General features: G+C 30.5%; 4 protein-coding genes across 4 annotated transcripts; all 4 read left to right on the forward strand.

Annotated features, from left to right (window-relative positions):
• Positions 1-5,313: 5,313 nt before the first annotated feature.
• On the forward strand, positions 5,314-20,964 carry LOC110647806 (lysM domain receptor-like kinase 3). The gene is made up of 12 exons (XM_021801796.2): positions 5,314-6,232; positions 7,217-7,250; positions 7,379-7,383; positions 7,505-7,663; positions 15,286-15,482; positions 17,062-17,151; positions 18,636-18,729; positions 18,812-18,963; positions 19,043-19,134; positions 19,900-20,038; positions 20,245-20,343; positions 20,432-20,964. Exons 1-12 carry the CDS (start codon positions 5,602-5,604, stop codon positions 20,594-20,596), a joined length of 1,857 nt encoding a protein of 618 aa, XP_021657488.2. The 5' UTR covers positions 5,314-5,601; the 3' UTR covers positions 20,597-20,964.
• Positions 20,965-37,082: 16,118 nt separating this feature from the next.
• LOC110653044 (ribonuclease 3-like protein 3) lies at positions 37,083-42,606 on the forward strand. Its single transcript, XM_058128548.1, has 4 exons — positions 37,083-37,148; positions 40,894-41,151; positions 42,106-42,183; positions 42,337-42,606. The coding sequence occupies exons 1-4, from the start codon at positions 37,083-37,085 to the stop codon at positions 42,604-42,606; spliced, it is 672 nt and encodes a 223-aa protein (XP_057984531.1).
• A 2,957-nt stretch (positions 42,607-45,563) lies between these two features.
• On the forward strand, positions 45,564-47,739 carry LOC110651249 (ribonuclease 3-like protein 3). The gene is made up of 3 exons (XM_058128714.1): positions 45,564-45,941; positions 47,074-47,224; positions 47,362-47,739. Exons 1-3 carry the CDS (start codon positions 45,564-45,566, stop codon positions 47,643-47,645), a joined length of 813 nt encoding a protein of 270 aa, XP_057984697.1. The 3' UTR covers positions 47,646-47,739.
• A 13,521-nt stretch (positions 47,740-61,260) lies between these two features.
• Positions 61,261-63,664, forward strand: LOC110651250 (ribonuclease 3-like protein 3). Its single transcript, XM_058128549.1, has 3 exons — positions 61,261-61,653; positions 63,108-63,254; positions 63,386-63,664. The coding sequence occupies exons 1-3, from the start codon at positions 61,261-61,263 to the stop codon at positions 63,662-63,664; spliced, it is 819 nt and encodes a 272-aa protein (XP_057984532.1).
• Positions 63,665-72,089: the final 8,425 nt, after the last annotated feature.

Raw genomic sequence — 72,089 nt, forward strand, 5'->3', positions numbered from 1 at the left:
TAAGTATCTAGACTGTCACCTTGCCGAACGCTCGCATTTTACTCTCTCTGTTTTTATTCTCAAAATTTTCATTAAGCTCAGTTATACTAAAAATCCCCACGTAGATCCTTCAGGCCAATAGTTATTCTCTTGAGTTTACTTTTTCTATTCATCTGTTCACGTTATTTATTTGTTCTTAGTTTTTACTTCATTCGAACATAGGCGTTCTAGTTACGGGTAACTTGTAGGCAATTTAGTAAAATGTTGGTAGCAGTATCTTAACGTGAAAGTCTTTTTGAATAAATAAAATAACCAAAGAATGAAAAGGGAATCTGAGGAAAAGTTATGAGGTCGGGCTACTAAACAAGTCTAGGAAATAGCATAATAGAGCAGGAACCGAAATAAGATTGGAACCCAGATTAGTAACCGAGAGAGATCAGATGTAGCCAGCCAAAGAATTCAGACAAGGTAGTCATATACGAGATCAGTAAAAAGTTTGATCTTATGTCACGAACACTTTAAGAGGTCGGGGGAGAGTTCTTACCTGATCCTCATTCAAACAAAACACGGAGATCGAAGGAGAGTTCTTATCCGAGATCCTCCATTTAAATTTTCGAACCAAAGAGGTCGGGGGAGAGTTCTTACTTGATCCTTATTCAAATAAAAATGCAGAGATTGGAGGAGAGTTCTTATCTGAGATCCTTCATCAAATTTTAAACCAATCACCCTAAGAGATCGGGAGAGAGTTCTTACCTGATCCTCATTCGAATAAAAAACACGGAGATCGGAGGAGAGTTCTTATCCGAGATCCTCCATTTAAATTTTCGAACCAAAGAGGTCGGGGGAGAGTTCTTACCTGATCCTCATTCAAATAAAAACGCGAAGATCGGAGGAGAGTTCTTATCTGAGATCCTTCATCAAATTTTAAACCAATCACCCTAAGAGATCTAGGGAGAGTTCTTATCTGATTCTCACCTAAATTAAAACAGGGAGATCAAAGGAGAGTTCTTATCCAAAATCTCCCACTCAAAACTATTAATAAAATATATCTAGAGATCGGGAGAAGTTCCTTACCCGAGCTCTCTTAACAAAATTCAAACTAAATGACATGACCCCAATACACAATACAATTTCACTCAAACACTTATTCACTAAAGGGCCATCTCATGAACTTGTGTTTCTGGGCAACCCAAGATAAGTGAAAAATCAAATATTCCTTATTTTTGCACAAAGGATTAACATCATCACTATCCCAATCCCCTAATTAGCCTTTTAATTTATAGAAGAACATAACATTAAATCTGTTTACCCTCATTGAGGGACGAGGCGGGGTGCCTAACACCTTTCCCGCCCGTATATGGACCCCGAACCTAGAATTTTTGTTTTCAAAGTGGTTTCTTTTAATTTATCTTCACAAATGGTTTTCTTTAATTTTCCTCAAAATTAAAGTGCCGACTCCTCACTTTTTCCACTTCAGTGAAGAGCCTTTGTCCAGGCGACCGCAAAATACCTTGCAACAGGTAGGAAAGAAGGTTTCTAAACAATTTAGATCTTTAGTGATCCTACTAACAGATTTGAGATTATATTGTAAACTAGGTACATAAAAAAAGGATTGAATGTAACTTTAAGTCACTGTATGATACCCTTCCCATACCAGCAACGGGAGATGTTTTTCCATCAGCCACTATAACATTAATGTTACCATTACATTTTTTATATTCCATCAAAATTTCTGAAGAACCAATCATATGGTCTGAGGCACCAGTGTCAATAATCCATGCCTCACAATTATCATTTTTAGAGATAAGAAATGCTTGGATATTACCTCGTTGAGTAATAGTGGCCACAGAAGTGGATTGACCGACTTCAGAGTCTTTGGATGGTTGAGATGGCTACAATAGGTTCCTCAATACTTCTAATTGTGCAGTTGAGAATGGCAAGGAAGAGTTGGTTCTTTGGATTTCTGTGGAAGACTGTGCTGCATATGCTGACTTTTGCTGATTTCATGGTTTCCAATTTGCTGGCTTTCCATGGATCTCCCAGCACGTCTCTTTTGTATGATATGGCTTATTGGAATGATCACACCACAATTTATTGTCTTTGGATTTTTTTATTGTTGTTGTTGTTGATTGAGGTGACTCGATTTGTTAGGAAAGCAGAACTATCTTGAGTGTTGGAATTAGGGGAACTGTGAAGCATAACTCTCTTTCGACTTTCTTCATGTCTAACTTTAGCAAATACTTCTCGAATAGATGGAAGAGGTTTGGTGCCAAGTATTCTTCCCCTAACTTCATCCAAATCTTGGTTCAGTCCTTGAAGAAAATCAAACACTCAATCCTTTTCAAGAATCTTGCTGTAGAGCACTCCATCATCAGGGCAGCTCCAAGTAGTTTCATAAAAAAGATCCATTTCCTAGCATAACTCTTTGAGAATATTGTAATACTCGGTTACTAACGTTGTCCCTTGTCGAGTGTTGCGAATAGTGGATCGTATCTCAAAGCATTGAGATGTGTTTTCAAAATCAGAGTACATCTCTTGAACCACCTTCCAGATTTCATGAGCAGTTTTGTAGAACAAATAAGTTCTTCTAATTTTTGGTTCCATAGAATTAATCAACCATGCCATTACAATAGAATTTTCTGCTCCCACTTCTTGTAATGAGTATCAGTGCTTGCTGTTGTGCAATCTCACCATTGAGATATCCAGTCATCCCTTTCCCTTTAATCACAAGTAAGACTAATTGGAACCATTCACGAAAATTGGATCCATTCAATTTATGTTGGGTGATTTGTAGAGAAGGGGTGATTTCTGAAGTTTGATGGGTTTGTGGAAGGGTGGTGGTCTGTATTGTGGTAGATTCTGTAGAGTTTTCAACCTCAGGGGTAAGCTTAGCCATCTCCTTGGGAGAAGCAGAAAAATAATGAAAAATGATAAATAATGCTAGCCAGATAGCCTAGTTCTGATACCATGAAAGTAAAAGAGCTTTAAGAAATTCTGTTCTTTTATTCTCTCTCACTGTATAAAATATTTACAATGCATTTACAATATATAGGATTAAAACTACTAAAAATATACAACGTAATTTTAGGAGTTTGATTTGTACAGACTTGATTTTAGGAGCAGATTCTGAACATAATCAATGAAAATTTGACTCCAAAAAATCTGTCCAAAAAATCTGGGATTTTTCTTTCCTTTCCAACAGATTAAATAAGAATGATGGTTCTGATAATTACCAAAGCAGGCCGTGGATAGGAAAGCTGATTTTTATTGCTCAATTTTAGCAGCAAAACCTGAGTTTTTGCTGTCTGATGATGATTGATTTTCTAGTGCTGTTTTCCTTAGCTCTCCTTGCTGCATTTTCTGCTCATTCACAGGTTCTTCATCAAGAACCTGACAATTTGCTAGTGCTATTCTTGGGGTTGATCCATACTTTTCTAATATTGATTTCTCCCAAAATTTGAACACTTCCTTCATGTTTGAAGCCGATGGAAATGACTTTTAATAGGAAAAATTATTATTAATCATTTTATTTAATGAAATTAACTATTTAGTCCTATATTTTAAAAAATATACTAGTTAGTCTCTGTATTTTTGTTTTGTCTACTCTTTTCTCTCCATTTAATTTAAAGATTTGTTTGACGATATTAACTATTCTAATAATTGTTTGTTATTCTAATAAGTGTGAGCTGTTTTACTAGTTATTAGCTGTTTATACAATGATTTAAAGTAAGTATTCAGTAAAAATAATTATTAAATTAGTTGTTAAATATAAAAATAGTGGTATTATATTTTTAATCCTGGTCAAAATACTCTCTCAATATCTAAAAGTTATAAGTATAACTTTTCCTAAACCATTCCTTCAACTAACACTGGTAATCTATGTAGCATGGAAACGAAAATGATATTTTCAAAAACATAGGAAACAGAAATGTAAGAAACTGTGTAAATATAAAAAAATATAAAGGTATATATTTAAAGAAATTGCAAGTGAATTGGTGAGAAATAATGCAAAATTTTCTTTAATTGAAAAAAAAAATCCAAGTGTTTATGAGCTATTGCCTATTGATAAGTAAGCCCCAAATCACCAAAAGACAAGTAAATGAATGCCACACAAGAAGCATAACCAAGAATTGGGTAAAGTAGCCCATTTCCTGCCACCATTTTTCGCATATACTGTGTATAGGATCTGAAAAATGATAAAACACCAAAATTGAACAAACTACAATAAAATTCGTGGATACCCTTATGGCTCTATTTCAAGATACAGCCACAACTATAGAATCAAGGCACATAAAATTTAACAGCAGGACAGCAAAGGCTCGAAGCAAGAATAACAAAGGCATAAATTTTCTAATTCCTTGAAGATCTGTTTACATGGTGGGAAGTTATTTTGCATACGCCACACTAGGAATGGAATGATCTATGGAACACGAGCTTGCAAAGCATGGAATCGCGATAGAGAAAAAAATGGTAGAACACCACCGGCGTCGACCAGGTAAGTCGTCCTGTCCTCCTCCTCCTTCCTCATTCTCTATTTTAATTAGAGTCAAAATATTAAATATTACCTTAAAATTATTACTAAATATGATCTAACTTTTCTACTAATCAATATATTCAAAGTATGAGAAATTACAGTCATGAATTTAAATAGCTCAAAACTTAAAAAATAAAATGATTATATAGTTATGCTTTTTAAATTATATGATTGAATGAAATTTAAAATGACAGCCTAAAATAATAAGTGAAATTGAAGAGTAAATAAAATAAAAATATAAAAATTAATTAATATATTTTTTAAAATATAAATATTAAATAATTAATTTTATTAAAATAAAAAATAAATAATAATTTTTCCATTTTAATATTTGACCGTAATATGTTAACGAAGAATGCTAGTCTGGAAGGAATATGTGCATGGTGTTGAGATTGTGTCTCGCTTGCTGCGATAGGTCTGCAATTTTTTCTGCCATGTGTATTTCTATTTGAATGTGCTTTTGTGTTCAGTAGGTGTTAGCTGAAAACTAGTGGTCGTTTCCCCAAAATTTTTTCACGAGTAACTGTAATTTATTTAAATAATTAATTTAATAAAATTTAAATTCAATAAATTTTTAAAATTAATATATAAAGATTAATCTTCAATGATAAAACTATATAATTTTTAAAATAGAAAATATTATTCTCCTTCTTAAGAAAGCCATGTCCACTAGACCCGCCATAGGCTATTTTGAAACCGAGTCCAGACCGGTCACATTTTTTTTTTTTTTAATCAAAACAGACCGGTCAAAATCAAGTCTTCAAAATCTTAAGCGTATTAACAATGCAACAATTATAATACCGCCAACCCCTAACACCAGAAAGCCGCGTGAATTCACTGTAGCATTCTCCATTGAAGAACTCAGGACGGCGTCAATCATTCATCTCTTAATAGTTAATCCATTTTTAGTCCTACAAGAATGTCCTTTTCAACAAGTCTTAATCATCATCACTATCAACTAATCAACCTCATTGTTTTTAAACTAATGAAAAACCCAGTCAACCCTTCACAGAATACATCAAATTCTTCTTCAATTTAAATTTCTGTTCTTTCCCATACCAGAAAAATCTCTCCCCCAAATTTACTCAATGAATTCATTATCAAAATTCGCCTTTGGGTTTTTGCTGCTACTATGTTTCTGCTGCTTTACCGAGTCCAGATGCTCCAAAGGCTGCGATTTGGCTTTGGGTTCTTACTATGTCTGGCGAGGGACAAACCTCTCCTTCATCGCCGATGTTATGAAATCATCCATTCTAGAATCGCCCAACACAATTGTCAGCTACAACAGAGATCGAGTCCCAAACATGGACAGTGTCCAAGCAGGGATCAGAATCAACATCCCTTTCCCGTGCGACTGTATCAACGGTGAATTCCTCGGCCACGTGTTTCAGTACAACGTGGTAACTGGTGATACCTACGACGTCGTCGCCAACCGGTACTATTCTAACTTGACCACGGTTAACTGGTTGAAGCAGTTCAATAGCTATCCGGAGAACAATATACCCGACACCGGTGCGCTTAATGTCACCGTGAATTGCTCATGTGGGGATAGTTCGATTTCAAAGGATTATGGTTTGTTTATTACGTACCCACTTCGGCCTGAAGATACTCTTGATTCTATTGCAAATGCATCCAATATCAGTGCTAACTTGCTGCAGAGATATAATGTTGGTGCCAATTTTAGTCAAGGAAGTGGTTTGGTTTATATTCCAGGCAAAGGTGATTTGAAGAATTTAAGAATGTCTGTGTTTTGGGTTTGTTATTTATGATTAGTGATTGACGTAGGACAGTAATTGATTGGGGTGGAACTCATTAGGGAATTTAGTTTATATTAACGTATTTGTTTGGTTAGGTTCTTAATTATAATCCAGGTTTTATTAACCTCCTAATCAATAATCTAACATAAGCTTATATTGAATTCCTCCTCTTTAACAGTGGATATTCTCCTAGCATGTCTAATTTTTGGCGTAGGTTGAACATAGTTTTATTGATGCTTTTGCTGTTGAAAATTTTGTTGAATTTTCTTTTTCGGATAGAATTTATATGCTTTTGAACTTAGTTTGCCATTTAGTGATTTTTTGTTGGATATAAGAGGAATTCTTAATTGGCTAAGTGAATATTTAATTTGAAGATGTTGGTGTATATTGAACTTAGGCATTCGATTTTGCTATAAGTTAATTGGGACACCCCACCTTTCTGATCATGACATTGATAAAAAGTGATGTTAGGCTTATTAAAATTAAAATGAGATCCTTTTATTGTTAATGCTCACATATATTTGCATGCTAAAGTCCAAGGTTATAATCTAGTTGTTTCTTAAGGTGCTTGAAGTTGTAATGTAGTTTCTTGTATGATGAAGCCTTTTTGGGCATTTCAACCATACTGTTTTGAAGCATTCAACTGCATCATAAAATGATAAACCTGCACAGATGGGATAATTATTAGTTCCATAGGCTTACTGCACTTGCAATTTATTGTGTCATTTTGCCCTAAATGGCTATATTGTGTAAGCCCATGTTTCACTAATTCTTGTTTCTTATTTTAATTTAGTGATAATGTTTAAACTATAATATATTTGCTATTATACATTTGCTTTTGGATGCTATAATACCATATAAGAAATATTAAGTTCCTGAAAACGATATTTAGCTGTCTACTGTGAAATGCTATAAATGAGACTCACTGAAACTCTCTGTATCACAGATGACAATAATAGCTATCGGCCTCTGACGTCAAGGTAATATGAGTTTCTTTATTCCTTACATTAACTTAATCTTTTATTTATTCCCCTTGGCTACTTTGGATCTCTTGCAAATGCAAATTACTAAAAGCTTGTGTTTTTTCTTTGAATTTTTCCTTTTGCAGCACAGGTGGTTTGAACTTCTCTGCACGCCATTTTTGTGATGATATCTTCATTTTTATATTTGGGCAATAATGCTATAATGCAAACTTCATGCTTCTTTAACTTACATATACCTTCAACATAAGCAGGGATAGCAGGTGGAGTTATTGCTGGCATATCCATAGGGGCAGTAGCTGTGGTGCTGTTAGTAGCAGTTATTGTGTACTTTAGATTTTATCAGAAAAAGAAGTTGAAGAAAGCAATATTGCTTTCTGGATCTAATGATCTCTCTGCTCAAGCTTTGCAAGGTATCTTTGTTTTCATTTATATCTTTCTTAAGTTTTGATGGAAGTACTTAATGAATTCACTGGAAATTTCTCTAATTGTAGTATTGCCTTAGCAGAAATGCCAGGGTTTTATTTTGCATGAGCTCTTTAAATTTTACTCAGTTATGTACTATGCATGCCTGTGCTGCATGGCTAAATATCTCATGCCTGTTATCATAATCTCTTTCCTTAAATATTCCTCCTATAATTCGATAACATGAAAATTTTTTTTGTTGAACTGTTAATCATAAAATAATTTGTGGAGACGAATAAATGAAAAAAATAAATGAAAAAAAAAGGGAGAGCCTTTGAAAGGGAGCAGGGCTGCTTGCCATTGTTAGATATAGGTGAGGTGCAAGTGCAACCTTTCCACTCTTTCAGTTTTCTAGACACCACCCTCCCTCCCCCTCCCCCCTCCCCCCCCTCTGCAAAACCATCTCCCTTCTTTCCACCTTCCCTTTTCCCTTTGTGAGGTAGAATTTCTTTTTTAGATTCCTTATAATGTGTATGAGCCAGCTATTGCATGACTCAGCATCTACTTCGTTCTAATTTACAAAATTTTCATTTTTATGTGCGAGAAAACAAAAGTTCTCCAATTATTAATATTTCATCCATTATTAGAATTTAAGTGTGTGTTGTTGCGAAATTACACATTGAAAATATGCATGATAAAAGGGCACAATATTAATGGTTGAGGTTGTAACATTGAAATGACCAATCATTTTGATATGTAAGCACCTCAATCACTTGTATAAGCCCATATTAAAAATAAATTAAAGTGTAATATGCCTAGTACTCTCTTTCAATTTAATATGGTATCTGAAGAGAATATTTTCTGTTTATTTTCTTGAATAAGATACAAGGTATTTATATATAAAGAATCATATAATTAAGTATTCTAATTGGGAAGATATCCCAATAATTATGCTAACTAATTAAGAAGAATATTTTGTACATAATTATAGGATTGACTTTTTATAACACTCTCCCTCAAGTTGGAGCATAGATATTAATCATGCCCAACTTGTTACAAATGTAGTCAACCCGAGCCCTATTCAAAGCTTTTGTGAAGATATCTCCTAATTGCTCTCCGGTTTTGACATGCCTTGTTGAGATGATCTTCTGTTGTATCTTTTCTCGAAGGAAATGACAATCAATTTCAATATGCTTAGTACGCTCATGAAACACTGGATTTGAGACAATATGAAGAGCGGCTTGATTGTCACGCCATAGTTTGGTAGGAGATGAGGTCTCAAGACCTACTTCTTCCAATAACTGACGTGTCCACATAACTTCACACATAGCTTGGGCTATAGCTCGATATTCTGATTCAGCACTTGAAAGAGAAACTACAGTTTGTTTCTTACTTCTCCAAGATACTAAGTTTCCTCCAACAAAGATACAATATCCTGTAATGGATCTTCTATCAATCTTTGAACCTGTCCAATCTGCATCTAAAAAGCACTCAATATTTAAGTGCTCATGATTGTTATATAAGAGACCACTGCCTGGAGCACCTTTCAAGTAACATAAAATTTGCCCCAAAGCTTTTCAATGGTTAACAGTAGGAGATGACATAAATTGACTTACAATACTAACTGAATATGCAATATCTGGACGAGTTACTGTGAGATAATTAAGTTTGCCAACCATTTTTTCCTCAATCATCTGTGTATGAGAGTCAGGGGGAGGAGGATGATCTCTTAATATATACTGTCCAACTAATGTCTAGTCTTCTCCCATAGCCTGTACCTTCTGTCTCTAGATCTACTCGACCTCCCGTTGTTCATGTTTATTCCAGGAGATTGGAGATTCCTGACTCAGATCCTCCACCAGCTACTTCGTTGGGAGATCCTGTACCTCATACTGATCATGATTCTGATCTAGACTTACCTATTGCTCTTCGTAAAGGTAAACATTCATGTACTTACCCTATCTCTTCTTTTCAACTCAACTCAACTCAACTAAGCCTTTATCCCAAAAATTTGGGGTCGGCTATATGGATTCGCTTTTTCCACTCTGAACGATTTTGGGTTAAATCCTCAGAAATGTGTAATGCTTCTAAGTCATGCTGTACTACTCTCCTCCAAGTCAATTTAGGTCTACCCCTTTTTTTCTTTCTATCCTCTAGCCTAATGTGCTCTACTTGTCTAACTGGAGCCTCCGTATGTCTACGCTTCACATGACCAAACCACTTCAATCTCCCTTCTCTCAACTTATCTTCAATTGGCACCACTCCTACCTTTTCTCTAATACTTTCATTACGGACTTTATCTAGTCTAGTATGGCCACTCATCCACCTTAACATTCTCATCTCTGCAACTCTTATCTTAGATGAATACGAAAATTTCAATGCCCAACACTAACTACCATATAGCATAGCCGGTCGTATGGCTGTACGGTAAAATTTTCCTTTTAATTTATTGGGAATCTTACGATCACATAAAACTCCCGTGGCACGTCTTCACTTCAACCATCCGGCTTTAATCCTATGACTAACATCCTCCTCACATCCCCCATCTACTTGAAGGACTGAGCCTAGATATTTAAAGTGATTACTTTGGGACAGTGCCACTCCATTCAAACTAACTCCTTCCATATAACCTGTTTGGGCTTCTATGAAATTGCAATGCATGTATTCTGTCTTCGTTCTACTTAACTTAAAACCCTTTGACTCTAGAGTACTTCTCCAAAGTTCTAGCTTCCTATTGACTCCTTCTCGTGTCTCATCTATCAGAACAATATCATCCGCAAACATCATGCACCAAGGAATACTCTCTTGTATATGTTTCGTCAGTTCATCTAAAACTAATGTAAAAAGGTAAGGGCTTATGGCTGATCCTTGGTGTAATCCAATTGAGATCGGAAAATCTCTTGTGTCCCCTCCCACTGTGCGCACAATAGTAGTTGCTCCTTCATACATATCTTTTAATACTTGTATATACCTAATAGATACCCTCTTTTGTTCTAACGCATTCCATAAGACCTCTCTTGGAACACTATCATAAGCCTTCTCCAAATTAATAAAAACCATGTGTAGATCTTTCTTCCCATCTCTATATTTCTCCATCAAGCTTCTAATGAGAAAGATCGCTTCCATAGTTGAACGACCAGGCATGAAACCAAATTGATTGAGAGAGATAGAAGTATCATGACGTAGTCGATGCTCCACAACTCTCTCCCACAACTTCATAGTATGGCTCATGAGTTTAATTCCCTATAGTTTGAGCAACTCTGTATGTCTCCCTTATTTTTAAAAATAGGTACTAAAATACTCTTCCTCCATTCATCAGGCATTTTCTTTGAGTTTAGAATCTTATTAAATAATTTAGTTAACCATACCACTCCCATATCTCCCAAATACTTCCACACTTCAATTGGTATTTCATCGGGTCCACAGGCTTTACCTACTTTCATTCTCTTAAGTGCTTCCTTTACTTCTAAAGATCTAATCCTTCTAGTATAATTTACATTCTTTTCTATTGTTCTATAATCTATATTCACGCTATTTCCATTTTGACTATTATTAAAGAGATCATTAAAATAATTTCTCCATCTTTCTTTAATGTCCTCATCTTTCACCAACACTTTTCCTTCTTTATCCTTAATGCACCTGACTTGATTGAGATCTTGACATTTCCTTTCTCTACTCCTTGCTAATCTATAAATATCTTTCTCCCCTTCTTTAGTTCCAAGTTTCTCATATAACTTTTCAAAGGCACGTGCTCTTGCTTGGCTAATCGCCTTTTGCCTCTTTCTTTGCTATTTTGTACTGTTCATATGCCTCATTATTATCACATTTAAGTAATTTCTTATACCATTCCCTTTTTCTCTTCACTGCCTTTTGTACTTCCTCATTCCATCACCATCTCTCTTTTGAGGGTGGTCCATGTCCTTTAGACTCTCCAAGTACTTTTCTAGCTACTTCTCTAATCTTTGATGCCATCTGTATCCACATATCATTGGTCTCCATATCTAGCTTCCATACTTCGGACTCAAGAAGCTCATTTTTTAACTTCCCTTGCTTTACTCCTTTGAACTCCCACCACTTTGTTCGAGCTACACTATTTCTTATGACCTTACTTGAATTGTTCCTAAACTTGACATCCAAGACCACCAACCTATGTTGACTTGTTAAAGCCTCTCTGGAATGACCTTGCAATCCTTGCATAGAGCTCTATTTGTCTTCGTGGTTAAGAGGAAGTCGATTTGGCTTCTATGTTGCCCACTTTTGAAAGTCACTAAATGTGACTCTCTTTTTATAAAGTAGGTATTTGCTAGTATTAGGTCGTATGCCATAGCAAAATCCAGGATGCTTTTTCCCTCCTCATTTCGACTGCCAAAACCAAAACCTCCATGAACATTCTCATAACTTTGCCTATCACTTCCTACATGTCCATTCAAATCTCCACCAATGAAAACATTCTCTTCATTCGGTATGCTTTGCATTAAATCATCCATATCTTCCCAAAACCTTTGTTTACTCTCCTTTGTCTAGTCCTATTTGTGGGGCATAAGCACTAACTATATTTATTGTTTCTCCGTCTAGTACTAGCTTTACTAGTATAATTCTATCTCCTACTCTTTTCACAGCTACTACTGTGTCTTTCAATGTCCTGTCTATGATTATACCCACTCCGTTCTTGTTTCTCTCCTTTCCGGTAAACCACAATTTGTACCCTGAATTACCCACTTCCTTACTTTTCTCTCCTACCCATTTAGTCTCCTGAATGCAAGCAAAATTCACCCTTCTCCTTTCCAAGGTATCCACAAGCTCCATTAATTTTCCTGTAAGTGATCCAACATTCCAAGTACCAACCCTGATCCTCCTCCTATTCTGCTCCTTCCTAATTGGTCTCCTTCTATGATATCTTCTATTATTTTCTATATCTATCTTGTGTTCTGTTCCACTATTTGTTCTATTATCTGTCTTATGGACTAACTTCTTTACCCACACCCGTCCATGATGTGGGAACCCTTGCTCACTTAACACCACACCCGGGCGCCGGCATGGCGCGTCGCTTTCGGTGAACGCCCTACACCCTTGCATATTTATCACCACACCCGGGCTCCGATGTAGCGCGTCGTTAGTAGAGGATGCCCCAACGTTTATATCATTTGAATCCATATCATAGGGTGTGACGAAATTTTTACGCTGGTTGTCACCTACCGCAACCCTCCTCCTTTATCCGGGCTTGGGACCGGCTAAGCGCAAACTACTTGTTTCTTATAATTAATTGTCTTCTTGTTCTCGGTGTTTTGTTATTTCTTTAGACTCTGTTCCTATCCCTAATACTGTTGGTGAGGCACCGTCTCATCCTGGCTGGTGTGATGCTATGAAAGAGGAAATGTAGACTTTAGATGCTAATGGTACATGGGAACTGTTGTCTTTGCCCACTGATAAGAAAGCTATTGGTTGCAAATGAGTATTTTCAGTAAAGGTAAATCCTGATGGTTTTGTGGCTAGGTTAAAAGCACGCCTTGTAGCAAAAGGATATGCTCAGACATATGGGGTTGATTACTCTTGACACTTTTTCTCCTATAGCTAAACTTACTTCTATTTGCTTGTTTATCTCTTTAGCAGCTATATATGATTGGCCCTTGCATCAATTGGATATCAAGAATGCTTTCCTTCATGGTGATCTTCAGGAGGAGGTGTATATGGAGCAACCACTTGGGTTTGTTGCTCAGGGGGAGTTGGGTAAAGTTTGTAGGCTTCGGAAGTCTCTTTATGGCTTGAAACAAAGTCTTAGGGCATGGTTTGGGAGATTCAGTGAAGTAGTACAGGAATTTGGTATGCAAAAGAGTAAGTGTAATCACTCAGTATTTTATAGGCAATCTGAGGCTGGTTTAATTCTCCTAGTAATCTATGTGGATGACATTGTCATCACTGGGAGTGACTCTGCAGGTATTTCATCTCTTAAAACCTTCCTCCAAACCCAGTTTCAGACCAAAGACTTGGGATTGTTAAAGTATTTCTTGGGTATCAAAGTTATGAGAAGTAAGAAGGGTATTTTCTTGTCTCAAAGAAAATATGTCCTCGATCTATTGGCAGAGACAGGAAAATTAGGTGCTAAGCCTTATAGTGCACCAATGACTCCAACTTTACAACTGTTAGCAGGGGATAGTGAGTTGTTTGAAGATCCAGAAAGATACAGGAGATTGGTAGGAAAATTGAACTACCTTACAATCACTCGTCCTGACATTGCTTATGCCGTTAGTGTGGTAAGTCATTTTATGTCTTCCCCAACTGTTACTCATTGGGAAGCCTTGGAACAAATCTTGTGTTATCTAAAGAGCGCTCCAGGAAGAGGTTTGCTATATGGTAATCATGGGCATTTGAATATTGAATATTTTTCAGATGCCGACTGGGCTGAATCTAAGGTTGACAGGAGGTCAACTACTGGATATTACGTTTTTGTTGGAGGAAATTTGGTGTCTTGGAGAAGCAAGAAGCAGAGTGTAGTTTCTCGATCTAGTGCTGAATCCGAATACAAAGCCATGGCACAATCAGTATGTGAGGTAATGTGAATACTTCAATTACTAGATGAGGCAGGTTTTAAAACCTCCCTGCCTGCGAAATTGTGGTGTGATAATCAAGCTGCTCTCCATATTGCTTCTAATCCGGTGTTTCATGAGCGGACCAAACATATTGAGATTGATTGTCACTTATTCGTGAAAAGATTCAACAACAGATCATTTCAACAGGACACATCAAAGCTAGAGAGCAGTTAGGAGATATTTTTACAAAAGCTCTGAATGGAGCTAGGATTGACTACATTTGTAACAAGTTGGGCATGATTAACATCTATGCTCCAACTTAAGGGGGAGTGTTATGGAAAGTCAATCACTATATTTTTTCTCTGTATATTCTGTATTCTGTATTCCTATTTAGGATTTCTTATTTAGGATTTCTTCCTAATTAGTAGAACATAATTATAGGAATCAATTTTATATATATACCCATGTACAGATTAATTGAAATTGAGGAGAATTATCTCTTTCTACAATACATAATTATAGGATTGACTTTCTATAACAGTATCACAATATGGATTGAGTTGTGGATTTCAATCGCCCATATGGCTGTGTAATTGAGCCTATGTTAGGTTAATACTAACTAATTGTCAAGTGACAACTATGCAGTTGCTATTAAGGGGGAGTGTTGACAGATCCACATTGAAAATATACATAATGAAATGGCACAATATAAACGGCTAAGTCGTAACATTGAATTGACTACTCATTTTAATTTGTAAGCAGCTCAATAACTTTTATAAGTCCATATTAAAAATGAAATGAAGTGCAATATGCTTAGCACTCTCTCCGAAATAAACATGTGCCGTGTGTTTTGAATTACTTGCTTTCTGCAAGGTGCCTCCTTCAATGTATTCTTGTTACAAAATACTATCTTCTTGATCCAATTATCTCCACCACAACCCACACCCCCACCCTCCCCCCCACCAATTTATTTCTTTGTGTAAATACATAGAAACATAATCATCTCATTTGCTGGTTATTATTTCTCTTGTACACGTGAGAATGAAATGATATGAATGATTAGGTTTATTCAATAATTGACCTTTCCAGCCCTCTTGGTTCAGCTCCTGGAAGTAACTCAGATAAACCTGTGGAATCAACCGGTCTGGCGCCGTCTCCAGTCCTTACTGGCATAACTGTGGATAAATCAGTGGAGTTCTCATATGAAGAACTTGCCCAGGCTACTGATAACTTCAGTATGGCTAATAAGATTGGCGAAGGTGGCTTTGGGTCTGTGTACTATGCAGAACTGAGAAACGAGGTTTGTAGTCACTAGGATTTATCATAAATCATTGTTGAATAAATGTTTCAACATTGTGCATTTTTCCTTCATGATAATGAACGTGAGCTAAATCAGCATACTGGCCAAGTTTTACAAGACGAGTACATTTTTTCTTTTCTGTTTTTAGATTGCAAAAATGGTTATAATGTCTGTCTAAATGGTATTCTACCACATTATATAAAACCACCAGGGGATTGATATAAAATATACCTGTCATGAGATCCTTTTAAATTGGAGGTTATATGTATGTGTCATTTATAATAACAGTTAGAAAACAAGCCAATTGAAGGATATACCTTAAGTTTTAATGTGACTTAAAAGATTTTATTGTTGATTATGAGCTTTCATGAAGTTTTTGTCGAATAACTTTGTTTGCTTTATAGACATTTTGGGTTGGGGGAAATCAGAACTTTTAGAGGCAGCTTAATAAAATTACGAATGGTTAGTGACTTAGTTTAGTGGAGTTAAGCACCAAAGTTGGGTATGAGGAAGCAAATGGAAAATTACCCTGGAAGGAATGAAAGAAGTAGAATATCTTGGTTAACTTCTGGCATCTACATGCGTTAAAGCTGAACTGGAAATCACAGCATCTTTATTAACTTTTTGGTTTTAACATCCTCTATATTATTAGTTAGGTAGTTGTTGAATATTTTTTAAGGAGTCAATTTGTTTCCAAAATAAATAAATGGTCCATGGAATTTTTTTTTAATAGAACGCGTTCTTTGAGAAACTGAATTATTTTCCATTATATGGCTAATTGGCTATAAAACTGAAAATTTTTTTTTTCTTTTCTTTTAGTGTTTGAAGCAGATTAGAAAAACTTTAATTATGTTTCAACAAATTAAATTGTGATGAACTTGAAAAATGTTTTGATCCATGAGAATTTAATATTTTTTCCCACTTGATGTTTACCTACTTGAGTATATGAGCAAATTTGAAGAAGAAGAAGAATTTGAAGAGAATAATAATTTGAATAAGAAGAAATTGAAGAAGAATAATTTGAAGAGAAGAAGAAGAATTTGAAGAATAAGAATATGGAGGATCATTTTTTTTGAATTTGAAGAATAAGAATAAGGAGGATCATTTTTTTTTTCTTTTAGCATTTTGAGCATATTAGAAAAACTTCAATTATGATTCAACAAATTAAATTGTGACAACCATGGAAAATGTTATGATCTATGAGAAAATTTTTTCTCACTTGATGTTTACCTGAGTATAAGAGCAAATTTTTAAAAAAGAGGAGCAATAAGTGATGATTTCTGTTAATAGCTATACCCCTTTTCATGAATTTTTTTAAGTCTGGATTTAATACAAGTAAAATTTTCTTTGAACAAGTTTCGTACGAATTCCAAACACAGGGGAATATGTTTCAGGACTGCCTTTAGCTATCTGCCAAATGTTGTTTTGTTCCATGGTGCATTTACTAATACTTACAGGGATGAATTTACTTCTTTTTTTTTTTTATTTCTTTTAAAGGACAGAAGCATGTGTTGATTCCTTTATTTTTAGTAATATATATTTCTGCTCCTAACACCCATAAATTGAAATTATCATGCAGAAAGCTGCAATCAAGAAAATGGACATGCAAGCTTCGAAAGAATTTTTTGCTGAACTAAAGGTTTTAACACATGTTCATCACTTGAACCTGGTACACTTTCTATCTCAGTTACAAGAAATAATAGCTATGCTTATAAAGAAGAATTAGTGTTGTCGACTTGTCTTCTTTACTTCATTTGAGTAAATTATCAAAATTTTATTTTAGAACAGTTTTCAGAGCAAGTGATCATATTACGTAAAAAACTTCATAGTTACTGTTTGTCCATCTTACGAACTGAATAGAATATACACATATCATTTCATTTATCCAATTAAAATAATGAGACCTGGTTCTGGATTGAGACTTAATGAACATAGGCAAAACTATATTGTTTGTTTGCATGACCAGATCGGTCTACATTCCCTGCTTGGTGATTTTATAAATGACAATGCCTTATAGCCTCTTTATATAAGTTTTGGCATGTTTAGTTTAATGCGCTAACTCCTTTGCTTTGGGGAACAAAATCATAAAAGGCAGTTTTTCTGTCTACAATGGCAATGTAAGAAACAGTTCAAATTTTTATGTCAAACAAACATGGAAAGATTTAGATTTGTGGCTCCGAATTTCGGAGATATAGATAAAAAAAAAAAAAAGGCACTTTATGTTATACATTGAAAATATTATTAACTTTTAGAAGTGCAAAGCTGTGACATATGGATAGGGGAGAGCAGTTTTCGGTTTAAACCGAAAAACCGAACCGAACCGATTGAATTCGGTTCAATCGGTTTGGTTTTAAAATTTAATCAGTTTGGTTCGGTTTATAATTTTAATAATTTTGGTTAATCGGTTCGGTTCGATTATTTTCATAAAAAAATTTAAAAAACCGAACCGAACCGAAATTATTAATATATATAGGAAATAAAAAAAATCGAACCGAATTGAATTGAACCGAATCGAACCGAACCGAAATCAAAGAAAACCGAATCGAACCTTAATATTTTTGAGTTTCGATTTCTAATTTTTTTTTGTTTTTATGTTTTTATTATTTAGATTTAATGTTAAAAATATAAAATTTTATAAATTTCGGTTTGATCGGTTTAAAACCGAACGGAACCAATATTTATCGGTTCGATTTGGTTCGGTTTTCTCTTATCAATCGGTTCGGTTCGATTTTTAAAATTTTTGATTTTCGGTTTTCGGTTTTATCGGTTCGGCTCGGAACCGAACCGACCGTTTGCACACCCCTAAGTATGGATATTTTCATTAGCTGCACTTTCAAGGTTAAGGGCCTGTTTGCAAGAGGGAAGAAAATGAGGAAGGGAAAATGGATTACTAGACCCACAAATTTGTTTCTTGTCATGTGGGTCCTAATTCCCTTTTTCCTCAGCATTTTCTTTCTCCTCTCTCCCAAACATAGCCAAGGTCTTAATTAGTTACATAAATATCAAAGTGTCCTGCCAGAAGGATTTTGCAAGTTAATGGTTCACAGTTTACACAATAGTTCTGTCTGCGTACAATTATGCACACACCAATCAAAATTTTGGATTTTCCTTTACCTTGTATTCACTACATGATATCGTCTACATATATTGCAGGTCCGATTAATTGGATATTGTGTTGAGGGTTCTCTTTTCCTTGTTTATGAGTACATTGAGAATGGAAACTTAAGCCAACATTTGCGTGGCTCTGGTGAGAGTACATGCATTCTGTAGATCATTTCTGATGGGAGCTGATATATAATGGTACTGATAACATTATTGCTTGTTTCCAGGGAGGGATCCATTGCCATGGTCTGCTAGGGTGCAAATTGCCCTTGATTCAGCTAGAGGCCTTGAATATATACATGAGCATACTGTTCCTGTTTATATTCATCGTGATATTAAGTCAGCAAATATATTGATTGACCAGAACTTCCGTGGAAAGGTTGTATTGACATCTATTATGTGATAGTGATCCATTTGAAAGCCTTTGAAATTGCTATACTAAATTGTTTGCAATGCAGGTTGCAGATTTTGGGTTAACAAAACTAACAGAGGTTGGAAGTGGATCGCTCCCGACACGTCTTGTGGGTACATTTGGATACATGCCACCAGAGTAAGAAACTTATCTAATTGACATGAAAGTAGAATATCAGCATTAAGACTCATGAAGAGTCCAATTTTAACCTGTCAATTTGCCAGTCTAGATGTTTTTAGCAACTGTCCCCCATCTGTAATGGTCTGAACAAAGATCCTGGAGATCTGTTATTTTGCAGTTTCTGAACAGTGTGGTTTTGTGATTTTATTCCTGTCATTATATCTTTTAGGGAATTGTTTGAGGCAGCTAATGGCCAGGATTCAAGATAGGTTCTGATTGGTAATTTTGTATGTGGATGAATTCCAGTGAAATTGTTCTCATGGAGTCTTATGTTCAGAATTTCAGGATGGAGCCACTGTGTTTCCAATCCTGGATTTAAGCCCATGCATCAATGGGTGGAGCAGGCTACCTTTTAGACTGGTAGCTCAATGAGCAAAGAAAAAGGAAGAATTTCAGGCAGGAAATGACTGTAGAGGAAAGTGAATGAGTGGGATATGTTAGGGATGATACTGAAAGTAATACAAGGGATTTATTTAATGGAATGGAAGATAAAATTATTTAGCATTATGGGAAAGTGATGGTTATGGGAAACTAAAATCTATTGCAAGTTAAATGGTATACTCAGTATACTTAATGGAGTCACTGTAGTCAGCCAGGGAAACCTTTATGGCATGTTTGGTTTATGAGAATAAAGGCATTTTATGTATCTGATATAATTGGGAAAACAAAAGCTTCATTGATTTATTCTATTAATATGGATTAAAATTTTCTGTTTGTCTGCAGATATGCACAATATGGCGATGTTTCTCCAAAAGTGGATGTTTATGCCTTTGGAGTTGTCCTTTATGAACTTATTTCTGCGAAGGATGCTATTGTCAAGATAAATGGTTCTAGTACTGAAACAAGGGGCCTTGTTGCTTTGGTTAATCTTCTTCCCTCTTTCTTTATCAGTTAATTTAGTGTATAAATAGATAAACATAACTTACTAGAGGTCTCACTCTGTTAAAATCAGAATTAGAGCCAAACTGTACAATTTTTTTGTACTAAAAAGTTTACCTTAACTTGTCTTGCCCTAATTAACTTCCAGAAAATGCCCACTAGTTGATCTCACTGTTTTAATGTGTACAGTTTGAAGATGCTCTTAATGAACCTGATCCTAAAGAAGAGCTTTGCAAATTAATTGACCCAAGGCTTGGGGATAACTATCCAGCTGATTCAGTCCGAAAGGTAAGAAGAATATCCTGGAGAGGGAGGTGTTAGATACCTTTTATAAGGTTTGAGATATACTGAAGTACTGTGTTTATTTTGGTTGTAGATGGCCCAGCTTGCCAAGGCATGCACACAAGAGAATCCTCATTTGCGTCCAAGTATGAGATCTATTGTGGTTGCCTTAATGACTCTTTCATCCTCAACAGAGGATTGGGATGTTGGCTCCTTCTATGAAAATCAAGCTCTTGTCAATTTGATGTCAGGAAGATAGAAGCTATGCTCATCAAGCACTACAGAGGTTCTCCTTTCTTTTTTTTTTTCCCTTTTTTCTTTTTTTTTTTCTTTTTTGAGAAATTTTAGAATACAATCGTTGTATGTATAACGATTTTATTATGACAATTGATTATGGTGGATCTCATTTGGATCCCTAAATCATAATCAATGATCAAAATATATTTGTTATATATATAACGATTGCACTGAATAAATTCTCACTTGCAACACTTGTGATATTTCACTCCCACATAAATATGTTGTTTGTAAATGTTTAGTTGAAAATTGTGGAAGCAACATAGAATTGTATTAATCATTTTGATAAGTTCATAGAAAGGTTTTTACTTTTCTTTTACCCTTGAAAAATGAAGCGTTAAATTAAATTGTTTTTCAATTCATTTAGTGTGCCATTAAAGGGCAATGAAAGACTAATTGATTAATGTACATACTGTTTGGTTGAATTCCAATTGTACTTAGAATTCATTTAAAATAGATTTTCCTGTTTGATATTATATAAATTAAAATACAAAATTGAATTGAATTGAATTGAATTGAATTTCATATAATTTAATATAATTTCATAATTAAAATTTATTTGCTTTAATTTCTTAGGCTACTCCCAAGAGGATAACTAAAAAATTATAATTCTAAAAAATTATAATTCTCTACTTTATAAAAAAACTTTGTATATATATATATATAAAGTAAATTTACATTACACGTCTCATAATATAGTGAGAATTTATTTTTTATATAAAATAGAAAGCCAATGGGTGTAAAAAATTGATTTTGATAGATTAACAATGAAAAAAAAATCATTTCAAATTTGTTGCAACGGGCCTCGTTGCTAATTTACTTTACAATATATTGTTATTTTCGTTGCTAATGGTAACTAATGACGGTTTATATTGCTAATTTAATTAATTTTTTAAAAAATAAAAAATTAGTAAAAAAAATTCTGTTGTTACTAGCAATTAATTTACCAATGAAAATTGATTGCTAATGGCAATGAATACTATAATTTGTTGCTAATTTTGAGTCTTTAACTAAGCATTTTAGTAACGATTTTCTTTTTCCGTTGCTATTTACGACCGATTAAGCAATGGACTTCCGTTGCTAATTATAATAAAATATTGCTAATTTACTTGTTATTTAATGTTAATATAAATACATTATATGTAATAAATTGTAATTGATACATAATTTTTCACTAATAATTATTATAAATACCTTATGATGACAATAAAAAGTATTATTTAAAGAAAATTATGATGAAAAAATGAATCGAGTGAAAATTATATTAATGAAAATAAAAAATAAAATGTAAATAATTAAAGTAAAGAAATGAAAGGAAAAATGAGAAATGAGAGAAATGGTAGAAGAAAAAGAGAGAATGGAAAAAAAGTGAAGAAAATGATGAGAGAATTGGAAAGAAAATGAAAGAAACAGAAAGAAATTAATGATGGAAAATAAAAGGAAAAAGAAAAAAAAAGATTTGGAAAAAAATGAAAGAAGGTGAAAAAAATTAGAGATTCACAAAAAAAAAAAAGAAATAAAAAGAAAGAAATTGATATGGGAGTCCTATGGATACTAGTGTTGTAATTATGGCATATCTCATAATCCTTGTCGTTGTTAACTGATCTGAGTAATTTGAAATAAGGAGGGTGAGTGTCCTAAACTTTGTCTGAGTATTTACTTGCTAGCCGCTTACTCAAATACCTGCCCATAAATACTATTTTCAGAGATTGTAAAATCATTAATGAAAAATAAAAAATAGGCACTTTAATGTGTGTGATTAAGTACAACAATATGACTCGAATAAAATGTGACACCCATTACCCGTTTATAGTGTAGCCGAGTAATACATACCACGTTCAGTGCCGGAGCACTATATCTTATCTTGTCTTATACCGTATTAATTTAAATTCCATTTATTCGTATTTGTCCATGTGTGAAATTTTTTTTTTATCACAATTTATTTTTGTGGAGACCCGGACAAAGTCCCCTCTGTCTTATTAGCGTTTGGCGAGTTCCATTATTTACTTGTTAAAAATCTTATATCATATGTCATACTATCCATCTCATTTTATTTTTTTGCATATCATATCATATCATATCATCATGGCTCATATAAATTTCAAGTAAATATTTTTCATTTCATTCTTATAAAATGATGTACAATAATTATAATTTATTATACAGTCTCAAAATTTAATTACATCACATTTATGTATAATGAGCAAAAGTACAAGAACTAAATACACATGGGCCCTACTAAAATAGACTGTTGAGGTGACACATCACACTATAGCAAAGTCTGCTCTAACTCACTATCTGGACTGGTCCTGCTCGCTAGTACCTACGCGATGGAAAAATCAATGCGCTAAATATAATACTTAGCGGTGTATAAATTAAAGTAAAAATAACTAGATAATTAAGAATATTTATTTCGTGTATAATTTCATGAATTTTGAGTCATTTACATGTTTATTGAACTTTGGGAGCAAATAAATTTATCAGGATCTTTTCTGCTCATTTATCTCATATTCAGTCTTATTAAATTCATATATGTGATCTCTTCATGTAATTATTTAATTTTAAAGCTTATTACTCATATCTATGCCCAAGTAACCTACAGACTATAAAGACTGGATATACGAGAGTATACTAGTTAGACATTCGTATATCTATCATGTATACATCAGTCATGTCAGGCACAAGGCCAGCAGGCAGACATAAAGCTAGAAATCATATCAGGTACAATGACCAACAGGCAGGCATAAAGCCTGTAGAATAACCATATCAGACAGATGTTGTCTATCAATGATCATTCTTGTGGGCAATACTGCAATATGTTGTCCATAATTGATATATCAATCGATCCATGCTATATACATAAGTCTAGGTATACTTTGGGCAAAGTAGTATTATTAAGTACTTATAGTTTCATTATTTCATAGTATGTACTATTTGTGTTTCATAGCATTTTCATGTTACTTGTGATGGGAAACATAAGTCCCACATACATATTCATGTCACTTTTATGTTTAGCAAATCATTTTGGTTAATTCTATATCATATGACAAGTCATTTTATGAACCATTCTCAAGGTTTAGATTTGGTGTCTTAATTTTACCTAGCAAATTGGTTAATATGTAGCCATTGTTTGGCTACACTTCCTTGATGGAAGTTGTTCTTCTATGTCTTATCTTTTTTTTCTTTTTTGAATCATGTCATTTAGAGTTTTAGAACTCAAGTTATGGTCAAATTACCAAAACTGGTTCATTGACCCTTTATGGTTCTAGAATCAGGCAGATTCTAAAGTCAAAATTTATTTAGTCATTTGGGCATGCTACAGCCATTTTTAGGCCTAATATCCTTCAAATGAGTTGTTATACTGTGTCTTAGGGTCACTCAAGTTTAAGACTTACAATTTTTCAGATTATGTAGAGCGAGTTATAGCTAATTAATTGACCTGGACTCATGAACCCTATGCCTTCAGGATTTCAGATTCAGGTTAGTGTTTTTTATTCCCATTTTAGGGTTCTGACACTCCAAATTTGAAGAAAATTCCTAAATCAAAGTTGGAGTCCTATTTCTTAGGTTTTCAGAACAGTTTGGCTCATTCTAATTGGAGTTTCCTAGTGTGAGATATGATTTAAATACTGTTCTGGGGTCAAGTGGTTATTTAATTCAATTTCAGGATTTGGCATACTGAATTGTCTTAACAATTTGGCCAAGTCCCATTAGGTTCTGGGTTTTGGTCAAAATACCAAAGTTGTAGTTCTAGGTCTTATAAAAATTTTAGCTTTGATTTAACTGCATTTGCAGTTTTGTGGATCAAGTTATGACATTTTTTTCAAAACTGGTCAGGTAGGTCAAAGTCCAGAATTTCAGGTCAATTTTGGTTTTGGTCAGAATTATTGACCTAACTTGTTCTAGCAATTTGGTTGGTTTTGAGTCAGAATTGAGCTCTATGTTCCTCATGAAAAATGTGCTTCTATGTCTAACATTTCCAATAGTTCAAGAATCAGGTTATTCTGACCTTCCTAGAGTGAGTTATGGCCATTTGAACATTTACTATTCATATAGTCATTTTTCCAGGTCCAGCAAGTGGTTACCCGGATTCAAGCCAATTTTAGGTCATGTTAGGTTCAGTTTCTGGGCAGGGTCTCTACATGAAAAATGTGGCAAATTGTTCTAAATTTCATCTTCAATTAGCCTCACACCAATTGGAGCAATGTGGCTCTACGTATGGCCACATAACCCTGCTGGACTCATATGTCCAGAATCCTGCACAGAAATTCAATATTTCCAAAATACATTCCACCCAACTACCAAACTTCAATGACATTCATTGCACTTCTAATAGTTAATAAATGGTCTCAACAAACTCAATTAGGCATCAATTCACAAAACCCTAAATTTTGGGTCAAAACCTAACTTCCAAATTCTCACTCAAGCAAACTCATACCATGCAACTTATAATACATGTATAATTATTAATCGCCATTACTAAACCAATTTAATTCAACCAAAATCATCATATTCCAACATTTCCCCATAGCTACCAAAAATTCACCCCTTCATATACTCATTATTTTCTCAAATTTTCATGTAATATCAACTTATTTCAACTCAATTTCAAAGATTTAGGAAGGAGGAAAGTAAGGATAGGCACTAACCTCGACTTGAGCCAAATTGACCTTGCCTAAACTTTAAATTGTCTCACTTTCTTGGCTACCAATAGCTTTCTCAATGTGTAGGAGCAAATTTTAGTGAAGGCAAGTATAGGTTTTAGGGTGTAGAACATGGGAAAATCAAGCTTCTTGTGAAAAAAAATGGTGGAAGCTCTCTTCCATGGGGTTCGACCAGGAGGGAAGTGAGGAAGAAGATGAGATTTTCTTAGTCAAATTTGTCTCATATTCAATATTTATCCATTTTAGTTTATTTGTTAAATTTTAATTAGAGCAAATTTTTTTTAATTAGGTCATCTTTGCATCATGCTTATGTCATAAAAATTTATTTAAATTTCATTTCTTTTATTTTCTTTTCCTATTTTCTCTACTCATTTTCATTACACAAATTCATGATTTTAATTCATTTTAATTATTTTATTCTCACTCATTTGATTGACATTTAGGTCAAAATTCAACACTGATGATAAAATGACCAAAATTCCCTTCGTTGTGTTCATCAAGTTATAACTGTCTTTACCGATCAGCATAAATTTTTTTGTATTTTCTTGGCATTTTTATTGTCACCTAAACCTCATAAATCTTTCAATTAAGTCCCAATATTTATCTTACAGGGTTTTTCCATGAGTCTAGGGTTGGCAACTATTTTCACAATCGCTTTCCATTAGGGTTACCCATCGCTGTGACCTCCGGCTCATTTAACCGAGCTGCACTTCACTTCTTTTTATTTTTCTTTAGTTTTACTTGGTCTTTATTCAATCAATTTATGCCTCCTCACTCTAGTTTAAGTGTAGTTCTAGACATCCTGACTGTTTGAACAGATGTTAATCATCGAAATAGTAGAATGTACAGACTATCTAAAATGAGGGCGTTACATGAAATCTATCACAAGACTATGAAAATGTTTTGTTTTTGATACTAAAAACATCGCATAACATATTCAAATTTTATATGGGATGACTATTTGGAATTTTTTGCTTCCATCTCAAATTTTTATGAGCTCTGCGAAACATTTGGTGAATTTTTAAAGTTTAGAGAAAGACCTGGAAAATTAAAAGCCAACACAATCATCTCAACGGCCAACTGGTGCAGTTGCTGAATTATTTTGGAAAACCATCAAAGTAAAACATGGGATGCTATATTTTTAATAGTATTTTATCCTATTAAAATTTTAGGTTTATCTCATTGAATTTTTAATTCATTCAATTTTTTAGATATTTCAATTTAATAATATTTTATTCCACTAAAATTTTGGGTTTGCCCACTTAATTTTTAAATTTACTCCATATACATATATATAACCATTTTATGAAGATCTTTATTTTGAGTTTTTATTAAAAGAACAAAAACTCCATTTTAGATATTTTGCAATTATGTTTCTATGCCTAATTAATTAAATTTAATGAGAGCTTTAGTTATTATTTAATTTTAATGATGTATTATTCAGGTTTCACAAATCTATCTGTCTATATATATGTATATAATAGACATATTTTTCTTTAGTGATACTATGATACTCTTTATAAAGAAATTTTTTTATCTCTTTTATTTTAAATAGATTGTCACATAAGAGTATTTTATAATTAATCTCTTAATGTTATAATAAGTAATTGTTATTATTCTTGGGTAAATTACAATATATTAAAATATATTTATGTTATATATGTATAATTATATATATTACATACATATAATTTTTTTCACTGTCTTTATGATTTCCTTATTATTAATATTATTTTTAGAATATAATTAAAATTACTAAATGAAGATAATATTAATATATTATATTTTTTTAATATATTTAAAGATATAAAAAATTGTAACATTTAAAAGTGATAGAAAATAATTATATAATTTAACCAACCTAAAATTATTTCATATTTTTAATAAATATTTTTATTGTATTGCTATATTTTTATTATTTTTATTATGATTATGAAGTAAAAATTCAAAACTTTAGGTTTTTTTTGTAATTAGTCAAATTTTTTTTTTTTAATTTTGGCCTAATTTTAAAATTTAATATTTATTATGACTCGATCAAAATTAGAAATTTGGGACGCTAACATAGCACTTGATGTAATAAAAATATTATTTTTTTAATATATTATTGCTGACGTGATAAGTGATATGGTATGAATTTTTATATTCTTATTGACATAATAGTTGACGAGATAAAAATATTATTATTTTATATGTTATTGCTAATGTGGCATAACTTTAATAATTAAAAAATTTAAAACTTTTAGACTTTTATCAATTATAGTTAATTCTATAAGTTTATTTTATTTATAGCTAGTTGGCTAACTTTGATTTTTATCAAAAATTAATATTTTATTACTTATATCCCTCCACCCATCACTCTCTCTCCCTCACCCTCTTCTTCCACCCACTTCATCCAATAATATATATACACCTCTCTATCTTTATCTCTCTCTAAAAAATATCTCCACACCCATCCCTCTTTCTCTCTTTCTCTCCCTCTCTCCTCCTAACCATTGTCATCCAGCAATATATATATATATATATACTCTCTCTCTCTCTCCCTCTCTCTCCTCTTCCACCCACTGTCATCCAAAATCATTTTTCTTATTATACTAAGTAATATAAATATTTATTTTTGCAATTGTAATAGGTAATAAAGCCGGAATTTTTTATCAAGTTAGATCAAAATTAGTCAATTGGTTATAGATGAAATAAACTTATAAAATTAGTTATAATTAACAAAAATAAAAAAAATTTTGAATTTTTTTAATTATTAAAATTATGTCACGTTAATAACAATATATAAAATAATAAATTTTTGCCACATTAGTAAAAACATATTAATGTATGCTATGTAAACAATAATATATTAAAAAGTAATATTTTTATTACATCAGCACTCTCAAATTTTTAATTTTATTTGAGTCATAATAAATAATAAACTTTTAAATTAACTTAAAAAGAAAATTTTTTACTATAATTATAAAAATGCATAAAATTATTTTTTTTTCTAATAATATTAGAAAAAAAATTGAATATTTAATTGTCCAATTTTAAGAACTTCGTACCCACAATTATTTTAATTATAACAAAGAACAAAACATCCCAAAAAGAATCACGGCATTGGAGCTGTAGCCATGACCATTTCCTAGCAATTTCGATTCTTATTTATGAATAATTTTAAAATACCAACAAGACAGACACTCTGGAGGAAACCAACAAAGTGAAACCGAAGGCGCCTGGTGTCTTCCACAAAGGTCCTAACAGAAAAAAACAATGTATGAAAAGCCTTGTGAAATAAATTAATATTAAATTAAAATAATTATTTTTCTTTATTATTATTTTTTAAACTAGATTCGATTGGAATTGATTTTCAAAATCCTCATAGATTTTTCTTTATTATTAATTTTTTTTAACGTTCATTACACATTAATTATACTCGCAGTACATATTTTGATGATAATAATAATATATCAATTAAAATTATTTATTGTTCTAATTAATAGTATTTATAATACAAAAATTACAAAAAATGTTTAAGAAAAATTACTAAAATAAATTAACAATGTCAATAAAATCCTTTACTATTTTTTAAAAGTAGTGTTCAAGGAAAAAAGAAATTAATAAAAGTATAAAAAAGATTTATAATATATTATCTTTACAATATGTGCATTTTAGTTCCTATCAAAATAATTTTAATATATTATCGAATGAACATTAAGTTAATTGATAATTTAAAAAAAATTAAAAAATAATTATAAATTAAAACTCAAAAATTTAAATGACAAAATATATTAAATTCATTATTTTATTTAATCTACAATTATTTTTCAATTTAGAATAAAATTTTAGTAGAAAATATTTGCATTAATAATTATGAAATATTAAAAATTATATAATATTAATATATAAACTAACAATCACATAGTTTTTTTTATCAATTTATTCGTCTTTCCCTTCATTACCAAATAATTATAAAATTTTTTAAAAAGTCCTAATTTATATTTTTAATATTGTTATATGAAATAGAAAATATATCTCCAAAATATAACCTCCGAAGACTCCGCAACTTCTGCCAGATTTTGATCGGAGAACAATTTGTGAGTACTTGAGTCTTAGCAGTAGACGACGATAGGTGACTGAGGAGTGGCACTTGAATCACTGTTATCACTCAAATCGCTCATTTTCTTTGACATAAAATAGGAAGAAAAAGGAATGAGTTAAGAAAAAGGTCAAAACAATACCTTCACTGGAGTAGCTAAGCACCAAGGTCAGAAAGGAAATATCACTAGAAATCGCAAAGAGAAGGCAAGGAAGATAAAAACAACAATGCAGGAAAGATAAAAGAAGGAAGAAAGTGGAAAATGGGCTTTTAAAGAAGGAGAAGAGGGCAATAAATGGCTTCGAAGTATGAATCGTCACACTTGCCGCCCTATCACTTATCAAGAAAAAATTTAAATGATGACTTCAAAGTACAAATCCTCACACCTGCTGCCCTATCTCTTACCAAGAAAAAATTTAAATGATGATAGCTCACATCAAAAAGATCGCTCAAGGAGTGCCTGACAGTTGTCCCCAAAAGGTAAAACACGATAGCCAAAAAGAATCACATACAAATAGTCATGTCATACCCCAGTCAGACGAACAAACAACATGAACATAAATGTACGGAAAGATCGAGGAGGAGAGGGGGGGGGGGGGGGGGGAGAAGTGGAGGAGGGGACTAATGATACTCACATCAAAAAGATCGCCCAAGGAGTGCCTGATAGTTGTCCCCAAAAGGTAAAACACGATAGCCAAAAAGAATCACACACAAACAGTCATGTCATACCCCAATCGGACGAACAAACAACATGAACATAAATGTTCGGAAAGATCGAGGAGGGGGGGGGGGGGGGGATGGGGGGAAGGGGGGGGACTAATGATACTACCTGGTCAAAATCTAAGTCAAGCATGACAGTCAAAAAGTCGAACAATGTTTAGATGGTCAAAGAGGTCTAACGAGTAGAACAAAAATAAGACCGAACAAAACCTTCATTCACCCAAAAAAGCGAACGAAAGTTATACCGAGTAGTAACCATGCCAATAATCAAGCAGAGCCCGGATCCCACTGATTGAGCAATAATCACATCAACAATCAAGTAAAGAGCAGATTTCATGGTGACAATCTTGACAATTTAGCCAAGATCACCTCCATAAATAAAACAACGGTTATTTTCCTAAAAAGCCTATAAATACCAACCAAGTAACTAGAAATAGGTTTGCGTATTCTCATTTTACAATTCTCATTACTAGCTCTCCAAACATTCTCAAAGACAATCCTTCGACTTGAGAGTCAGAGTAGCCGGCCAGAAGGCCATTTACCTTATCCTTTTTTTACACTGCGGGTTTACGTGGCATTAGGACAAGACCCCTAAAACTTCTGGTAGGATCACTATAATATTGAAAGTAATAAATTTAATTAGTTAATATAATTTTTTAATATAAATTTTCTTCATTCTTAAAATTAATTATCTACAACTAAACCTCTAATTTTATAGAGCAAATTAAAATAAGTTTATAGTTATAACTAATGGTAGTTTATGAAAAGATTAAAATAAGATGAATTCATTAGCTTTTAATTTATTAATTACTTAATTTAAATGAAATGAAATTTTCTTTTAATTTTCTATCTTGCTTTATTAAAATGTAAATTAATTTTTTTACTGTTATTTATAAACAAAATATTTTCAGTGTAAATTTATCATAAAATTGAAAATAATCTAAAATCAAAATCTCAAAAGTGATGATAACTTAGTAAATATTTACTTGACAATCAACATTTTTAATTTAAGTTAATAATTTACTAAAAAATCAATTATAATATAATATCAATAATTTATTTTTATAAAATTAAATACACTAAAATAAATATAAATAAGAAATTAATAACAAAAATATTAATTAATTAAAAAAAAGATAGAGCAAGATTTTCCACTTTTAAGTTAAAAGATTATACTTGGGATAAAGTTAATATTCTGTTATCTAAATCCTCACATCCTCAATTTAATTTTTATAAATTATTATTATAATGAAATTTGTTACGAAAGCATTAAAAGGATATTTCAATTATATATGAAAGTTATTATTCTATTTTCTTATGTTTTTGAATAAATCTGTACAAATTTTTAACTTGGCAATAAAATAAAACTAAATTATTGGAAAGTTAACAATGCTCCTTAAAAAATCTGAAAAATAAAAAAATTTGGGGGGATGACACCTTTACTCAATCTTGAGATTGTGTAAAAAAATAAAAATCTCTCTTAGAAATTTAAATTTATTGATTTTATTGTATTTTATATATTATTCTCTCAACAAAATAGCTTTAAATTACTTCTATTATTTTTAGTAATAAGATAATGTCAAAATTACTAAATATAATAATAAATTATAATTTAATTATATCACAATAATTTTAGATAATGCAAACTCGTAAATAATGTTGGAATAAAAAAGAATGTAGTAAATATGATATTAATGAGCGTTAAGAATAGAAATAAGATTATAATAGAATTTCTAATACAAATGAAATTATTTTTAAGATATAGTTAAAATTGTAATTTATATAATTAAAATTAATTAATATTTATTAAAATATTTTTATTTGTTCACAAGTTTTTACTTGTTGTACTTTTATATATAAAAGTTAAAATTTCACTTGCTTTTTGCCGACACCAAACTGTGGTTCCACTTTCATCTGGCCGTAAAAGCAAAATCCCTTTTCTAGGCGCTAAAAATCCCAAGTCCAAATTACTCAGCGCACACCATATTAAAAAAAGACAAATTATTATTTAATAATTATATTTTTTAAAAAATTAATTATTTAATATTTATATTTTAAAATATATATTATTTAATTTTTATATTTTATTTTCATTAAATTATTTAATTTTTCTATTAATTTTTATTAGTCAATAATGATCAAATTATTATTTAGTTTTATTATTTTAATGAAACTAATTAATTAATCTTTATATTTAAAAAAAAAATATATTAGTCATTCTACATAATTTGATAAACTACCTCAATTCTCTCCTTATTTTACTAATACTCTCTTATAGACCTCTTAATGTTTTTTTTTTTTTTTTTTTCTTTTGTACCCCGCCTTTTCCTCGTCATTCTTTTTTTGTTTTTATTGATCGATAAAAATGATACAAACTATTTATATAAAAAAGTTAATCAATTTTCTTAAATTTATAAATAATCAAAGAAAATTATTTCTTAGTAAAGAAAAAGCAAAAATAATGTCCAAAAAATTAAAAATTAAAATAAAAAACTCAATTTAACAAAATTTCTATTTTTATCCAAAAATATATCTATATTATCTATATTATATATAAATGTATAAAGTGAAGAGGGAATATTAGTTTTATCCAAATTGTCCTTCATCATTCAAATTAATTACAATTATATTTTTATTATTTAAAACAATTTCAAAGTTTATATAAATTTAAAATTTAAAATTTTAGAGTTTATGTAAGTTTAAAATTCTTAATCTTATTTATACTTAATTTCAATTAAATATAAAATTTTATAAGAAGTAATTTTCTAAAATAAGAAATTAAATAAATAAAAAATAATATTAATCTATCCATTATTTATAAAAATATAAAAAAAATATTTATAACGATAGATAAATAATTTGTTGCAAATAATGCATATTAATGATAATAACCTAAAAATATATATATAAAAAAACATATTTATAATGGTAGATAAATAGTTTATTGCCAATAATACATAGTAAAGATAATAGAACATCTATAAAAATTCGTCGTTAATATTATTTAGCAACAAAAATATATATCACTAATAATTTTAGCAATTAGTGTCTTTTATATATTATCGTCGTTAATCTTTAGTGATAGAAACTCTGTCGTTAAATCCTTTATAATGTCAATTCTACAATATACTGTATTATCACTAATAATTATTAGTGATGAAATATTTGTTACTAAATATCTAATAATTTCACTTTTTAATATCATAATAATGAATATAAATTAAAATTTGAATATTATTTTAATAATAATTCTACTTAGACTAAAAAAACATATTATAATTATTAATATAGTAATTCTATAATTACAATCCTATAAGCATTATGATTTTTTTTAATTATTAATTTATTTTAATAAAATTAAAATACAGTTTTATAAAAATACCATTATGATTTACATTATTTACAAAAATATAGGAAGGTATTTTATTTATGTGATCACTTTTTTAATAAATTCTAAAAGATTTTTTTTTATCTCTATCTTATAACTATTTACATAAAAATATTTTTGTACAATGTATTTGAATTGACGTAAAAGAAAAAGAAAAGAAACTAATTTTTGTCAGCAAGACATATAATTATTTTATTAAAGTTTTCTTTCTATTTAATTTCTTATAAATTAATAAAAAAATATTTCATATAAAATAAATTTTTATTTTTTTAATTATAATACATTTCTAAAATTCTTAATTATTGCATTAATATATACACACATGCAACATTGAAAAATATTATAAAAAAAAATTATGTCTGTTGATTTATAAAAAAATATTTAATTAGTATGTAATATATAATAAAGTTATATGAATTTAAATTTTTTGAATAATATATAATTACGAAAAAAACATATAAAATAAATTATATATATGAGAAAAAAATTTAAATAGATAAATATATATTATTTAAAAATTAATAATTAACATAATATGTTAGGCTTAAATTAATTATAAAATTAATATAATAAATAAGAAATTTAAAATTTATAATATTAATTTTTTATTTTAAAATAGTACACTATTAAAATTTAAAATATTTATTTTGTGTACATTTAAAAAATAATAATTTTTTAATTTTTTTAATTTTATAATTTTATTCTAACTTGGTAAAAAATAAATATGCATAAAAAAAATTAGGAATCATGCTTTGAATAAAGAATTGTTATTTCAATTTAATAAATTTATATTTAAATATAAACACAAATTAATATTTTGATTAAAAAAGAGTCCAATTTTCTTATAAATTAAAGAATTATATCATTTAATAGAATTTTTATTTATTTAGATTTAATAACTTTTTTTATTAAAATTTGACATTTACTTTTAAAAAAATAATTATAAAAGCTTTAATTTAAAAATACGTTATAAGTCAGATGACAAAATATTTTACAGTAAATCAAATAATTATTTATATGTTTTTTACTATAATTATTTCAATTAAATATAATAATATACTAATGTCAGTAGTTTTTATTTTATTAGCATCGATTTTTTATTATTAATTTTCAATTTTATTTTTAAAATTTTTCTCCATATTTAAGAAAATATAAAATTATGTAAAATATTACATATTAAATAAAAATTAATAATATTGATACTTATTAATATGAGTGCACATAATTAATTTTATCAAATAAAATTAAAATATCGAATAAAAAACAACTACAAATAAAAAAAATTATATAAAACTATATCAAATTGAATTTATTTTACTATTATATGTAAAAACTCCTAAATAGTATTAGAAAAAGTTTCAATTTTTCACTCTAATTATATATGTTTTATAAAAATTATAAAATGTAAAAGCTAATTAGTTTTGATTAATTAAAGACTTTATTATTGAAGAAATTTAACAAGAAAATATTTGAACCAACAAAATACAAATAGTTAAATTTATATATTTAGAAAACATTTACAATTATAAAATTGTATTATACTTTCATTGATATGCTTAATCTGAAACTGATAAAGGTATATATAAAAATATATGTCATGAAAAACAAAAAATTATACATTATCAAATAATAATCAATATACATATAATAATATTATATATAAAAATTATATATAAAAATATTAAATTATGAATACAAACCATGAGTTCAGAAAACATGCAATGCATGTTAAAAAATAATTAATTTTTTAAAATATATAAGTCAACTAATTAGTTTTCCTAAAATGAAGGACCTAAATATTAGTGTTTTTCAAAATATAAGAATCAAGTAATTAGTTTCCTTAAAATAGAGAGATTAAATATTAGTATGAATAGTATGAATAACGGAAAATATAATGAAGTAATTAAATAGTTTAACAAAAATAAAATAACGAGAATACAAATATATTTTTCAAAATATAAGATCAAGTAATTGATTTTATTAAAATATAATAGAAAAATTAAATAGTAATTTCCTTAAAAAAAAAAAAGAAAGTCCACTTTCTTCTTAATATATATATATATATATATATATATATATATATATATATATATATATATATATTTATTTATTTATTTATTTCCAGCTATAAGACTGCTATGGCATAAATCAAGAGCCAGAATCAAAAGTTGATGCACTCAGCTTGAACTAAGAGTAGAATCTGATGGAATCGCTGTGCAGTCTTCATGGAGTAAAGGAGATTTTCAGTTACAAGTTCGAGAACTGGAGACTATTGGAGGAGGCTTTACGAAATCATCATTTCCAGATAAACGTATTTTTTATGAGCGATTAGAACGCGTAAGAGATTCTATGCTTAGCCTTCTCTTCACGAAGGAACACTACTTCAAGTATCCAAATTTGTCACTAAGTGCCTCGACCCGTCTCTGTGCCGTCAACTTTGATATTGAAAAGCTCGCACGCTTGGTCATCAAACATGGGTTGCTGTCACAAAAAACCCCTTCTTGAGGAACAAGTTGCTAAAAACTGTTTATTTTTTTTTTTTTGTGCTTTGATATTGTTGTGATTTGTTAGGTTTTAATGTCTACACATGAAAAAAAATAAAAATAAAAATCACCTTTTACCCTAACAACAACTTAATTGCACAATCCAGCAGAAGAAGAACAATAGACCATTAAAACCGTCTAAGAATAACTATACAGTGAATACTCATATTAATTTTTGTTTTTATTAGTTGTTTGTTTAATAGTGTAAGTTATATTTGAGAAAAAATTTTAATTAAACGAGTAATAAAATATTATTTTCATGTTTTTTAATATATTTATTAAATATATTTTGATAATATATATATTTTTAATTTTCAAACAGTAATTGAAAATTGAAGACCAAAATCTTTATGAATATCAAATGACCATGACAGCTAGCCTGTTAGGTTTGTCATAAGATCGATGGTGTCATTGGTGATCACTTACTCCGTCCTTAGTCATATAATTGTATAAGATTTAATAAGTTTATATAAATCTTGAGTTTTTTTTATTATTTTTTAAATATTTTTGTATAAAAAATAATTATGCAACATTCTATTCTCATCATTATATAAGAAAAATCCATGAAGATACCAGAATTTTTAGGATTTTCTTAGAAAATAAATAAAAAACCACATTCTGATCCAGGGATAGAATCTTATTGATAGAGATGTGGATCTTAAATATTATAAGAGATAATGAATATGCACAAGGTATTACTAATAATTTCTCTTGAATTAGGAGTCTCCCTAGTAATGTTAGCCCACCCTAAGTATTACTTTGGATTTTTCTACGTGGCCCCATATAAGATAGTCCAACATCACCCACCAAAGCTTAGTTGAATTTGAATACAATATGGGTAGGAAAGATTCAGGAAAAATCCTTTAATTAAAATAATGTGTATTTTTTTTTTTTTGTTAGAAGTTATAATAACCTGTTGGTGTTGGATTATATATCTGTCTGTCCAAATTGATATCTATCCATGTAATTCTTTTTTCACACCTCTTTGTCCAGTTTCATCAAGAGCCAACATCTCTATCTCCTTTCGGTTTTAGCTCTCTGCATTGACTGCTATGGCATACCATCAAGAACTAGAACCAGAAATCATTGTACTTAGCCTGAACTCGGAGTCAAATCAGGTGGAATCGTTGCCCAGTCTCGACAGAGTAGAAGAAATTTATCACACCCTACCCCTCTGTAAGGCATAACATGATCCCGTAGTATACCTAATGAATTACCAACTCCGTCTACTGATAACCCATTAAATACACTACAAGGGATTTTAAAAACTTTTCTTACTTCTTTTACAGTGGTGAGCACTATTTACAGGTGTTAAAAACCTTTTTGAACTGAAGTGATAGAACTAACACATTTGAATTATTTGAAATTTCTGTAAAAATTTTGGCAGAGTGCCATCTGTATTTTGGATAAAACATTTCTTTAGAAAACCTGTAAAAAAGCACTTCAATATATTTCCAAATCTCAACTCCAACATATTTCTCAACACAACATATTTCTCAACTTAAATCCACAGTGATTTTTCAAATACTGAGATACAAGAAATATAATACAATTTTTACAAGCCAAAATAACTCATAATTATTTTACAACTTCAATGTACAATTTGAATTTACAACTGCTCAAAACCAAAAATAATATGTACATACAGTGAACATACATTACAGTACAAAATGCAAAATGTGGTATACTCATTATATCCGAAAATCTCTTGTTGGAGGTACTAGCAGCCTAATCTGCTGCCCTGTCCGTCTGTCTACCTGCGACAGCAATAAAAAGCTATCGCTGAGACAATGCCTCAGTTGTGCACAACATTAACCAAATACAACTTTAAATCACAATTCATAAATCATATAAATAGTGGATACTTAAAACCATAGTTAATTTCAAGACAGTAATTGTCAACAAGAATTTAAACTCCATTTCTCAATATCACAATAAATTTCAATAAGTCAGATCATGGTTAAATTCAAAAGATAGTGTATGTCAATAAGAGTTTAAATTCATTTCACAATCTCACAATACATAACAATAAATCACACACAGCTTAATCATGTTCCAAAGTTCAATTCGTCCCAAAAGTCAATGACTAATGAGGAATAACATAGCTAGCTAGCAAAAATATGAGTACTCATCCAATTCGTCCTCAACAGGCACACACCTCAACACTTCAGCCAGAGAGGGAATTCAATTCGTCCCACTAGACAAGCTAGCGAGGAATACAATCAATATACATGATAGCTGTGGTTTCAAATCATTTCCAATGCTTTTCAATCAATAAGTATCCATCAATATCATTCAAACAATTTCTCACAATTTCAAACCATTTACGGTGCTTTTCAAGCGATAAATATCCATTCAAACACATTTCCACAATTTAAAACAATAATGTACAAATAGTCATAATTCATTTTAATTGAAAAATTCAAAAGAAATAGTTATTGTGCACAAACCTTTGATAACTGTCTCCTGGTCTTGACTCAGTATTTCCTTCCCTTTTTCTGAGTCTTTGCTAACTGAGAAACACAATTTGAAGTGTTTCAGTACTTAATTAAACTGTCTCTAACGATAATGCTTGATAATTAATTTACTGAATTCTATTATTTGCTTAGTCAACCTAATATATCGACTATCAGTGCCTACTAGTAAACTAGGTTTTAATGTTACTAATAGGTTACATTCAATAGTCTTTTAGGGTTGGTACATGTTACCAATTCATTTCCATGTATACTGCATTTTCTTGCAATTTGCTGGATTCCGGGATACTAGTTTGACCTAGCCGGATGACCTAGTTCCCTCGGTTTTCGGGTTTCGGCCAAAACTACAAACTTGTAGATCTATGTCTTATGGAATGCGGGGCAAAATTTCAGGTCATTCTGAGTTATGTAGACCAAGTTATGGTCATTTTCCTATTGCTGGTCAAATTGCACCAAAATTGGTCATTTTAGGTCACTTTAGGTCATTTTAGGTTCGGCCAGTTTTTGGACCCGAACTTGTGCAAGCTGTTTGACTTGCTTATGGTCATTTCTGGGCTTTGGTGTCTTCATAAGACTTGTAGATATGGGTCTTAACTATACATGGTTAAAATTTCAGGTCAATTAGACCTGTTTTGAGTGAGTTATGGCCTAAACACTAACTGCTGCCCAAATGGTCAATTTTCAGGCCTTACTTGCACTTAATCCGGATTTGGTCATTTTTCAACCTACCTTGAAAGCAGAATTTTGGTAAGCTTTCTTCATGAAAGTTGGCACATTTTGTGCCTAGTTTCACCTCCAATTGGTCTCATACCAATTGGAGCCACACACTTAAAGTTATAGGCCTAAAACTCAAACTGCCTTATTGCATTTCTTGCATACACATCAAGCATCACTTTTAACACTCACCAAACTTAACATTCAAACTAATTCTGGTTGTACCACAACCTAAACATAATTTACAACATATTATAGGTCATTTTGGCAGCTTACAATTACATTCAATGTGCACCAACAAGTGCAGAATTTGTCCAATTCAATTTACAACAATTCAATCACCAATTCATGCTCATTTACATGTCCCACTTCACACCACCATACATACACTCAAACTGCCATAACAACCAACACATTTTAACATCATTACTCCATAAACCAAGCATGAATTCTAGCATTCCTCAAGGGTTAGCAAACTGCCACAATGGTACACTTACATTCCATTACTTTCCAAGCTTTAAATCTCATTTTACAGTTACATATACTAAGTATACATTACCCAAACAATTTCCTACACAATATACATTTAATCAATCATTTAATTCACCATTTACAAGCACAATTAAACTGCCTTCAAGGTGCTTCCATGGCTGCCAAAAGTACACATTTCCATTCAACATCAAAACTCAAAAATTTCTTCATAAATCAAACACCCATAACATGCTTACAAACTTTAACAAAGCAACATTAAAAAACACAAACTTAGCTATTTTGAAGCTTCTTAAAAACTCATCAAAACTTACCTTTCTCACTCCCTAAATGCTGCCCAAGGTGTGGTGGTTACTTTTGGTGAAGAAAGGTGCCAAGAATGAAGCTTAAATCAAGCATGCATGAAGCTTTCAAGTGGATAACAATGGTGGATCTTCTTTTCACCATTTTCGGCTGAAATTGGGAGCTTGGAGATGAACTTCAATCTGCTGTCCAAAGGGTGAATTAGTGGTCCACTTAGGTGTAGATAATTCCCACTAACTCTCCACTAACTTTATTTAATTAATATTATATGTTAAATGTGTTAATTACTCCATTTACACTCCACTTTTGGCTATTTATATTAGGTACCCCAAATTTAATCTTTCATTATATTTTCCAAGTGTAATGCCATGTATTTTTAATGGACATTTAGGTCAAAAGACAATTCTGGATGTCAAATGACCACAATGCCCCTGTTCGGGTTGCATTCCCGATTTTTCGGTAACACCGAGTTTTGTCCATTTTTCGATTTCTCACTTTTCTTTGTACTAATTATTTAATTTTTCTTTGATATTTCTAATGATATTTATACTTCAATAAATATTTATTTGAGTCCTAAAATATTTTCCAGGGTTCCCCGCCGTCCAGGGCTAGTCAACGGTCCACGCCGTGACTTCCCGGTTCGGTCACCCATCGCTAGGGTTCTCGGCTCGCTTAACTTGGTTGCATTTCTTTACTATTGTTTTTCCTTTATTTTTCTTGTATTTTCTTTTCTTGTATTTCATTATTTTATGTCTCCTCACTCATCTCGAAGTGTAGTTCTAGGCATCCTAGCTGTCCGGACAACACTGGTCAACGGAACAGTAGTACGCACTACCGAACATAGGGGTGTTACAAAATTCTCAGCTACAAGTTTGTGAACCAGAGATTATTGGAGGAGGCTTTTACAGATTCATCGTTTCCAGATAAGCGCATTTCTTATGAGTGGTTAGAACATGTTGGAGATTCTGTGCTTAACCTTCTCTTCACCAAGGAATACTACTTCAAGTATCCGGATTTGCCACCTGGTGCCTTGACCTGGCTCCGTGCCGCCAACGTTAATACAGAAAAGCTCGCACATGTGGCCATCAAACACGGATTGCATCACTTTTTGCGTCACAAGAAACCCCTTCGTGAGGAACAAGTAAGTTACCAAAAATTGTTTGAATTTTTCTTTTTTCTTTGCTTCGATACTATTGTGATTTGTTAAGTTTGAATGTCTCCACAAGAAAAAAATAAAAATAAAAATCACCTTTTACCCAAACAACAGCCTGATTGTACAATCAGCAGAAGAAGAACAGCAGACCATTAAGATTGTCTATGAATAACTATATAATTAATACTAGCATTAATTTTTGTTTTTATTAATTGTTTGTTTAATAGTATAAGAAATATTTGAGAAAAAATTTTAATTAAATGAGTAATCAAATGTTATTTATATTTTTTAATATATTTATTAAATATATTTTGATATTATTTTTTTATTATGAAACAATAATTGAAAATTGAGGACCAAAATCCGTACAAATATCAAATAACCATGACAGCTAGCCTGTTAAGTTTGTCATAAGATCGAAGATGTCATTGCTGATTACTCACTCCATCCTTAGTCATATAATTGTATACAAGACTTCATGAGTTTATATAAATCCTGAATTTTTTTTTTTTTTACCCCTGCACTGACAAAATGCTAACAGTTACTCTAATAAGGCCTAGTTGAACCAACAACCTCCCTGATATTGACAGAATCTCATTGGATATTGACATGATCCCAATGAATCTTCTTAGTCTTAGTTGAATACCTGAATTAGGGGTCTCCCTACTAATGTTAACCCACCCTAGGTATTACTTTGGTTTTTTAAACGTGGTCCCGTATAAGATAGTCCAACATCACTGACCAAATCCTAGTTGAATTTGAATATAATATGGATAAGAAAGATTCAGGCAAAATCTGGTAATTAAAATAATATCGATATCATTCATGTAATTCTTTTTCTCCACCTTTTTGGTCAAGTCATATGATGGACAGATTTGAGAATTCTCACAAGCAATCTTGGATTATCAACTGCACTCCAATGGACTAGTGGATGTGCCAAAGGTCCTTGCAGACATTGTTGAATCACTCATTGGGGCTGTTTTCATTGATTGCAATTCTTCAATTGATACAGTTTGGAAGGTATTGTCCTTCTATAATTACATTGCTCAACTTTTCATGTTTGTAATAAAATTGTTGAGAGAAACAATAATAAATATATTCACCAACTGTATGAATATGAATTGTGAAATAATAAAAATGCAATAATACTTATCTTGGCCTTAAGTGTTCAAGAATTTGTTAGAACCCATAATTAGTAGAGAAATGCTCAAGATGCATCCAGTAACGGAGTTGTATGACGAATGTCAAAAGAAGCATTTGAAAGTGAAATTTGTGGATTTGTGGAGAGAAAGCATGGCTTTCGATGTGTTCATAAATGATCAGCTTGTGGGAAGAGGAACCTATGTCCTCAAGAAAGAAATTGCTCATAATAGAGCAGCCAAAGATGCATTAGACAACATTGGAAGAATATTGGGCGAGAAAGACAGTACAGATGAATCATGATTTTGATTTCATTCTGTCAAGTTATATGTTTGTAGGCATTGTTTGTTTCCACTGATGTTCTCAAACAGTAAATATCATTTTGATGCGATCAATTTCAAAAAATGATGCTACGTTGTATGGGTGCTTGTAAATGAAACTGTGTTTACATTTTCTAATTCCTAAAACATTTTTTAAGTGTCTATTGATCAATTTTTTTTCTCGTCTTCACTCCCAAGGCTTTCTCTCTATATTTTTCTTTCAACATTGTTTCTTTGATATAAATGGGCTGAATCACTCGTGAGCTCTATATTAGAACAGCTAATATTACCAAATATATCCTAAATAATTTCTCTATTAATCTCCTCAAATTCTCTATTATCTTTTTCTTCCCTTTATGAGCCACTTGGAAGGAGATATGCATCATTAAAAAGGGTTGAAATGAAATTGTTTGCTATAAAACCAATTTCTGGAGCTGTCTTAGCTAATTGACATATTCCCTATTTGATTTTGTTGCTGACTGGTCATCATTCAGGTTAATAATTAAAATTTTATAGGGCAAATTAAAATTAGTATATAGTTATAACTAATGGTAGTTTATGAAAATATTAAAATAAGATAAATTCATTAACTTTTAATTTATTAATTACTTAATTTAAATGAAATGAAAATTTCTTTTAATTTTCTATCTTGCTTTATTAATATGTAAAGTAATTTTTTATTATTATTTATACAACAAAATATTTTTCAATGTAAATTTATCATAAATTTGAAAACAATCTAAAATCAAAATCTCAAAAGTGATTGTAATTTAGTAAATATTTACTTGATAATCAACATTTTAAATTTAAATTACTAATTTACTAAAAATAAAAATTATAATATAGTATCAATATAATTTATTTTTATAAAATTAAATATACTAAAATAAATATAAATAAAAATTAATAATAAAAATATAAATAAATAAATAAATTAATTAAAAAAGATAGACCATGATTTTCCATTTTTAAGTTAAAATATTTTACTTGGAATAAAGTTAATATTCTGTTATCTCAATCCTCACATCCTCAATTTAATTTACACTATTATAATGTAATTTGTTACAAAATCATTATATATTATTCTCTCAATAAAATAGCTTTAGATTATTTATATTATTTTTAGTAATAAGATAATATTAAACTTACTAAACATAATAGTAAGTTATAATTTAATTATTAAATTTACTAAACATAATAATAAGTTATAATTTAATTATAAAAAAATAATTTTAAATAATGCAAACTCATAAATGATGTTAGAACAAAAAAAAAAAGCATCCTAAGTAAATTATGATATTAATCACCACGATCATGCATATAATGTAAATTAAGAATAGGAATAGAATTTTTAATGCAAATGAAATTAATTTTAAGATATAATTAAAATTTTTATTTATATTATTCAAATTAATTAATATTTATAAAATTATTTTTATTTGTTGACAAGTTTTTAACTTCTGGTACTTTTCTATATGAGAGGTCAACTTCTACTTGCTATTTCCCCTACCAAACCGTAGTCCCACTTTCATCTCGCCGTAAAAAGCAAAATCCCTTTTCCAAACACTGAAAATCCCAAGCCCAAATTACTAGGCTCACACCACATTTTAAAAATGATAGATTATTATTTATTTTCTATATTTTAAGAAAATTAATTATTTAATTATTATATTTTAAAATATATGCTATTTAATTTTTATATTTGATTTTCGTTAAACTATTTAGTTTTCTATCAATTTTTTGTTAGTCAACAATGGTCAAACTATTATTTAGTCTCTTATTTTAGTAAAACTAATCCCTATATTTAAAGAAAAATGTATTAGTCGATTCATATAATTTATCTTTATTAATTAATTAGTCCTATAATTATTTTTTTATACTCATCAAATTGCCCTAATTCTCTTCCCCTTATTTTTCTTATGCTCCCTTATTTCTTTCTTTTTCCATGTTTCTTCTCCTTTACACAAAAAATGATACAAACTATCTACACAAAAAAGTTAATTAGTTTCCTTAAATTTCTAAGTAATAAAGAAAATTTATTTCTTAAATTTCTAAGTAATTAAGGAAAATTATTTCTCAGTAAAGCAAAAACAAAAATAATGTCCAAAAATTGAAAATTCTTTAAAAAATATATCAATTTAGTTTTTACATAGCAAAATTTCTATTTTTATCTAAGAATATATTTTTCAAAATACATGAACCAACTAATTAGTTTTAATAAAATTGATGGACTAAATAGAAGTATCTTTCAAAATATAAGAATCAATTAATTATTTTCCTTACAAAAATTGAAAATTTTAAAAAATATATCAATTTAGCTTTTACGTAGCAAAATTTCTATTTTTTTTCTAAGAATATATTTTTTAAAATACATGATCAAACTAATTAGTTTTACTAAAACAGAGGGAATAAATAGAAGTGTTTTTCAAAATATAAGAATTAATTAATTAATTTCCTTTAAATAGAAGACCTGTTTGGCATTGAGTTTCAGAGCCTGAATTGCTTTTCTGAATAAAAGCATCATTTTAGATGCTGTTGAAAAAAGCAGTTTAGAAAAAGCTATTTTGTTATTTTAGTGTTCTTATGACTAAAACTGATCAAATTTAACTTTTAATTATTTTTTAACACTCTCTAACTAGTATATTTAAAAAAGTGATTTTCTCAATAGCAGTTTTAACAGTAATGCCAAACAGGCCCAGAGAGATTTAATAGTGATATGAATAGTATGAGTAACGAAAAATTTGATGGAGTGATTAAATAGTTTAACGAAAGAAAAATAAAAGGACTAAATAATATATTTTTTAAAATATAAGATCAAGTAATTGATTTCATTAAAATATAATACAAGGACTAAATAGCAATTTCATTAAAAAAAAAAAAGAAAGTCCACTTTCTTATATATATATATCCTTTTGCCTTTAGCTCTCTGCATTGACTACAATGGCATACCATCAAGAACTAGAACCAGAAGTCGGTGCATTCTGCCTAAATTTGGAGTCAAATCAAATGGAATTGCTGCCTAGTCTTGACGGAGTAGAGGAGATTCTTGGTTACAAGTTCAAGAACTGGAGATTATTGGAGGAGGCTTTTACGGATTCATCATTTCCAGATAAACGCGTTTCTTTTGAGCGGTTAGAACACGTCGAAGATTTTGCGCTTAACCTTCTCTTCACCAAGAAACACTACTTCAAGTATCTAGATTTGCCACCCAGTGCGTTGACCCGGCTCCAAGCTACCAACGTTGATACTGAAAAGCTCGCCTGTGTGGCCATCAAACACGAGTTGCATTGCTTTTTGCGTCACAAGAAACCCTTCTTGAGGAACAAGTAAGTCGCTGAAAATTGTTTGAATTTTTCTTTTTTTTCTTCGATATTGTTGTGATTTGTTAAGTTTGAATGTCTACGCAAGCAAAAAATAAAAATAAAAATTATGTTTTACACAAATAATAGCCTGATTGCACAATCAGTTGAGAAGAACACATCAGACCATTAAGATTGTCTATGAATAACTATACAATTAATACTCATATTGATTTTTGTTTTTATTAGTTATTTGTTTAATGGTATAATAAATATTTGAGAAAAAATTTTAATTAATGAGTAATAAAATATTATTTGTATTAATTAAATGAGTAATAAAATATTATTTATATATTTTAATATATTTATTAAATATATTTTGATAATTTTTTTTTATTATCAAACAATAATTGAAAATTGAAGACCAAAATCTATATGAGTATCAAATGATCATGACAGCTAGCCTGTTAGGTTTGTCATAAGATCATGGTGTCATTGGTGATCACCCATTGCGTCCTTAGTTTTACAATTGTATAAGAATTCATGAGTCTATATAAATCCTGATTTTTTTTTCTATTATTTTTAAAATATTTTTGTATAAAAAATAATCATGCAACATTTTATTTTCATTAATATATAATAAAAAATTTCGATTGATAGAATATTAATAGTTACTCCAATAAGGCCTAATTGAACCAATAATCTCCTGATTGGGGATATAATCTCATTAGATACAGATGTAGATCCTTATTAGCCTTTTAGTCTTAGTTGAATACTTGAATTAGGGGCCGCCCTGGCAATGTTAGCCCACCCTAAGTATTACTTTGGATTTTTCTATGTGGTCCCATACAAGCTGGTCCAACATCATCGACCAAAGGTTAGTTGAATTTGAATATAATATGGATAAGAAAGATTCAGGAAAAATACGACAAATAAAATAATATGGATTTTTTTTTTTTTGGGCTAGGGGAGGAGGAGGGGGGGGGGGGGGGTTGTTAGAACTTATAATAACTTCTTGATGTTGGATTATCTGTCTATCCAAATCGATATCATCCATGCAATTCTTTTTCCCCACCTCTTTGGTCAAATCATATGATGGCTTAATTATTGTAAAGGATACCTTTTTTCACTTGTGCTTACGTGTAAAAAATAAAAAACAAATTCGAAAATTCTCACAAGCAATCTTGGATTATCCACTGCACTTCATTGGACTAGTGGATGTGCCAAAGGTCCTTGTAGACATTGTTGAATCACTCATTGGGACTGTTTTCATTGATTGCAATTCTTCAATTGATACAGTGTGTAAGGTATAATTACACTGCTCAACTTTTCATCTTTAGAATAAAACTGTTGAAAAACAATAATAAAGATCTTCACCAACTTTATGAATATGAACCGTGAAATAATAAAAATGCAATAATACTTATCTTGGCTTTAAGTGTTCAAGGATTTGTTCGAACCCATAATTAGTCGAGAAATGCTCAAGATACATCCAGTAACGGAGTTGTATGAAGTATGTCCCAAGAAACATTTGAAAGTGAAATTCGTGGATTTGTGGAGAGAAAGCATAGTTTTCGATGTGTTCATAGATGATCAGCTTGTGGGAAGAGGAACCTGTGGCCTCAAGAAAGAAATTGCTCATAATAGAGCAACCAAAGATGCATTAGACAACATTGGAAGAATACCGAGCGAGAAAGACAGTGCAGATGAATCATGCTCTTGATTTCATTCTATCAATTTATATGTTTGTAGACTTTGTTTGTTTCTTTTGATGTTCTTAAACAGTAAATCTCATTTTGATATTATCAAATTCAAAAAATCATGCTATGTTGTATGGGTGCTTGTAAATGAAACTGTGTAAATTTTCGAATTCCTAAAATTTTTTTTAAGTGTCTATTGATCAATTTTTTGTTCCTCATGTTCTCTCCCAAGACTCTCTCTATATTTTTCTCTCAACATTATTTCCTTGATGTAAATGAGCTGAATCACTCGTGAGCTATAACGATCGGGCTCCAACCACCAGAGGAATTGTCCGCTTTGGCCATAAGCCTCACGATTTTGTCCCATAGGTGGAATGGAGAACTTCCCAGGAGGTCACCCATCCTAGGATTTCTCTCAAGCGAACACGCTTAACCCTGGAGTTCTTCCAACTCTCCAGGCCATTCCACCAAAAGGCGCCTCTAGTGATTAGTTCCCCCATTTTATATATCATTACTTTTTGAACCTGATGTGTCCCTACCGCAAGTGCACGGGTCGTACAAGTAATATAGAAAAGATATCGTTCCCACGAGGAGTTGTGTTAATGATTGAATTTTTGATATAAAAAATGCTAACTAATTTGGACTATTTTTGAAATTAAAGTAATAAATTGATGGGTATTGGAGTATGAAATCTATATATGCAAAATTAATAATCTATTCAACTATGTAATGATTTAACTAAATTTGCATCAAATTAAAATAAAGCAAATTCAAATATGGCAATATTCAAAATGGCAAGTAACTAAATTCGATTAGAAATTAACAATGATAAAAAGCGATTAGTTCGGAATTTCATATTCAAGCTATTTTGGGATTTTCCCTAGCTAGCCCAATCCATGAAATTTATGGGTTTAAAGGAGATTAATTCTAAAATCCTTTGAAAACTCTTTCGAGTGAGACAAAGAGTGCCTTAATTAACTTAATCCTACTTTCGTGGAGTTAAAATTAATCAAGACCCATTAGGTTCTTTAATCAATCTATTAAAACCCTCTTAACCCTTAGTCTATTTCTAGATCTAAGTTAATTAAGTCCAATTTCTTGATTAACTATCACTTGGTTTTCTCCTTTCTGCTTCAACCAAGGATTAAGAACATAACTTAATGGGGCCCTTCATTAAGCATGTGAATAAGCACACAAGAAATGGATTAAACCTCATAAATTCATTAAATTGGGACTAACCAGTTCAAATCCACAAAAATAACTAAAATATTACATCCCTTACTCCAGAATCAAAAGTAAACTACTCACTATCCATAATGCTTACAAGATATGATGAGTTTAAATGGAAATAAAGCTTTAATCTAAGCTAAGAAGTAAGAAATTAAACACTAGAAATGTAGAAAAATGTAAGGGAAGAAAGAAATCTGCTAATCGTGGTTGAGAATTGTGTGGAAGTTGATAGTGACTCCTCACATTCCTCTCTTCTCCTTTCCTTTTCTGCTCCTTGTCTCTCCTCTAAAATGAGAAAATGGGACTATTTATAGCATTTTTCGACATGGAGCCCTAAAATAGTATGTTCTAGGAGGAATTGATTGAGGGAATCTTCATTAATGAACTCTTTATGGGGATAAGTGGATGCATAAGTTATGAGTCACTTATGCGCATGACTTGGTGCATAGGTTATGCACAATTCCGTGAAGGTGCATAAGGGAGGCGAGAATGTGCATAAGCTCTTATGCACATTTCGGTTTTGGGATCTTTCTCCTTATGCAGATCTGCATAGCTTATGCTGCAAGTTATGCACAATTTGGTCAATGCATATTTCAGCTTGAAAACTTGTTTTTGGCATCTTTGGCTGTAGAAGACACTCCTCAATGGCAAAATTCTCTTCAGTCCTTCAAAAACATCATTTTTCCTACAAAACAAAGTAAAAATTACAAATTAATCCAAAATTGACAATTATGGAAAACTAACTAAATAACTAATGAAATTAGCTAAAAGTGACTAATAATCAAATAAAATAGCTATGAAATTAAACCTAAATGATTATGCAAAATGTATGCATCAGAACCCAAGACCATCTTCGTGCTTTGCCGATGTGGGATTTGCCTAAAGGACCTTTCTCCCCCCCTTTCGAGACTCAGCGTCCTCGCTGAGGTTTGCCCCACCATCGCCCAAGAGGACACGCGAGCGGCTCTGATACCAATTGTAACGATCGGGCTCCAACCACTAGAGGAATTGTCCGCTTTGGCCATAAGCCTCACGGTTTTGTCCCATAGGTGGAATGGAGAACTTCCCAGAAGGTCACCCATCCTAGGATTTCTCTCAAGCGAGCACGCTTAACCCTGGATTTCTTCCAACTCTCCAGGCCATTCCACCAAAAGGCGCCTCTAGTGATTAGTTTCCCCATTTTATATATGATTACTTTTTGAACCCAAGACCATCTCCGTGCTTTGCCGATGTGGGATTTGCCTAAGGGACCTTTAATTGTAACGCCCTCACCAAAGGTAGTCCGTACATTTTACTGTTCTGACGATTAATGTCTGTACGGACAGTTAAAATGTCTGAAACTACACCCAGACTATAGTGAGGAGGCATAAATTAAAGAAATAAATATTAAGAAAATATAGGAAAAATGTAGAGAAAAAAATAAATTAAAGTTTAGAGAATTTATAAATTGATACAAAAATAATAAAAATAACCCAATATGTACTACTAAGGGCATTTTGGTCATTTCACCCCCAAAGGTGAATTTTGACCTAAATGTCAAAATAAAAAAAAAATTAGAGAATAAAATAATTAACATTAATTAAAATTTATGAAATAGATTAGGAAAATGAGAAGAGAAAAGAAAAGAAAAGAAAAGAAAAAAAGCTTAGGAAAATTCAAAAAAAAAAATTATAAATAGGCACTAGAGGACAAACTCCCACCCACTTCCATCTTCTTCCTCCATTTCTTCTCTCTCTCTTTCCCTCATTTCCTCCATTGTTGTCAAGCTTCCAAGCTTGATTTCCCAAGCTTCTACACACCAAAATCCATAGCCCACTTCACAAAAAATACTCCCCACACCCTAAGGAAGTTATAGACACCCATTGGAAGCAAGAAATTTGAAGTTAGGGAAGCTCAAGTAAGGTTAGTGCACTAATCCCTCTTCTTCTCTTTATTAAACATGAAAAGCATGTTTAGCCAAGTATAAATACCATGGAAATAAAAAGAAAATCTTGAGCAAAGAACCCTTGAATTTTTGGCAGCCATGGAACTTGAGGTTTGTTGCTTTTAAGTGATGAAAAATGGTTCCATGAGAATGTGTGATGAGTTGAAATGATTGGGAGTTTGATTGTGTAGCGTTTATGTAAATTTGAAACTTTAAAAACTAAGGTTTGTGTAAATGTTGAGGACTTTGTGTAAAATATTGAAATTGACCTATTGAGTTAAGATTGTTGCTTATAGAAGTGTATTGCAAGCAAATTGAAGTAAGGAAGTTAGAGGAATTGAGATATTGGGAGTGTTCAATTTTCTGCAGGTTTGGACTCACTGAGTCCAGTGGGTTTATTGATCCATAACTGAAAATGTGTGACTCCAATTGGTATAAGGCGAATTGGAGGTGAAATTAGACTCAACATAGCCCATTTTCCATGAAGAAATCATGCCCAAATTCTGTCCAAAACTTAACCTAAATACTGCCCAAATTCGGATTACCCTGCACCAAACCCAGAAAATGACCAAATGAACAGTACGTGTTCATTTGGTCATAACTCTCTCTATACTGGTCTAAATAACCTAAAATTTAACCAATGGAAAGTTTAGACATAGGGCTACACTTTTCATGAAGACCACTTAACCCAGTTTTGCCTTTAACCAATTCAAATTGTTAGCACAATTTGGGTCACTGAAACTGCCAGCCCAGAAAATGACCATATGAATAGTACGTGTTCATTTAGTCATAACTCTCTCTATACTGGTCCAAATGACCTAAAATTTCACCAATGGAAAGTTTAGACATATGGATACACTTTTCATGAAGACCACTTAACCCAGTTTTGCATTTAACCAATTCAAATTGTTAGCACAAGTTGGGTCACTGAAACTGCCAACCCAGAAAATAACCAAATGAACAGTACGTGTTCATTTGGTCATAACTCTCTCTATACTGGTCCAAATGACCTAAAATTTCATCAATGGAAAGCTTAGACATAGGGATACACTTTTCATGAAGACCACTTGACACAGTTTTGCCTTTAACCAATTCAAATTGTTAGCACAAGTTTAGTCACTAAAACTGCCAACCCAGAAATTGTCCCAAAATACTATTCCTTTGGTATTTTGACTATAACTTGAGTTCTATAACTCCAAATTTAGTGATTCAAAAACTGAAATTCAATTTTAAACATAGAGGAGCAATTGTTATGAAGGAAATGTGACTAAATAGACATCCTAACCTAGTCAAATTCCTAGATAAAAATAACACATCAACATGAACCTAAAGAAAGGTTCATGGGAAAAATGCTATATAGGATAATTAAAATACTCATAAGGAAAATTTAATATTAAAAATGATATGAATATGTAAATTAGGACTAATGTCAAATTAATATGAAATTAATGGTACCAATGAACAGTACTAGAAAATAGTAATAGTGAATAGTGCTAAATTAATTAAAAATGTTTAATTGCCCATAGTATACCTAGACTTATTTATTTAGTTTGGATAAATTGGTATACCAATTAGGGACTACAGATAGCAGTACTGCCTACCGAGAAAATCATGAACTGACAATATATGTCTGGTATGATTGTTCTACAGGCTATATGCCTACTTACTAGCCATTGTGCCTACTTTATTTCTAGCTTTACAAGCCTGACAGCGGGTCTCGTGCCCGACAGCGGGTCTCGTGCCTGACAGCTGGCCTTGTGCCTGACAGACATATACTGGATAGACCTATGGCTGTCTAACCAGTATACACCCGTGCATCCAGCCTTTATAATTTGTTATAAGTTTCTTGGGCACTGATAAAAATTAATTAACACTTAAAATACAATAAGTAATCATAAAAGATCCCAATAATGTTAATTGTTTACAAAGAGTAACAAAAATATAAAAGACCCAGAAATTATGAGTTGCAGATATTATTTCAAATGTTAAATTATTGTTATTGTAAATTATGCACCACTAAGCGTTATGCTTAGCACGTTGGTTTTCCATTGCGTAGGTACTGGAGATCAGTCCCAGCAGCCGCAGCAGCTCCAGTAGTGCACTGACAGAGTTCTGATCAGATCTGCTATTGTCCAGAGTCACCTCACCGGTCTTTTGTATTTTGGTAGGGCCCATGTATAGACTAGTATTTTGGTTCATTATGTTTAGTCATGAGATAATTACTAGTTTATGATGTATTTCATTTTGGACTTAAAATGAAAACTTATAATTTATTATCTATGAATTTCCATATGAATGCAATAGATGACACTTCATTTTGAGATCTCATAAATAGTTGTGAATGATATGATAAAAGAGAATATGATATGGAAATATGTGAAGTGACTATGAATATGTTAACAGGTGATAGTGGAACCCGCCAGATGCTAATAAAACAGAAGAGGATCTATCCGGGTTTCCACAGAAATAAGATAAAAAAAAAAAATCTATACATAAATTTCCTGATTTAAATGACATTAAAATTTATAATAGACATGATAAGACAAGATAGGATGCTTCGGCACCGAATGTGGCACTTCTTGCTCAGCTATACAATAGATGGGTAAGGGGCATCACTTTTAGTGGTATCAGAGCAGAGGGTTAGGCAATCCTAGACCTAAATAGTTAGAAATAGATAGAGTGCATCACATGCATGGGCCTTTGAATAAAGTCGAGGTGACACTATTACAGATCTGTTCTTTGTCTGTTTTATAGGATCGATGGCATCTGATCCTTCAGAGCACGGACCTCCAGGACCGATAGAGGAGGAAGTAGAGAGTCACACACCTACTCCTAGTCGAGGGAGAAGTAGTAGTAGAGCAGAGTCATCTCGAGGTACTGTGAATAGGGCACAGCAGGCCTTCTATGAACAGATGACACAGCTATTCCGTCAAATCACTGGAGCCATTCCCCAGCCACAGCCACCTCCACCTCCACAGCCACAGCCACAGCCGCCGCCACCACCACCTGTACAACCACCTCCACCTCCACAGCCGTAACCTGTACACAGATCTCCACTAGAGAGACTGCGAAAGTATGGGGCAGTTGACTTCAGAGGTAAGAGGGATGATGATCCAGCCGCAACAGAGTATTGGCTGGAGAGGACAGAGAGGGTATTGCAGCAGTTGTATTGCACCTCAGAGCAGCAGTTAGAATGTGCTCTGTCACTGCTATAGGAGGATATAGGAGGATGCATAAAGATGGTGGGTAACAGTATCCAGAGTGGTACAGCCTGCACAGATCACCTGGGAGTTCTTTCTAGCTGAATTCAGAAAGAAATACATCAGTCATGTGTACTTGGAGGCCAGAAGGAGAGAATTCTTAGCACTGAGATAGAGGCAGCTGACAGTCTCCGAATATGAGCAGGAATTCGTGAGACTTAATGAATATGCATTAGAGCTAATGCCTACAGAGGTTGATAAGTGCAGAAGGTTTGAGGATGGACTGAATGACAACATCCGATTGATAGTTACATCTCACCACTTCACAGATTTCTCCCTATTAGTAGCGTCAGCTCTGGATGTGGAGAGAGTCAGAAATGAGGAGCAGTCTAGGAGGGACAGACAGCGTAAGAGAGGTCTTGGACAGGGCCAGTTTAGTGCACCAGCTACTAGTAGTAAGAGGCATAAGGGTTCACAAAGCCCAACACAAGGCCAAAGGGGCCAGTCTGGAGTATCTATAGCTAGTTCCCCGGGTACAGTAACAAGAGAATCAATTTCAGTGCTAGAATGTACCCACTGTGGTAGGATACACAGAGGGGAGTGTCGACTGTTGACTGGTGGATGTTTCAGATGTGGGTCTACAGATCATTTCATACGAAGTTGTCCGCAGGGGAGTGCTCCCACTGCACTACCACCGACTAAGTGGTCTGCCCCGACAGTGCAAAGGGGTAGAAGACCTATGAGGCTTGAGACAGCTGGTATATCACAGAGGGCTTCTGAGACTATAGAACGGCCCGAGGCTGGAGTAGCACCCCGTGTGTACGCTATGGCTAGAAAGGAACCAAATCTGGTAGACGTTATCAGAGGTACATTTCCTAATTATAATACCTTTAAGTATGTATTGATAGGCCCTAATTATATTCACCCCTATATATACATTGTATCTCCTATTAAAAAGAGGATACCGAGAGATGGGTTAGAAGATGGCATGCTTGTCACCAACCCTTTGAACCATAAGGTTATGGTAGATTATCAATCGAAAAGGATCGTATCAAAAATAGTAAATGGAAATGAGAAGGAGGCTGTATATGAGATGAAAGAAGATAAGCACAGAACTGGTTGAGGAAAAAAAAAAAAGAGTTAGTCTATTGGGATTATATCGTGGTGACTATGCAATGCTCTTGATATTTGTGCTGTAAGCTGCAGATTACAGTACCGACTTGGAACTATTGTGTAGAGCTACATATTTCCAATAGTAAATCGAGATAAGGATAAGATTGTAGAACTAGGATTAATAAGACAGACTAAAGAAAAAGTAAAGTATTATAACACAAAAAGACGAAAAACAAGGAGAAAGCGGTCCCTCGATTATTTACACTATGTAAATTTCGAGGACAAAATTTTATTTAGAGGGAAAGAATTGTAACTCCCTCACCAAAGGTAGTCCGTACATTTTACTGTTTTGACGACTAATGTCTGTTCGGACAGTTAAAATGTCTGGAACTACACCTAGACTATAGTGAGGAGGCATAAATTGAATAAATAAATGTTAAGAAAATATAGGAAAAATGTAGAGAAAAAAATAAATTAAAGTTTAGAGAATTTATAAATTGACACAAAAATAATAAAAATAACCCAATATGCACTACTAAGGGCATTTTGGTCATCTCACCTCCAAAGGTGAATTTTCACCTCAATGTCAAAATAAAAAAAAAAATAGAGAATAAAATAATTAACATTAATTAAAATTTATGAAATAGATTAGGAAAATGAGAAGAGAAAAGAAAAGAAAAGAAAAGAAAAGAAAAAAAGCTTAGGAAAATTCAAAAAAAAAATTATAAATAGGCACTAGAGGACAAACTCCCACCCACTTCCATCTTCTTCCTCCATTTCTTCTCTCTCTCTTTCCCTCATTTCCTCCATTGTTGTCAAGCTTCCAAGCTTGATTTCCCAAGCTTCTACACACCAAAACCCATAGCCCACTTCACAAAAAATACTCCCCATACCCTAAGGAAGCTATAGACACCCATTGGAAGCAAGAAATTTGAAGTTAGGGAAGCTCAAGTAAGGTTAGTGCACTAATCCCTCTTCTTCTCTTTATTAAACATGAAAAGCATGTTTAGCCAAGTATAAATACCATGGAAATAAAAAGAAAATCTTGAGCAAAGAACCCTTGAATTTTTGGCGGCCATGGAACTTGAGGTTTGTTGCTTTTAAGTGATGAAAAATGGTTCCATGAGAATGTGTGATGAGTTGAAATGATTGGGAGTTTGATTGTGCAATGTTTGTGTAAATTTGAAACTTTGAAAACTAGGGTTTGTGTAAATGTTGAGGACTTTGTGTAAAATGTTGAAATTGACCTATTGAGTTAAGATTGTTGCTTATAGAAGTGTATTGCATGCAAATTGAAGTAAGGAAGTTGGAGGAATTGAGATATTGGGAGTGTTCAATTTTCTGCAGGTTTGGACTCACTGAGTCCAGTGGGTTTATTGACCCATAACTGAAAATGTGTGACTCCAATTGGTATGAGGCCAATTGGAGGTGAAATTAGACTCAACATAGCCCATTTTCCATGAAGAAATCATGCTCAAATTCTGTCGAAAACTTGACCTAAATACTACCCAAATTCGGATTACCCCACCAAACCCAGAAAATGACCAAATGAACAGTACGTGTTCATTTGGTCATAACTCTCTCTATACTGGTCCAAATGACCTAAACTTTCACCAATGAAAAGTTTAGACATAGGGCTACACTTTTCATGAAGACCACTTAACCCAGTTTTGCCTTTAACCAATTCAAATTGTTAGCAAAATTTGGGTCACTAAAACTGCCAACCCAGAAAATGACCAAATGAACAGTACATGTTCATTTGGTCATAACTCTCTCTATACTGGTCCAAATGACCTAAAATTTCACCAATGGAAAGTTTAGACATAGGTTTACACTTTTCATGAAGACCACTTAACCCAGTTTTGCCTTTAACTAATTCAAATTGTTAGCACAAGTTGAGTCACTGAAACTGCTAACCCAGAAAATAACCAAATGAACAGTAAATGAACAGTACGTGTTCATTTGGTCATAACTCTCTCTATACTAGTCCAAATAACCTAAAATTTCATCAATAGAAAGCTTAGACATAGGGATACACTTTTCATGAAGACCACTTGACACAGTTTTGCCTTTAACCAATTCAAATTGTTAGCACAAGTTTAGTCACTAAAACTGCCAACCAGAAATTGTCCCAAAATACTATTCCTTTGGTATTTTGACCATAACTTGAGTTCTATAATGCCAAATTCAGTGATTCAAAAACTGAAATTCAAGTTTAAACATAGAGGAGCAATTGTTATGAACGAAATGTGACTAAATAGACATCCTAACCTAGTCAAATTCCTAGATAAAGATAACATATCAACATGAACCTAAAAAAAGGTTCATGGGAAAAATGCTATATAGGATAAGTAAAATACTCATAAAGAAAATTTAATATTAAAAATGATATGAATATGTAAATTAGGACTAATGTCCTATTAATATGAAATTAATGGTATCAATGAACAGTACTAGAAAATAGTAATAGTGAATAGTGCTAAATTAATTAAAAATGTTTAATTGCCCATAGTATACCTAGACTTATTTATTTAGTTTGGATAAATTGATATACCTATTAGGGACTACAGATAGCAGTACTGCCTACCGAGAAAATCATGAACTGACAATATATGTCTGGTATGATTGTTCTATAGGCTATATGCCTACTTACTGGCCATTATGCCTACTTACTGGCCATTGTGCCTACTTTATTTCTGGCTTTACAAGCCGACAATGGTCTCATACCCGGTGGCCTCATGCCTATGACGATATCTTTGGATAGACATATGGCTGTCTAACTAGTATACACCCGTGCATCCAGCTTTTATAATTTGTTATAGGTTTCTTAGGCGCTGATAAAAATTAATTAAGACTTAAAATACAATAAGTAATCATAAAAGATCCCGATAATGTTAATTATTTCCAAAGAGTAACAAAAATATAAAAGACCCAGAAATTATGAGTTGCAGATATTATTTCAAATGTTAAATTATTGTTAGTATAAATTATGCACCACTAAGCGTTATGCTTAGCGCGTTGGTTTTCCATCGCGTAGGTACTGGAGATCAGTCCCAAGCACGCAGATAGCGACACCGATGAGTGCAATGCGAGTTCTGATCAGATCTGCTATTGTCCAGAGTCACCTCACCGGTCTTTTGTATTTTGGTAGGGCCCATGTATAGACTAGTATTTTGGTTCATTATGTTTAGTCATGGTGTAATTAATAGTTTATGATGTATTTCATTTTGGACTTGAAATGAAAACTTATAATTTATTATCTATGAATTTCCATATGAATGCAATAGATGACACTTCATTTTGAGATCTCATAAATAGTTGTGAATGATATGATAAAAGAGAATATGATATGAAATATATGAGATGACTATGAATATGTTAACAGGTGATAGTGGAACCCGCCAGATGCTAATAAAACAGAGGAGGATCTGTCCGGGTCTCCAGAGAAATAAGATATAAAAAAAAAGAATTTCTACACATAAATTTCCTGATTTAAATGACATTAAAATTTACAATAGACATGACAAGGTAAGATAGGGTGCTCCGGCACCGAATGTGGCACTTCTTGCTCGGCTATACAATGGGCGGGTAAGGGGCGTCACATGAGCTCAAGGCTGCATTGAGCTTATTTTCTTAACAAGTTGAGTTTGAGTCTAATTTTTAAATTCGTTTAATAAATGAATCAAGTTCAGTCTCATTGGTATTCAGTTTGTTAAAACTCGCAAATCAACTTGTTAAATAGATTTATTTGTGAGCTTATATAATACATTCATGATAAATCATTTACAAACTCAGTGAATTATCTCATTATATTAAAATGTAGCTCATTTATATTGATTAATGTATTTCATAATGTTGTAAATATATTAATTTTAAAATTATATTAAAATGAAGTGACAAGATATATAGTTACAAAATTAAAAATATAATTAATTTTAAGATATAGTTAAAATTTTAATTTATATTATTAAAATTAATTAATATTTATAAAAATATTTTTGTCTGTTCATAAAAGGTAAACTTCCACTTGCTATTTTCCGGCATCAAACCGTAGTCCCACTTTTCATTTGATTGTAAAAAGCACAATCCTTTTTTCGGGAAAATCTCAACCCCAAATTACTCAACTCACACGACATTTAAAAAAAGATAAATTATTATTTAATTTTTATATTTTAAGAAATTAATTATTGAGTCTTTACATTTTAAAATATATACTATTTAATTCTTATATTTATTTTCGTTAAATTATTTAGTTTTTTTGTCAACTTTTTATTAGTCAATAATGGTCAAACTACTATTTAGTCTCTTTATTTTAGTGAAACTGATTAGTTAATCCCTATATTTAAAAAAAATATATTAGTTAGTCCTTATAATTTGACTTCATTAATTAATTAGTCCTATAATTATTTTTTATATCCAAACTACGCTAATTCTCTCTCTTATTTCCCTTATACTCCTTTATTTCTCTCTCCTTCCGCGTTTCTTCTCCTTTACACAAAAAATGGTACAAACTATTTGCACAAAAAAGTTGATTAGTTTCCTTAAATTTCTAAGTAATAAAGGAAATTATTCTCTAAATTTCTAAATAATCAAGAAAAAAATTTTTTTGAAATAAAGAAAAAACAAAAATAATGTCCAAAAATTGAAAATTTAAGAAAAAATATCAATTTAGTTTTCATATAGCAAAATTTCTATTTTTATCTAAGAATATATTTTTCAAAATATATGAACCAACTAATTAGTTTTACTAAAATAAAAGGACTAAATATAAGTGTTTTTCAAAATATATGAATCAATTAATTAGTTAAACTCTTATTTCCCTGATACTCCTTTATTTCTCTCTCTTTCAGTGTTTCTTCTCCTTTGCACAAAAATTGGTACAAACTATCTGCACAAAAAAGTTAATTAGTTTTCTTAAATTTCTAAGTAATAAAGAAAATTATTCCCTAAATTTCTAAGTAATCAAGAAAAAAAATTTTCCCAATAAAGAAAAAACAAAAATAATATCCAAAAATTGAAAATTTAAGAAAAAATATCAATTTAGTTTTCATATGGCAAAATTTCTATTTTTATCTAAGAATATATTTTTCAAAATATATGAACCAACTAATTAGTTTTACTAAAATAGAAGGACTAAATATAAGTGTTTTTTAAAATATATAAATCAATTAATTAGTTATACTCTTATTTCCCTTATACTCCTTTATTTCTCTCTCTTTCCGTGTTTCTTCTCCTTTGCACAAAAAAAGGGTACAAACTATCTTCACAAAAAAGTTAATTAGTTTCCTTAAATTTCTAAGTAATAAAGGAAATTATTCCCTAAATTTCTAAGTAATCAAGAAAAATTTTTTTCCCAATAAAGAAAAAACAAAAATAAAGTCCAAAAATTGAAAATTTAAGAAAAAAATATCAATTTAGTTTTCATATAGCAAAATTTCTATTTTTATCTAAGAATATATTTTTCAAAATATATGAACCAACTAATTAGTTTTACTAAAATAGAAGGACTAAATATAAGTATTTTTCAAAATATATGAATCAATTAATTAGTTTCCTTAAAATAAAGAGATTTAATAGTAATGTGAATAGTATGAATAACAGAAAATTTGATGGAGCACAAAAAAGTTAATTAGTTTTCTTAAATTTCTGAGTAATAAAGGAAATTATTCCCTAAATTTCTAAGTAATCAAGAAAAAAATTTTCCCAATAAAGGAAAAACAAAAATAATGTCCAAAATTTGAAAATTTAAGAAAAAATATCAATTTAGTTTTCATATAGCAAAATTTCTATTTTTATCTAAGAATATATATTTTCAAAATATATGAACCAACTAATTAGTTTTACTAAAATAGAAGGACTAAATATAAGTGTTTTTCAAAATATATGAATCAATTAATTAGTTTCCTTAAAATAAAGAGATTTAATAGTAATGTAAATAATATGAATAACAGAAAATTTGATGGAGGGATTAAATAGTTTAATATAAGCAAAATAAAGGGACTAAATAACATATTTTTTGAAAAACAAGATTAAGTAATTGATTTCATTAAAATACAATACAAGGACTAAATAGCAATTTTATTAAAAAAAAAAAGCAAGAAAGTCCACTTTATATATATATATATATATATATATATATCCTTTTGCCTTTAGCTCTCTGCATTGACTATTATGGCATACCATCAAGAACTAGAACCAGAACCAGAAGTTGGTGCACTCCGCCTGAACTCGGAGTCAAATCAGGTAGAATCGCTGCCTAGTCTCGATGGAGTAGAGGAGATTCTTGGTTACAAGTTCGAGAATCGGAGATTATTGGAGGAGGCTTTTACAGATTCATCGTTTCCAGATAAGCGTGTTTCTTATGAGCGGTTAGAACACGTCGGAGATTCTGTGCTTAACCTTCTCTTCACCAAGGAACACTACTTCAAGTATCCAGATTTGCCACCCGGTGCCTTGACCCGTCTACGTGCCGCCAATGTTAATACTGAAAAGCTCGCACGTGTGGCCATAAAACATAGGTTGCATCGCTTTTTGCGTCACAAGAAACCCCTTCTTGAGGAACAAGTAAGTCGATGAAAATTGATTGAAAATTTTTTTTTCTTAATACCATTGTGATTTGTTAGGTTTGAACGTCTAAACAAGAAAAAAATAAAAATAAAAATCACCTTTTACTCAAATAAAGCACAATCTACTAGAAGAAAAATAGAAGATCATTAATATTGTCTGTGAATAACTATAAAGCGAATATCCATATTAATTTTTGTTTTTAGTAGTTGTTTGTTTAATAGTATAAGAAATATTTGAGGAAAAATTTAAACGAGTAATAAAATATGATTTATGCTTTTTAATATATTTATTAAATGTATTTTGATAATATTTTTTTTATTATCAAACAATAATTGAAAATTGAAGACCCAAATCTGTATGAATATCAAATGACCATGAAGGCTAGCCTGTTAGGTTTGTCATAAGATCGATGGTGTCATTGGTGATCACTCAATACGTGCTTGGACATATAATTGTATAAGATTTTATGAGTTTATATAAATATTGAGTTTTTTGGACTATTTTATAAATATTTTTGTATAAAAAATAATTATGCAACATTCTATTCTCATCAATATATAATAAAAATCCATGAAGGTACCAGAATTTTTAGGACTTTTTCTTTAAAAAAAAAAACCACCCTGATCCGAGGGATAAAATCTCATTGGATAGAGATGTGGATCCCAATGAGCCTTTTAGTCTTAGTTATGCATATGCATCAGATACACCTAATAATTTCTCATGAATTAGGGGTCTCCCAGCAATGTTAGACAACATTGGAAGAATATTGAGCAAGAAAGATAGTACAGATGAGTCATGATCTTGATTTCATTCAGTTAACTTGCATGTTTGCAGGCTTTGTTTGTTTCTTGTGATGTTCTTAAACAATAAATCTCATTTTGATGTGATCAATTTTGTAGAGACTATATTTTGTTCGGGCTAATAAAATCATTTTTAGACACTATATTTTGTTTGGCCCTATAAAAACTTTTAAAAAAATAATAATAGCAATAATAAATAAAATTTAATTGATTGGGTTGTTGTTTTCACTATTACTTTAACTCTAATCCAATTTTCAATTTTATTTTGATTCCACTCTTAATTCCCTAGCTCATTAAAGTTTTTTAATTAAATTCGACTTTTATTTTAATTCTAAATTGTAATTTGATTTTAATTTTGACAATCAATTTTATCAAATTTAATTTCATTCTTTAGATTTAAAATTTAATTTTAAAAATTAAAGAAAAAGAGCAAAATTGTTTTAATTAATCCTCACCCTTTATTTTCTTTTTTTAATTTTATTTCTTAGCCATTAGATTCAAGAGAATAAAAACAAATTTAATATTTTAATCTTAACCTTTAATTTTCTTAGGATATGATTCCCACCTCTTTGGTCAAGTCATATGATGGCTTGGTTATTGTTAAATGATACATGTTTTCACTTGTATTTATATATAAAATATAAAAAACAGATTCGAGAATTCTCAGAAGCAATCCTGGATTATCCACTGCACTCCAATGGACTAGTGGATGTGCCAAAGGTCCTTGCAGACATTGTTGAATCACTCATTGGGGCTGTTTTCATTGATTGCAATTCTTCAATCGAAATAGTTTGGAAGGTATTGTCCTTCTATAATTACATTGCTCAACTTTTCATGTTTGGAATAAAACAATAATAAAGATCTTCATCAACTGTTTGAATATGAAAAGTGAAATAATAAAAATGCAATAATATTTATCTTGGCATTAGGTGTTCAAGGATTTGTTGGAACCCATAATTAGTCAAGAAATGCTCAAGATACATCCAGTGACGGAGTTGTATGAAGTATGTCAAAAGAAACATTTGAAAGTTAAATTCGTGGATTTGTGGAAAGAAAACATGGCTTTTGATGTGTTCATAGATGATCAGCTTGTGGGAAGAGGAACCCATGGCCTGAAGAAAGAAATTGCTCATAATAGAGCAGCCAAGGATGCATTAGACAACATTGGAAGAATATTGGGCAAGAAAGGCAGTACAGACGAATCATAATCTTGATTTCATTCAGTCAATTTACACGTTTGCAGCCTTTGTTTGTTTCTTGTGATGTTCTTGAACAATAAGTCTCATTTTGATGTGATCAATTTTGTAGACACTATATTTTGTTCGAGCTAATAAAATCATTTTTAGACACTACATTTCGTTTGGCCCTATAAAAACTTAAAAAAAATTAATAACAATAATAAATAAAATTTATTTGATTGGGTTGTTGTTTTCGCTATTACTTTAACTCTAATCCAATTTTCAATTTTATTTTGATTCCACTTTTAATTCCCTAGCTCATTAAAGTTTTTTTAATTAAATTCGACTTTTATTTTAATTCTAATTTGTAATTTGATTTTAAATTTGACCATTAATTTTAAAAAAATTTAATTTCATTCTTTAGATTTAAAATTTAATTTTAAAACTTAAAGAAAAAGAGTAAAATTGTTTTAATTAATCCTCACCCTTTATTTTCTTTTTTTTTTTAAATTTTATTTCTTAGTTTTAAGAGAATAAAAACAAATTTGATGTTTAAATCTTAAACTTTAATTTTCTTATGATATGATTCCCACCTCTAGATTAAAAATTAGTTAAAGCATTTTATACCTTTTAATCTTGACCCTTAATTTTTGTAAGAATTAATTTAGACCTTAAGATTAAAGTGAAAATGATAAAATGGTACAAAGTTATTTTAACTATCTATTTTCTTAGAATTTAATTTTCCACCTTTGGATTAGGAGCCGGTTAAAGTAATTTTTGTACGTTTTTAATATAGGCCTTTAAATTTGTAAAAGCAAATCTAGACCCTTAGATCAAAAAATAATAAGACAAAATAGTCCCAAATTAATCTTAGCCATTAAATATTTTAGGAATTAATTTTGAACCATTAGGTTAGGGGTTTGTTAAAGAAATAAAGACAAATGTTAGTATCATTAAATCCTAACCCTTATTTTTTTAAAAGATTTAATTTCCCCACCATTATATCAAGAATTAGTTAAAGTAAAGAAGATAAATTTTGTACACTTTAATTTCAACCATTGATTTAATTTGTAAGAGCAAATCTTGACCCTTAGATTAAAAGGAAATAAAACAAAATAGTCCTATTTTAATCTAAATCTTTGATTTTTTTTTTGACCATTAGATTTAAGGTTAAATAATAATAATAATAATAAATCAAAAATAAAATTCATTCTTTTAATCTCGACCTTTCTTTTGGTATCTTAAATCATGGCCCTTGATTTTAGAATTTTTACTACCTATAAATACCATCCACTACATTATCACAGGGGCTCTAGACAAAACACTCATCCCCTTGCTATTTTATGAGAAGCACCACCCATTAGCGTTTCATTCTATACAACGCTTCTCTCTCCTTCGCCTATTCACACTTTACCTCTATTAGATCCAAGTGGAGACACAACTTTCAGCGCCTCTTGCTAACGCCGCCTGATGGGCCGTTCCTTTCTTCATGATGATAGTACATAATTGAGACCCATTGCACTAACTTCCCCTCCTTCTGTGACATAGACGTTGTTTCCTTCCTTGTCCTTCATTGACATCAAGACTCATTTTTCCTTTTTATGGTTTTACCACGGACAGAACCTTAGATCCATATTCAGGACCAGATTTGTTTGTTCCCTTATTTCTCCAAAGTGTCCATTTTTGTACAAAAGCAAAGTATCATTCCATCTATGTTTAGGTGAAATTTTGTTGCTTTTGTCTTGATTGGTCTTTGTGAGTTCTCCATAGATGATGAATGATTGAGTTTATATATATACTTTACAAGGATAATCAAAAGATTTATATTGTTCTCTGCGCTTGCAAGTTATGTTTAATCTGCTATTGATCAACTTCAATGGGTTTCTATTTGGGTTATGTGAAATTTTGATTGTGTGGTGTTTCAAGGCAAGCACACACTTTTGGATTGAGAGAGAACCTGAAATGTCAAATATGCCTAACCGTTCATATGTGTAGATGCTAACTTTTCACTACTAGTAAAAGTCTAGGAAGTGTTGTTTTATCGATAAATGGGCATATTAAGATCTGAATGTCCAGAGACACTCCTTGAACTTTATATTTTGGTAATGCGAAGGTTTTGCACTTCGTAGTTTGCTGTTAGCATTATCATTAATTTCATTTTGAAGGACTTTTTTTTTACAAATTCATGGTGGTTTTAAAATTGTAACTATGTTACTATTAACTAGTGAGAAGCCAGGAACGTTAGAACATGTCTGATTCAGTACAAATAGCATGTTAATAGGAAATTGTTTCCATGAGTTAAGCGTGTATTATAGTTTTTGAAATGTCTTTGTCCATAACTTTGGGATGCCTCATTGTGATGGATTTGGCCATAGTGCATCAGCCAAAGTGAATACTGCCTCATTGTGATGGATTCGGCCATAGTGCATATGCCAAAGTGAATACTTGAGCTATACTTTGAGATTTAATATTAAAGTAGTGAATATTCCACTGTGTGAACTATATTGATCATGTCAAATTATAGAACCTACAAATAGAGAAAAACCAATTTATTTTCAAAACAAAAGATGTTTTTTCTATAGAATTTTTAATAGTTAAAGGGGTGCCCCTTAAACTACTTAAATAGAGGATACCCCTTGAATTGTTACTAGTTTATTAAGTTTTTTTTAGAAATGCATTTTTTTCTAGTAGTTAAAAGGGGCTACCCCTCAAACTACTAAAAAGGGGGATATCCCTTAAATTGTTATCAATCTTATTTAAATCAAATAATATTTTTTAAGGGATTTCCCTTGAGCCATTCAAATGGAGAAGACGCCTTGAATCATTTAAATTAATAAAATTAATAAGTCTTTTCTGCATAAAATGTCTCTTTTTTTAGTAGTTAAAGAGGGTACCTTTTAATTACTTAAATAAGGGGATACCCCTTAAATTATCATTATTATTATTATTTTAATTATCAAACAGTTGTTTTTTTCTGAGGTTCTTCTATTCATTGTGCTTTTAGTGTTAAAAATTGTGAAGTAAATAAATGGCTAGTTGAAAGGAGTAACAAATAAGAGTATTTTAAGTTTAGTCTAGTTTTAGTCAAGGTCTTACCTAAAACCAAAATCCAGCTCTAGTTGAATTTCTTTATTTTATTTTATATAATTTTCTTGTTGAGACGGAAGATCCATGAATAAATATGCAAGTGATGATGGCAATTTTGTATAGTTTGTATTTTGTTAAAAATTAGAAAATGTCCAATTTTTAAGCGAAAATTCTTCTGAATTTTCGACAAAATTGTAAGTAACTAATATTTGATTTAGTGTGTATTAAATCTCTTTTGTTATTGAATTATGTTTAACTCATGAATGATGAAATGTGTAGTATTTTCTTTTTAGTTTGATTAAATTAGTAAATGTTAAGATTATAATTAATTAGTGCCAATGATGAGACTTTGATCTGTTTAGTGGGATACCCACAAGTGGGTCAAACTCTTTAGGTATTATTTGATACATTCTTTTAATTGAGGTACTGATTAAAAAAATGAAAGCCTTGACCTATATTAATTTTATTTTATTTCTGTAATTGTTAAAGATGTTCAATTCATGGATTACAAAGTGTACGATTGCAAAATAATTGAACTAATAAAAGTTTTTTTTTAACAAAACATGGTAAATAATAAATTTATTTGAATTGATAAGAATTAAGATTATGGTTAAGTTAATACAGATAATGAGACTTTGATTCGGTCTGGTGGGAATACCTGCTAATTGATCAAACTCTTTAGGCATTAAATTAACATATTCATTTCAATCGGGGTACTGGTTAAAAGAATGGAAATTTTGATTTGTATTAATCCAATCTCTCTGCTATGATATTTAAATTACGCTTAACTTATTGATAATTTTTAATTAAATTAATAAATATTAAATTTGTGGTTAATTAGTGCCGACGATGGAACTTTGACTTTATTAAGAAGGGTACCTGCTAATGGATCAAACTCTTTATGTATTAATTAACACATTCTTTTTTAATTGGGATACTGATTAAAATGAATTGAAGTCCTAATCTATATTAATTTAATTTCTGGATCGATATTATACATTGAATTTTTTTAATTCTAAAATGGCTTTCATTTTTGATAATGTGGTTCTATCTTCAAAATTCATTTCTTTTAAGCAAAACTTAATTTTTAGTTGGAAAATGACTCAATGTTCAATTTTTGACATACATTTTAAATTGGCAAATGACTCAACGTTCAATTTTTGACATACATTTTAAATTTTAGCAAATTTAGTTTTCATCAAGAAATTCTAGATTTTATTTTCCTGTAAACTTACCTCTCAGGCTCTCTTTTAAATAATTTAAAAGCTATGATTTAATCTCAGAAAAATCACCAATTATCAAACTGGACAGCTCCCTTCTTTACCATATTATTTTAATCATTTTCCTATATATTTTAGAATATCAAAATCCAAAAAATTGATTTTTTTTTGGAATATATAAAAACAATAAAAATAAATAGAGTCGAGATTCACTTTTTAGATCTTTTCACCTACTCTTATATCTGACTTACCCTAATAATGAGATGTTTTTGTGTTTTTACATTTATGCCCCTTTATTTTTGAACAAATACAAGGAACCAATATTATAATTTAAACTTCATTAGAATTACTGACATTAAATTATTGTTAGCTCATTATTAAATCTACCTAACCTGTTTAGGGACAATTGTGGAGTGCTTAACACATTCCCCACATGTATATAGACTTCGAACCCTGGATCTCTAAGATTAAAAGTGATAAATATTTTTTTTTTTAAATAACAAATGATTTTCTTTAATTTTCCCTCGAAATTAAAGTGACAACTCCTCACTTTCCACTTCGGTGAGAATTGCCTTGGAAAACCCTTTGCGACAAATTTCAAAAAATCATGCTATGTTGTTTGGGTGCTTGCAAATGAAACTCTGTTTACATTTTCTAATTCCTAAAACTTTTTTTAAGTGTCTATTGATCAATCTTTTGTTCCTCATCTTCTCTCCCAAAACCCTCTCTCTATATTTTTCTCTCAATATTGTTTCCTTGTTGTGAATGAGCTGAACCACTCGTGAGTTCAAGGCTCTGTTGAGTTTATTTTCTTAATGAGTTAAGTTTCAGTCTAATTTTTTGATTTACTTAATAAATAAATCAAGTTCAAACTCATTAATACACAGTTTGTTAAAACTAGCAAATCTGACTTTTTAAATAGATAATAGATTCATGATAAATCATTTATAAACTCGGTAAATTATCTTATTATATTAAAATGTAACTTATTTATATTGATTAATGTATTTCATAATGTTACAATATATTAATTTTAAAATTATGATATAATGAAGTTACAAGAAATATAGTTACAAAATTAAAAATATAATTAACTTAAGTTGATTTAAAAAAAAAAACTCCAAGTTTTATTAAGAATCTATTTGGTTCAATTTTATGGTAAAATCCATTTCATTTGCAAATGAGTTTTATGATAAAATTCATTCACAAATGAATTTTTTTGTTTAATATATTTTATATTAAATATGAAATTCATTTCAAATTAAATGAATTTTGTATGATTTTCATATTTGGAATAAATAAAATAAAATAAAATAAAATGATATATAATAAGAGGATAATATTATCACTTGAAATATATGTGGATTTAAGTTTGGAATTCATTTGTAAATTCTATCAATTTTGATGGAATTTAGTTTAGTTATAATAAATTTCATAAAATTGACTATTAAAAATTTCAAATGAATTTTCATTTAAACCAAACACTAAAATTTTAGATTTACAAATGAATTTTATAAAATTTTATGGAATTCATAAAAATTTCAAATGAATTTTCATTTGAACTATACGCTAAAATTTTAGATTTACAAATAAATTTTATAAAATTTTATGAAATTCATTTATATCAAATATTTCCTAATAGAATCATATTTATAATTTAAATTTAATATATTTTTTATGAAAAGAAAGTTTTCTTTTACATAAAAATAAAGTTAAAATGATAAGGTTTTTTTCTTAAGAAAAAAAAATAAATTTGCGTTTGAGTTATATATGCATTGAGAGTTTTGAAAGTTGGTGTTGGCATGCGTTTAATCCAACAATTTTGAGGAATGTATATCTTCAAGCATGCATGGGTACTTAAATTAAGCCATGCACCTAATTTTAGGCAAGCAATTTCTCAGGTCTGCTTTCGAAAAAAAAAAAAAAAAATCCCCGGTCGGCAAGTAATTAGATACTCCACTAAGTTTGTTTGCTGATTTGGTAGTGACGAGTTATAATCATTCATTCAATTGGAGTGATTATTAGGTGATTTCAATCCACATTTATCTTTCCTCATAATCATATTAAATCTATAAACATGATTTACTTTTTTTTATAAAAAATAAATTACTATAAATTCTTACTTAAATTCGATCTATTATAAATCAAATACACAAATATGTGAGATTCATATATTTAATAGGTAATCCCATCATACATATTGTATCTTGAGTTTGTAAATTGTGATTGACCAAATTTACACAAGAAAAATCTCTATTTTCATATCTTCCAAAAATATTCTATAATCTTCCTAACAATAGTTTTTGGTATACTTTTTCTCTCAAAGTCTTTATTATAAGATCTTATTTAGTAATAGCTTTTAAGATAACGTTTAATATTTTTATTTTAATTAAATTATTATTTTTTTATTTATGTTATTCAAAGAATAAGTAATATTGAACATACCCTAAATAATTCTCTATTAGTCTCCCCAAATTCTCTATTACACTTTTCTTCCCTTCCCTGTATTTTCTGGATAACCAATTATGCTTTATGAGCCGATGGGGAGGAGATATGTATCATTAAAATGGGTTGAAATTGTTTGCTATAAAACCAAAATTTAGAGCAGTCTTATCTAATTGACATATTCTCTGGTTATTAGGGAATTACTCATATTAATATACGTGATTATTAATAATTTTATATTTTTTAATTTTAATATATAAAAAAATATAATATTTAAAATTTTTTATTAATTATTGCCAATTTTATTTTTGTTAATTTTATCTTTTAAACATTTTAATAAAGATTTCATAATAGAAATAATTAAAATCTCTCTATATATATAATTAATATATATTAATAAATTATAAATTATCTTATCATAATTGCTACTTATTATAATATTAATTGAGTAATTATTAAATAATTTATAATTTACCTATAATAGAGAATACTAAATAGCAATACAGGAATACCCTTTTAATAAAAATTTCATCATAGAAATAATTAAAATATATCTATATATAATATAGATATAAACATATGTAATTAATATATTATAAGTTACCTTATAATAATAACTACTCATTATAGTATTAATAGGATAATTATTAAATAATTTATAATTTATATATAATAAAAAATATCATGTGTTAATACGGAATGTCACGTGACAATACTATAAAAAAATATCACATTACATTCTTTTAGAAAACACCTTCCTACTCTTATATATATATATATATATATATATATATATATATATATATATATATATAATGCCCATAATTATTGAACAATAATTTTTTTTTGTTAAAGATGTAAATTTATTAAAAAATAAGATGAGTATAAGGTCCATGGCCTATATATAAGAGATATTTTGTCAAAAATGTATATTCATTAAAGAGTAAATTGAGTATAATTCCATGGCCCGTATACAAGAGATATATTTGATTAATTGCTTTTCAGATATCATTCAGGTTTATTATTATTATTATTATTATTATTATTATTATTATTATTATTATTATTATTATTATCACTCATTTGTGATTAATTTTATTTTGAATAAAATTTCTCTGCAAAAGAAAGGTAATTCAAATAAGGCTTAATAGATCTCATTTTTCTTTTTTTTAAAAATATGAAGTAAATAAAAAAAATAAATGAATGAAGCTAAATTCCTATTTGACATTGTGATTTAGGGATTAAAAAGTACTTTTAGAAAAAGTATTATTTTAAATATTATAAGAAAAAAATTTGAAAATAAATTCTTTTATTATTTTGATATTTTTAGAATTAAAATTTATTAAATTTAATTTTAAATACTTCTAATTAATATATTTAAAGACATGCTTTAACATCAATATGAAACAGAGCCGCATACCCAGATGAATGTGTTGCAAAAAGCAAAAGATAATCCATTGGACGAAATAGAAGATGAATTAGGGTTTTAATGTTCATTAAAGATAAAAGGCCTTGGCCCAATACGAGTATAACTCCAACTAAAAGAAAAAACAATAATATAAATTCTAAACCTTGCAAAAATAGACTAGGCCTGCAAAAGCTCAAAGGAGGCCTAGTTATTCCAACAACCTAACCCTAATCAACCCATGATAATCGGATAACCAAGCAAAACCCTAATGCTATGGGCTTCGACCCACAACCAA

The sequence above is a fragment of the Hevea brasiliensis genome, chromosome 10 (genome assembly GCF_030052815.1).
Source record: "Hevea brasiliensis isolate MT/VB/25A 57/8 chromosome 10, ASM3005281v1, whole genome shotgun sequence".
Taxonomy (NCBI): Eukaryota; Viridiplantae; Streptophyta; class Magnoliopsida; order Malpighiales; family Euphorbiaceae; genus Hevea; species Hevea brasiliensis.

Excerpts from the sequence above, each read along its gene's own strand:
- LOC110647806 (XM_021801796.2), top strand. The coding sequence starts at position 5,602 with ATGAATTCATTATCAAAATTCGCCTTTGGGTTTTTGCTGCTACTATGT. Across the intron at positions 6,233-7,216 it reads GGTTTATATTCCAGGCAAAG|ATGACAATAATAGCTATCGG; the intron begins GTGATTTGAAGA and ends TCTGTATCACAG. Across the intron at positions 20,344-20,431 it reads CAGCTGATTCAGTCCGAAAG|ATGGCCCAGCTTGCCAAGGC; the intron begins GTAAGAAGAATA and ends TTTTGGTTGTAG.
- LOC110653044 (XM_058128548.1), top strand. The coding sequence starts at position 37,083 with ATGGCATACCATCAAGAACTAGAACCAGAAATCATTGTACTTAGCCTG. Across the intron at positions 37,149-40,893 it reads TGAACTCGGAGTCAAATCAG|AGATTATTGGAGGAGGCTTT; the intron begins GTGGAATCGTTG and ends TTTGTGAACCAG. Across the intron at positions 41,152-42,105 it reads AACCCCTTCGTGAGGAACAA|GTCCTTGCAGACATTGTTGA; the intron begins GTAAGTTACCAA and ends GATGTGCCAAAG.
- LOC110651249 (XM_058128714.1), top strand. The coding sequence starts at position 45,564 with ATGGCATACCATCAAGAACTAGAACCAGAAGTCGGTGCATTCTGCCTA. Across the intron at positions 45,942-47,073 it reads GTCACAAGAAACCCTTCTTG|AAAAAACAAATTCGAAAATT; the intron begins AGGAACAAGTAA and ends CGTGTAAAAAAT. Across the intron at positions 47,225-47,361 it reads TTCTTCAATTGATACAGTGT|TGTTCAAGGATTTGTTCGAA; the intron begins GTAAGGTATAAT and ends CTTGGCTTTAAG.
- LOC110651250 (XM_058128549.1), top strand. The coding sequence starts at position 61,261 with ATGGCATACCATCAAGAACTAGAACCAGAACCAGAAGTTGGTGCACTC. Across the intron at positions 61,654-63,107 it reads AACCCCTTCTTGAGGAACAA|ATTCGAGAATTCTCAGAAGC; the intron begins GTAAGTCGATGA and ends TATAAAAAACAG. Across the intron at positions 63,255-63,385 it reads CAATCGAAATAGTTTGGAAG|GTGTTCAAGGATTTGTTGGA; the intron begins GTATTGTCCTTC and ends TCTTGGCATTAG.